General features: G+C 44.1%; 3 protein-coding genes, 1 long non-coding RNA gene and 1 pseudogene across 6 annotated transcripts; 2 read left to right on the top strand and 3 right to left on the bottom strand.

Moving 5' to 3' along the window:
• Positions 1-27,256: 27,256 nt before the first annotated feature.
• On the top strand, positions 27,257-29,605 carry LOC119274996. The gene is made up of 4 exons (XM_037555770.1): positions 27,257-27,555; positions 27,771-27,929; positions 28,067-29,092; positions 29,182-29,605. The coding sequence occupies exons 1-4, from the start codon at positions 27,308-27,310 to the stop codon at positions 29,267-29,269; spliced, it is 1,521 nt and encodes a 506-aa protein (XP_037411667.1). The 5' UTR covers positions 27,257-27,307; the 3' UTR covers positions 29,270-29,605.
• Positions 29,606-30,898: 1,293 nt separating this feature from the next.
• Positions 30,899-37,444, top strand: LOC119279356 (annotated as a pseudogene).
• Positions 37,445-37,676: 232 nt separating this feature from the next.
• Positions 37,677-41,734, bottom strand: LOC119274997 (WUSCHEL-related homeobox 8-like). Its single transcript, XM_037555771.1, has 4 exons — positions 41,602-41,734; positions 39,814-40,996; positions 38,140-38,670; positions 37,677-38,056 (listed from the first exon to the last, which is right to left on the bottom strand). Exons 2-3 carry the CDS (start codon positions 40,094-40,096, stop codon positions 38,189-38,191), a joined length of 765 nt encoding a protein of 254 aa, XP_037411668.1. The 5' UTR covers positions 40,097-40,996; positions 41,602-41,734; the 3' UTR covers positions 37,677-38,056; positions 38,140-38,188.
• LOC119274998 (WUSCHEL-related homeobox 8-like) lies at positions 41,632-45,551 on the bottom strand. Of its 2 annotated transcripts, none has more exons than XM_037555773.1 (4): positions 45,270-45,551; positions 44,185-44,350; positions 41,848-42,379; positions 41,632-41,764 (listed from the first exon to the last, which is right to left on the bottom strand). In XM_037555773.1, exons 2-3 carry the CDS (start codon positions 44,297-44,299, stop codon positions 41,901-41,903), a joined length of 594 nt encoding a protein of 197 aa, XP_037411670.1. In that variant the 5' UTR covers positions 44,300-44,350; positions 45,270-45,551; the 3' UTR covers positions 41,632-41,764; positions 41,848-41,900. The 2 variants fall into 2 exon arrangements, with proteins under 2 accessions (XP_037411670.1, XP_037411669.1); XM_037555772.1 differs by having other exon boundaries at positions 45,265-45,551.
• A 21,600-nt stretch (positions 45,552-67,151) lies between these two features.
• On the bottom strand, positions 67,152-67,868 carry LOC119280909. 2 transcript variants are annotated; one of them, XR_005138215.1, is made up of 3 exons: positions 67,633-67,868; positions 67,466-67,551; positions 67,152-67,298 (listed from the first exon to the last, which is right to left on the bottom strand). It is a non-coding gene; the product is annotated as an uncharacterized LOC119280909 (long non-coding RNA). The 2 variants fall into 2 exon arrangements; XR_005138213.1 differs by having other exon boundaries at positions 67,152-67,355.
• Between the last annotated feature and the right edge of the window lie 4,221 nt (positions 67,869-72,089).

Below are 72,089 nucleotides of genomic sequence, written 5' to 3' on the forward strand. Positions count from 1 at the left end.
ATTACAAGATATAGGGGGAGATCTCCATGATTCTACTCTTCAAGTCTGCATTGCTTCAAAAGAAAATTCCTCACTATGCACATCTTCAGGGGGAGTTCTTCTATATCTTGCAATCAAATTCCTTAATATCAGTATTTACACTTCATATGTTTATTCCCGTTGAAAACTTAACCTATATTGTCATCAATCACCAAAAAGGGGGAGATTGTAAGCGCATCTAGTGCCCCTTAGTGATTTTGGTGTATTGAAGACTTATAGGTTAAGGGACTAATGTGTTTGTGAGTGTACATAGGTCTATAAGTCTATGAGGAGTTTGATATTTACAGAGAAAGTCGACCCCTAAAAATGAAGTTCTTCGACTGAAGACTTTGGATTTCTGAAGACTTTCTGAAGACTTTAAAAGTGAAGAAATTGGTGTGACCTTGAAGACTTGGCATTCATGCGAGGAACATGAAGCGTGAAGACTTTTGTATTCGTAGTTTCATTTTCTCTTTCTTGAGTCATAGGAAACACCGTATTGTTAACGGGGGTCGAGGAAATACTAAGGAAAAATTTCCAAGTGATGCTCAACTCAAAATCCTACACCTACCAATCCCTTCGAGTGAAGCCATTGGAAATCTCATATAGTTCAGTCATATTCTTCAGTGACAGAGACGAAGTTCTTCTGGTCTCTGAGGAATTTGTTCTGACTGAGGAGTTAGGAATTCGCCACTGGGGATTGCCTACACAGTGAGGAACATGATAGCCCTGAGGAATTAGACACTCAAAATTCCGACCGTTGTTGTGCTAACGCACTAGCTGTCCCAAAATATCTACCCACCTAACGGTCATATCATTGAAGGGCATTTATGTCTTATCATGTCGGGCTGCTCCCTAGGCTATAAATAGCCGCCCCCTACAACCACTAGCTGGTTGGTTGCTCTGCAAGAAACTGACACTTGTCATTTGAGAGCATCCCATCCTCCGAGGACTCTGAGTGAAAATCATCAAGTGAGGAATACCAAAACCCAAATCCAAACACCTACAAACCCAAAGTGATTGAGCATCACTGAAGAGATTGATCCTGCGTGGATCTAATGCTTGTTACCTTTGAAGATTGTGCTTCTTCCAGATGGTTAGGCGTCATGGTCTGAGCATCCAAGAGGAAATTGTGGATCGTCGAGTGACCAAGTTTGTGAAGGTTCGGAAGTCACCTAAAGACTTACCATGAGTGATTGGACGAGGTCTGTGTGACCTTAGTTCAAGGAGAATACGGTGAGGATTGTGTGTCCGGGACTGTCTGTCCTCAGGTCTAAATACCTAGCCGCTCCAACCAGATGTATAACTGAGACATCAGTTGGAACTGGTCTACCAAATCATTGTCTTCACCGAGCTTACTGGTTCTATTTCCTCAACTCTTTCATTTCCTCATAATTGTGTTGTGTGCCAGTTCATATCTGTGTTTGAAGACTTTGACTAAAGACTTTCTCAATTTCCTCAGTTCAATTTCTTCAGTCTGTTTGTCTTCATCCTGTGTTATCCTGTGTTTACGCTTTATGTACTCTGTGTTTGTCTTCATTTCATCATGATGACCATGCTTGTGTTCTGTTATGTTTACTTTTGAGTACTTATTCCGCTGCAAGTAGTTCTTCGCTAAGGAATTTCCTCACTCGCAAATTCCTCAGTGAAGAATTCTTAAAAATCGCCTATTCACCCCCCCCCCTCTAGTCGATATAACGCACTTTCACCTGGTTCCTACAGACGATCTGCTCGGCGTCATCTAGGCCGCCACCAAGGCCGGCGCCGAGGTGCGTTTCAGATTCCCTCCAGATCCGCCGGAGGCGAGTCCGACGAGGATTGCATCGGATCCGTCGTTCTCCATCACAGGAGGAACCAGAGGACAGGAGGAGCCTTGGCCTTCCCATCATGGTGCCTTCTCCCCTCCCCCAACCCCCCTCATCGCCACTCCCATCATGGTGGCCGAGCTCAATGTCAGGCAAGCGTGTCCCCACCTTTTGACGAACACAAAGACTACAAAGGCAACGAACTCGTCGTAATGTTTCCATCCTGGACCGTGCTCCTCCTCTCCTTCCTCTGGCTGGCGGTGGCCTATGATGCATGTCTTACCCCGAGCGCCATCTTCGCCACACCTTGGCCTTGGACCCGCCTCCTCTTCCTCCAGGTCACCTCTACCAGCCGGTGGTGGTCTTGATGCAGCTATGTACTCATGTGGAGGAAGGTCACCTCTACTGTAAGCTTGAGCATAACACAAGGGCAATGAAGTAAAATATTCTATATTTCCAGGTGAGGTAGCTGCTGATTCTATTTTCCAATTAGTCTATTTGATACATAGTGTTATTCAGTGTAACATGGTTGGGACTGAGGTTCAAAGTTTTGTTTGTGTCCTGGTATATATGTACAAGCTTATTTTAATATCATGTTCTATTTCTCCCCATCGGTTGTGCAACTTTGTTGATATACGTCTCCATCGTATCTACTTTTTCAAACTCTTTTGCCCTTGTTTTGGACTCTAACTTGCATGATTTGAATGGAACTAACCCGGACTGGCTTTGTTTTCACCAGAATTGCCATGGTGTTGTTTTTGTGCAGAAATAAAAGTTTTCGGATTGACCTGAAAATTTACGGAGAATATTTTTGGAATATATAAAAAATATTGGCGTAAGAATCAACCAGAGGGGGGCCACCCAGAGACCTCCTCTGACCTCAACTCCAACTCTATATAACCCTATTCGGCGAGAAAAAATTAGAGAGAAGGGTTCATCGTGTTTTACGATACGGAGCTGCCGCCGCCTCTTGTTCTTCACCGGGAGGGCTGATCTGGAGAGGGGGATTTGTCTCCATCATCATCACCAACCTTTCTCCAACACCAATTTCATGATGCTCACCGTCGTTCGTGAGTAATTCCATCATAGGCTTGCTAGACGGTGATGGGTTGGATGAGATTTATCATGTAATAGAGTTAGTTTTGTCAGGGTTTGATCCCTAGTATCCACTATGTTCTGAGATTGATGTTGCTATGACTTTGCTATGCATAATGCTTGTCACTAGGTCCTGAGTGCCATGATTTCAGATATGAACCTATTATTTTTTCATGAATATATTTGTGTTCTTGATCCTATCTTGCAAGTTGTAGACACCTATTACGAGTTATGATCTGCATACCACAATGTGACAATAATTGGGATTCTTTCCGGTGATTACCTAGTCTGAGGAGTTCATGTATTCACTAAGTGCTAATACTTTGTTCTCATTCTCTATTAAAAGGAGGCCTTAATATCCCTTAGTTTCCATTAGGACCCCGCAGCCACGGGAGGGTAGGACAAAAGATGTCATGCAAGTTCTTTTCCATAAGCACGTATGACTATATATGGAATACATGCCTACATTATATTGCTGAATTGGACTAGTTCTGTGTCACCCTAGGTTATGACTGCTACATGATGAATATCATCCAACACAATTATCATTGCCGATCCATTGCCTACGAGTTCGTCTCATATTGATCTCTGCTAAGTTACTTTCGTTGCTACTACTGTTACAATCACTACAAAACGGCTACTATTACTTTTGCCACTATTACGTTTACTTCCATACTACTTTGCTACTAAATACTTTGCTATAGATATTAAGTATTTCAGGTGTGGTTCAATTGACAACTCAACTGCTAATACTTGAGAATATTCTTTGGCTCCCCTTGTGTCGAATCAATAAATTTGGGTTGAATACTCTACCCTCGAAAACTGTTGCGATCCCGTATACTTGTGGGCTATCAAGACCTTTTTCTAGCACCGTTGCCGAGGAGCATAGCTCTATTCTCTGAGTCACTTGGGATTTATATATGTTGATCACTATGAAGAATATGAAAGATACCAAAACCAAGATTTTTCCCTCTAGAACGAGGGGAGGTAAGGAACTGCCATGTAGCTCCACACTTGATTCACCTTCTATTTTGAGTAAGCTTGCAACACCTACACCTACTAATGATTCTGATATGTCACATGTTATTGATGATGCTACTTCTGCTATACATGATTCTTATGATGATACCACTGCTTTGTTTAATAATACTGTGCCACTGGGTGAATTTCTTGATGAACAAATTGCTAGAGTTAATGATACTGAGAATGCTGAAAGTGATGACTGATAACCCACAAGTATAGGGGATCGCAACAGCTTTCGAGGGTAGAGTATTCAACCCAAATTTATTGATTCGACACAAGGGGAGCCAAAGAATATTCTTGAGTATTAGCAGTTGAGTTGTCAATTCAACCACACCTGGATAACTTAGTATCTGCAGCAAAGCGTTTAGTAGCAAAAGTGGTACGATAATAATAGTAGCGGTAGCAAAAGTAAAGATAAATGTTTTTGGGTTTTTGTAGTAGTTGTAACAGTAGCAACGGAAAAGTAAATAAGCGAAGAATAATATGTGAAAAGCTCGTAGGCAATGGATCAATGATGGATAATTATGCTGGATGTGATTCCTCATGCAATAGTTATAACATAGGGTGATATAGAACTAGCTCCAGTTCATCAATGTAATGTAGGCATGTATTCCGTAAATAGTCATACGTGCTTATGGAAAAGAGCTTGCATGACATCTTTTGTCCTACCCTCCCGTTTTCAGCGGGGTCCTTACGGAAACTAAGGGATATTAAGGCCTCCTTTTAATAGAGAACCGGACCAAAGCATTAACACATAGTGAATACATGAACTCCTCAAACTACGGTCATCACCGAGAAGTATCCCGATTATTGTCACTTCGGGGTTGTCAGATCATAACACATAATAGGTGACTATAGACTTGCAAGATAGGATCAAGAACTCACATATATTCATGAAAACATAATAGGTTCAGATCTGAAATCATGGCACTCGGGCCCTAGTGACAAGCATTAAGCATAGCAAAGTCATAGCAACATCAATCTCGGAACATAGTGGATACTAGGGATCAAACCCTAACAAAACTAACTTGATTACATGGTAAATCTCATCCAACCCATCACCGTCCAGCAAGCCTACGGTGGAATTACTCACGCACGGCGGTGAGCATCATGAAATTGGTGATGGAGGATGGTTCATGATGACGACGGCGACGAATCCCCCTCACGGGAGCCCCGAACGGACTCCAGATCAGCCCTCCCGAGAGAGATTAGGGCTTGGCGGCGGCTCCGTGTCGTGAAACGCGATGAAACTTTCTCCTTGATTTTTTTTCTCCCCGAGACGGTATATATGGAGTTGGAGTTGAGGTCGGGAGGTGTCCAGGGGGCCCACGAGATAGGAGGGCGCGCCCTAGGGGGGGGGGCGCCCCCTGTCTCGTGGACAGCCTGTGGGCCCCCTGGCCTTCATTCTTTCGCCAAAAATTCTTATTAATTCTGAAAAGTGCCTCCGTGGATTTCCAGGACATTCCGAGAACTTTTCTTTTCTACACATAAAACAACACCATGGCAGTTCTGCTAAAAACAGCGTCAGTCCGGGTTCGTTTCATTCAAATCATGCAAGTTAGAGTCCAAAACAAGGGAAAAAGTGTTTGGAAAAGTATATACGTTGGAGACGTATCAACTCCCCCAAGCTTAAAACTTTGCTTGTCCTCAAGAAATTCAGTTGATAAACTGAAAGTGATAAAGAAAAACTTTTACAAACTCTGTTTGCTCTTGTTGTTGTAACATGAAAAGCCAGCATTCAAGTTTCAGCAAATATTATGAACTAACCATACTAACAATAACACATAGGTCTCACAATTACTCATATCAATAACATAATCAGCTAACGAGCTATAATAATAAAACTCGGATGACAACACTTTCTCAAAATAATCATAACATGATATAACAAAATGGTAACTCACTAGCCCTTTCTGAGACCGCAAAACATAAATGCAGAGCACCTTTAAAGATCAAGGACTGACTAAACATTGTAATTCATGGTAAAAGAGATCCAGTCAAGTCATACCCAATAAAACCAATAATAATGAATGCAAATGACAGTGTGCTCTCCAGTGGGTGCTTTTTAATAAGGATGATGACTCAACATAAAAGTAAATAGATAGGCCCTTCGCAGAGGGAAGCAGGGATTTGTAGAGGTGCCAGAGCTCGATTTTAAAATAGAGAGTGAATAACATTTTGAGCGGCATACTTTTGCTGTCAACACAACAACTATGAGATGGATGTATCTTCCATACTACATGCATTATAGGCAGTTCCCAAACAGAATGGTAAAGGTTTATACTGCCCCAACCACCAACAAGCATCAATCCATGGCTTCCTCGAAACAACGAGTGCCTCCAACATACAACAGCGCTGGGGGAGTTTTTTTAATTATTTTGATTTGCTTTGATCTTTTTGGATCATGGGACTGGGCATCCCGGTTACCGGCCCTTTCTCGTGAATGAGGAGCGGAGTCCACTCCTCTTGAGAATAACCCACCTAGCATGGAAGATATAGGCAGCCCTAGTTGTAACATGAGCTGCTCGAGCATACAAAACAGAATTTCATTTGAAAGTTTAGAGTTTGGCACATACAAATTTACATGGAACGGTAGGTAAATACCGCATATAGGTAGGTATAGTGGACTCATATGGAACAACTTTGGGGTTTAAGGAGTTTGGATGCACAAGCATTATTCCCGCTTAGTACAGGTGAAGCCAAGCAAAAGACTGGGGAGCGACCAACTAAGAGAGCGACAACAGTCGTAAACATGCATTAAAATTAATTTACACCGAGTACCAGCATGAGTAGGATATAATCTACCATGAACATAAATATCATGAAGGCTATGTTGATTTGATTCAACTACATGCGTGAACATGTGCCAAGTCTAGTCACTCAATTCATTTAAAGGAGGATACCATCCCATCATACCACATCATAATCATTCTAATAGCATGTTGGCACGCAAGGTAAACCATTATAACTCATAGCTAATCAAGCATGGCACAAGCAACTATAATCTATAAATGTCATTGCAAATATGTTTACTTCATAATAGCTGATGCAGGAACAATGAATCATCATATTTACAAAAACAAAAGAGGTCGAGTTCATACCAGCTTTTCTCATCCCAATAAGTCCATCATATATCATCATTATTACCTTTCACTTGCACGACCGAACGATGTGTATAATAATAAGAGTGCACGTGCATTGGACTAAGCTGGAATCTGCAAGCATACAACTCAAGAGAGAAGACAAGTAATATGGGCTCGAAATTAAATAAACAATCATGCATGTAAGAGCCACTAAGCATTTTCAATATAGTCTTCTCGACCCCCAAAAGAAAGAAAAGAAAAGAAAACTATTTACATGGGAAAGCTCACAACAAGTAAAATAAGAACGAGAAATCTTTTGGGGTTTTCATTTTAATTTCTACTACAGGCAAGGAAATTAAACTAACTAATTTTTTTTGGTTTTTATAAAGGTCTAACAAACACACAAGAAGAAAGCTAGAAAAAGAAATTTAAACTAACATGGATAATACAATGAAAGAGTATGAGCACCGATGACTAGTGTGTGAACATGAATGTAAAGTCGGTGAGAAATACGTACTCCCCCAAGCTTAGGCTTTTGGCCTAAGTTTGTCTAATACCAATGACCGCCGCTACTCTCCCTGGTGTAGTACTGAGATGAAGAGGCGACCGCCTCCTGAGCAGCAGTGTGTTAGCGAGCTGCCTCCATTCCCCTCTCATATTCAGTGGCTTCTTCCCTGGTGACAACATATCTTCCTTTTGTCTGATAATCACAAAGGTAGGGAGCAGAAAGAGTAACAGGGACGAAGTTGCGTCTGTTAAAGGTTAGTCGATAATGGAGGAATTGTTCATTCTTCTCAAGAAAATGATGATCAAACATAGCTTCTTTATCCAAATAAACAGGAGGTACAATCATATCCCCCTCTCGTGGAGCTATATTAAGAAAATTAGCCACGCGGGTTGCATAAATTCCTCCAAAGAAATCTCCCCTTCTATTATTATTATGCAACCTACGTGCAACTATTGCCCCCAAGTTATAACCTCTATAACTTGACACAGCACTCTTGAGGACACAAAGATCAGGGGCGCACATGTGACATACTTCATCCTTACCGTTAATGCATCTACCAATAAAGAGAGCAAGGTAATGTATAGCAGGAAAATGAATGCTCCCTATGGTAGCTTGTGTTACGTCCCTAGATTCTCCCACAGTAATACTAGCAAGAAAATCTCTAACTTCAGATTTGGGAGGATCATTAATATTACCCCACTGCGGGAGTTTGCAAGCAGTTGTGAAATCCTCTAAATCCATGGTATAAGATGTATCATAAATATCAAACATAACACTAGGGGAATTTCGCGAAGAAATATATTCGAACCTCCGCACAAAAGAATCAGTCAATTGATAATATTGAGGACACTTATCTTGTAAGAAGTCCTCAAGCTCAGCATTATGCACATACATGTCAAATTCCCCCTTGAAGCCTGCTTCAATCATAAAATCATCGGATGGCCACTCGCAAGCCCGTACATTTGCGTCCCCTGGCAAATTAACATCTTGTTCACGTATAGCGATCCTTGGCCCTTTCTTTGCCGAGGAACCACCTTGGTACATTCTTCTAAGCATATTTCTTTTTCTGAAAATTTCTGAAATTTTAGTAACTTCAAAATAAAAGTGAATAAAATTAAACAAGATTGATAGCAACTACGCCTACAAGTGCCTAGAGCCTATATCATGCATTGGAATTGCTTGGGACCTCAAAAATTTAACATGCAAGCTCAAGAACATGGTCACCTATGCAGCAAAAATTTGCAATGAATAAAGAACTAGAACAAAAACTAATTGGTCCAATGGAGGAGTCACGTACCAAGCAACAATCTCCCAAAGCAGTTTTGTGAATGGAGCTTCGAGCTAAGAGATCGAAAATCATAGCAAAATGAGCTAGAACTCGGGCTTGAGCTGGATGGGGATTTTTTTGGGTAGAAGATGAAGTGTGTGGGTGCTGGCATAAGTGGAGGGGAGCCACCAGGGGCCCACGAGACAGGGGGCACGCCCTACAGGGGGGACGCGCCCTCCTCTCTCGTGGCCTGGTGATTGCCCCTTTTGCAGTGTTTTCAGTGCCTAAAACCCTCAAATATTCTAGAAGAAAACATACTAAATTTGCAGGGCATTTGGAGCACTTTTATTTTTAGACTATTTTTTTAATGCACGGATAATTCAGAAAACAGAAGGATAATACTATTTTTGCTTTATTTATTCTAAATAATAGAAAGTAAAAAGAGGGTACAGAAGGTTGTGCCTTCTAGTTTCATACATCTCGTGATCATCAAAATGAACCCACTAACAAGGTTGATCAAGTTTTGTTAACAAACTCATTCCGAATAACACGGAACCGGAGAAATTTCAAATAACACTAAGTTACCTCAATGGGGATATGGAAATCCCCAACAATAAGAATATCATACTTTTTCTTGACAAAACCCCCAAAAATGATGGTTGGAACTTTTTCAATAGAATTGATGCTATGAACTTGAGATTGTTTCCTCAGAAAGTGTACTATATGCTCATTACCATTAACATGAAAAGTGACATTGCCTTTGTTGCAATCAATAACAGCCCCTGCAGTATTAAGAAAAGGTATACCAAGGATAATAGACATACTATCGTCCTCGGGAATATCAAGAATAACAAAGTCCGTTAAGATGGTGACATTTGCAACCACAACAGGCACATCCTCACAAATACCGACAGGTATAGCAGTTGATTTATCAGCCATTTGCAAAGATATTTTAGTAGGTGTCAACTTATTCAATTCAAGTCTACGATATAAAGAGAGAGGCATAACACTAACACCGGCTCCAAGATCACATAAAGCAGTTCTAACATAATTTCTTTTAATAGAGCAAGGTATAGTTGGAACACCCGGATCTCCAAGTTTCTTTGGCATTCCACCCTTAAAAGTGTAATTAGCAAGCATGGTGGAAATTTCAGCTTCCGGTATCTTTCTTTTATTTGTGATGATATCCTTCATATACTTAGCATAAGGATTTACTTTCAGCAAATCAGTTAAGTGCATACGTAAGAAAATAGGTCTAATCATTTCAGCAAAGCGCTCAAAATCCTCATCATCCTTTGACTTGGATGGTTTAGGAGGAAAGGGCATGGGTTTCTGAACCCATGGTTCTCTTTCTTTACCATGCTTCCTAGCCACAAAATCTCTATATCATAACGTTGATTCTTTGATTGTGGGCTATCAAGATCAATAGCAGGTTCAATTTCTACATCATTGTCTTTGCTAGGTTGAGCATCAACATGAACATTATCATTAACATTATCACTAGGTTCATGTTCATCACCTGATTGTGTTTCAGCGTCAGAAATAGAAATATCATTGGGATTCTCAGGTGTGTCTACAGTAGGTTCACTAGAAGCATGCAAAGTTCTATCGTTTTTCTTTTTCTTCTTTTTAGAAGAACTAGGTGCCTCTAAATTGTTTCTCTGAGAATCTTGCTCGATTCTCTTAGGGTGGCCTTTAGGATACAAAGGTTCCTGAGTCATTCTACCAGTTCTAGTAGCCACTCTAACAGCAAAGTCGTTTTTATTATTTAATTCAGCAAGCAAATCATTTTGAGCTTTAAGTACTTGCTCAGCTTGAGTAGCAACCATAGAAGCATATTTGCTAACGCGGTGAAGTTCATCTTTAACTCTAGCCAGATTATCACCTACGCGTCCTATCTTGAAAGCATTATTCTTTAACTCTCTACCAACATAAGCATTAAAACTTTCTTGTCTAGCCATAAAGTCATCAAATTCATCTAAGCATGGGCTACGAAATTTAGTAGAGGGGACTTCAACTTTATCATATCTATAGAGAAAATTTACCTTTATTACCTGTGTCGGGTTATCAAGACAATGTGGTTCTTCAGGCGGTAAATTAAGACCATGTATTTCTTCAATAGGAGGTAAATTCTTAACATCTTCAGCTTTAATACCTTTTTCATTCATTGATTTCTTTGCCTCTTGCATATCTTCAGGACTGAGAAATAAAACACCTCTCTTCTTTGGAGTGGGTTTAGGAACAGGCTCAGGAGTTGGCTCAATTGGTTCAGGAATTGGCTCGGGAAGAGTCCATTTTTTTCATTAGTCAACATATTATTCAATAATATTTCAGCTTCATCGACTGTTCTTTCCCTGAAAACACAACCAGCACAACTATCCAAGTAGTCCTTACAAGCATCGGTTAGTCCATTATAAAAGATATCAAGTATTTCATTTTTCTTAAGAGGATGATCAGGCAAAGCATTTTATGAGCAGGGAAATATTTAGCAGAGAAGTAATAAATCATATCCTGGGGACTACACACACAACCAGGAGCAAGAGAATTATACCAAGTCTTAGCATCACCCTTTAATGAGAACGGAAATATCTTAAGGATATATAAATAGCAAGACTTCTCATCATTAGTAAACAGGGTGGCTATATCATTCAACTTGGTGAGATGTGCCACAACAGTTTCAGATTCAAGGCCATAGAAAGGATCAGATTCAACTAAAGTAATAATATCAGGATCAACAGAGAACTCATAATCCTTATCAGTAACACAGATAGGTGAAGTAGCAAAAGCAGGATCGGGTTTCATTCTAGCATTAAGAGACTGCTGCTTCCATTTAGCTAATAATTTCTTAAGATCATTTCTATCATTGCAAGCAAGAATTTCCATAGCAGTTGTTTCATGCATAACATAACCCTTAGGAACAACAGGTAAAACATAATCATTGGGGGGGCCTTCATCATCACTATCATCAATAATAGGTTCTTCAATATTTTCATTCCCCCTAAATCTAGCAAGTTGTTCATCAAGAAATTCACCTAATGGCAAAGTAGTATCACGCACGGAAGTAGTTTCATCATGCATAGCAGAAGTGGCATCATCAATAACATGCGACATATCAGAATTCATAGCAGTAGCAGGTTTAGGTGTCGCAAGCTTACTTATAACGGAAGGAGAATCTAGTGCAGAGCTAGATGGCAGTTCCTTACCTCCCCTCGTAGTTGAGGGCAAAATAGTAGTTCGATCGTCTTTCAAGTTCTTCATAGTGATCAACAGATATAAATCCCAATTGACTCAGAGAATAGAGCTATGCTCCCTGGCAACGGCGCCAGAAATTAGTCTTGATAACCCACAAGTATAGGGGATCGCAACAGCTTTCGAGGGTAGAGTATTCAACCCAAATTTATTGATTCGACACAAGGGGAGCCAAAGAATATTCTTGAGTATTAGCAGTTGAGTTGTCAATTCAACCACACCTGGATAACTTAGTATCTGCAGCAAAGCGTTTAGTAGCAAAAGTGGTACGATAATAATAGTAGCGGTAGCAAAAGTAAAGATAAATGTTTTGGGGTTTTTGTAGTAGTTGTAACAGTAGCAACGGAAAAGTAAATAAGCGAAGAACAATATGTGAAAAGCTCGTAGGCAATGGATCAATGATGGATAATTATGCCGGATGCGATTCCTCATGCAATAGTTATAACATAGGGTGATATAGAACTAGCTCCAGTTCATCAATGTAATAAAGGCATGTATTTCGTAAATAGTCATACGTGCTTATGGAAAAGAACTTGCATGACATCTTTTGTCCTACCCTCCCGTTTTCAGCGGGGTCCTTACGGAAACTAAGGGATATTAAGGCCTCCTTTTAATAGAGAACCGGACCAAAGCATTAACACATAGTGAATACATGAACTCCTCAAACTACGGTCATCACCGAGAAGTATCCCGATTATTGTCACTTTGGGGTTGTCGGATCATAACACATAATAGGTGACTATAGACTTGCAAGATAGGATCAAGAACACACATATATTCATGAAAACATAATAGGTTCAGATCTGAAATCATGGCACTCGGGCCCTAGTGACAAGCATTAAGCATAGCAAAGTCATAGCAACATCAATCTCAGAACATAGTGGATACTAGGGATCAAACCCTAACAAAACTAACTTGATTACATGGTAAATCTCATCCAACCCATCACCGTCCAGCAAGCCTACGATGGAATTACTCACGCATGGCAGTGAGCATCATGAAATTGGTGATGGAGGATGGTTGATGATGACGACGGCGACGATTCCCCCTCTCCGGAGCCCCGAACAGACTCCAGATCAGCCCTCCCGAGAGAGATTAGGGCTTGGCGGTGGCTCCATATCGTAAAACGCGATGAAACTTTCTCTCTGATTTTTTCTCCCCGAACGTGAATATATGGAGTTGGAGTTGAGGTCGGTGGAGGTCCAGGGGGCCCACGAGACAGGGGGCGCGCCCAGGGGGAGGGGGCGTGCTCCCCACCCTCGTGGACAGGGTGTGGGCCCCCTGGCCTTGATTCTTTTGCCAAAAATTCTTATTAATTCTGAAAAGTGCCTCCGTGGATTTCCAGGACATTCCGAGAACTTTTCTTTTCTACACATAAAACAACACCATGGTAGTTCTGCTGAAAACAGCGTCAGTCCGGGTTAGTTTCATTCAAATCATGCAAGTTAGAGTCCAAAACAAGGGCAAAAGTGTTTGGAAAAGTAGATACGTTGGAGATGTATCAATGATATTTCTGAAACTGATAAAATTATTGAGACTGAAAACTTTGAAACACCTGACAAGACTAGCTCTCCTAGATATGAACTTCCTGTTATACCTAAGGGTTTATGTTATGGATGGAGAGGTAGCTAGGGACATTTTTGCTTGTAAGGATAGAGATGATCTTAAGAAATTATTATGCAAGTGGAAAGAAAAATCTTTGAATGCTAGAATACAATATGATCCTAAGTTTGCCACTTCACCTATCTTTGTTACTGATAAGGATTATGAATTCTCTATCGATTCTGAGTTGATTACTTTGTTTGAATCTAATCCTTTCCATGGTTATGAATCTGAAATTGTTGCGGCACATCTTACTAAATTGAATGATATAGCCACCCTATGCTCATGAGGAAAAAATTTGCTATTACTATATTCTTAAGTTGTTTACTTTCTCATTAAAGGGTGATGCTAAGATATGGTTTAATTCTCTTACTCCTGGTTGTGTGCGTAGTCCCCAGGATATGATATATTACTTCTCTGAAAAATATTTTCCTGCTCATAAGAAATAAGCTGCCTTACAGGAAATATTTAACTTTGTGCAAATTGAGGAAGAGAGTCTCCCACAAGCTTGGGGGAGGCTTCTCCAATTACTTAATGCTTTGCCTGATCATCCTCTCAAGAAAAATGAAATACTTGATATCTTTTATAATGGACTAATGATATGTCTCCAACGTATCTATAATTTTGATTGTTCCATGCTATTATATTATCTGTTTTGGATGTTTTATATGCATTAATATGCTATTTTATATGATCTTTGGGACTAACCTATTAACCTAGAGCCCAGCGCCAGTTTCTGTTTTTTTCCTTGTTTTAGAGTTTCATAGAAAAGGAATACCAAACGGAGTCCAAATGGAATAAAACTTTTGCCATGATTTTTCTTGGACCAGAAGATACCTAGGAGACTTGGAGCGCAAGTCAGAGGAGCCTCGAGGCGGCCACAAGGGTGGAGGGCGCGCCCAGGGGGTGGGGTGCGCCCCCCGACCTTGTGAGCCTCTCGAGGGTCTCCTGACCTAATTCTTCCTCCTATATATACTCTTGTACCCCAAAAACATCCAGGGGAGCCACGAAACCACTTTTCCATCAGAATGGAGAGCCATCTTAGTTATCTAAATATTCTTTAGGCACCTCATAGGTATCATGTTATGTTGTATTTTGCTTTGATAGCGGGTTGGGTATGGTTGTACCTGGCAGGGGTGCGGCAAGCCGCACTTGCTATCTATTGTTTGGAACAATTCACGAGGTCAAATATTTGATGAATTACTTTCGATGTCGAACAATGTACTACTGTATTGTTTTGGATTTCGTGGCTCTACCGGTCAACGCGCACCAAGGTGCAATACCTATCTAGTTGAATTGAATTGGAGAGAAGAGAAAGCACGGCCATCTACCTAATGACAACGACAAAATCCTTCTTTTTAAGAGACCAATGATCCTTTAACTACAACTGAGCTGAGTTTGATGCGTCCTGTTCCTACCCAACAACTTAGCTAGGCCAGGCGAGGAGGAGAGAATGAAAAATAGGAGCCATGGCTTGGCACAAGGGGTGAGCTTTCTCCTCCTCCTCCTCCTCCTCCTCGATGTCACCGCACAGAGTGAGAAGAACAAGACCACTGTGGTGAGCCATCTCCCTCGCTTCCATGGCCCCCTTCCCTTCTCCCTGGAAACAGGCTATGTGCAAGTGGACGACCGCAATGGCGTCCACCTCTTCTACTACTTCATGCAGTCGGAGAGGAGCCCGGCGGAGGACCCCGTCTTGCTCTGGCTCACTGGCGGCCCCGGGTGCTCCGCCTTCTCTGACCTTGTCCATGAGATCGGTGTAGAAGTGCATGCTCTAGACAATGCAACCAAAAAACTGATATAATGGAAGAGACTAGGCAATACATTTATACGTCAACAATCCCCCTCACGTGTGGCTCCCTCAGGCCTAAACATGAACAGAAAGTGGTCTGCAATTTAATTGCGCTAGTCGGGTCTTGAACTCAAGACCTCTTAGCTCCGATACCATGTAGAACTACATGCTCTAGCCAGTGCAATCAAAAGACTGACCTGATGGAAGAGACTAGGCAATACATTTATATGTCAATAATCGGTAACTATTTTCTCAACCATTTTGCACACCCATCATGGTGTGATTGCTGCCCATATTCGTAAAACCAACCAACTTGTTGGCTATTGTTGTTGCAGGTCTCAGTTTTCAGACCAATTCCTATAATGGTGGTCTGCCAGAGTTGGTGTACAGACCAGATTCTTGGACCAAGGCTAGTATATATTCCTCTTCTTTCAGCCACCCATCCGGGACTTTATTCGATCACTAATCAATAATGTAAGCATAATTACATCTTCTAATTATGATTATGTCCAATGACCACTAGGTTGCCAATGTTATCTTTCTGGATTCCCCTGTTGGAGCTGGCTTTTCATACTCTGCAACAGACCAAGGGTACAAGTCCCGCAACACCAAAGTCGTTGATCAAATTGCCATCTTCCTTACCAAGGTCTGTCAAATCACATATTTATCACCGTCTTATCACTCATAGTAATAAGCTTTGCTTTACTCCGTCGTACGTGCTTCTTATAATACTACATGCCACTACTTCTGAAACTCCCAATCCTCAGACATTTCCTACTACTTTTACATGTTGTGCTGCATGTACACAATATTTTGAATTCATATCTATTTTATAGGTAATTATTCTGAACTCCAGTGCTTATGATCATTATTTTCTCCATCTGCAATGGTATGAGGAGCACCCATATTTCTTACCGAATCCACTTTTCCTTGCCGGAGACTCGTATTGTGGCTTAATTGCGCCACATCTAACCTTTCAAATTGCTAAGGGTACGTAGAATCTTCCTTATTCTTGGTTCTTATTACAAATATTGCATATTTGCATTCTTCCTATAAAATTGGAAACTTTGGACTGAAATACTACATATCTCTACTCAAAATAACCCTTGACTTTAGTGCTAAACCCTCAATGTTCTGCTTCAGATTACCTATCCCGTGCCTCTTTTCTAGGTATAGAAATGGATGACAAGCCACTTTTTAATCCGAAGGTCAGACAACCTTTCTTTACTCTTGGAACAATTAACGCGGGTTATCTTTGTGTTGCCTTCTAAGTAGGTGCTAATGTTCCAACATATATATTTCCTCAGGGTTACATCATAGGTAACAAGAGGAAGCCTTTCCAAGGTGGAAAGGGCGGCCCCACGCGGTTGGACAAAATCTTGGATAAACCCTATGGCATCCACGACACCCCTGATAAACCAGCCACCCATACCAATCGGAACTGTTGGGTGATCAAGCAGGCCAGGAAGATCGTAACCGAGAACCAGAGCAAGGGTCAACCTCGTAACGAGGAGACAGGCCAGCGCGAGCCAAGCAACGTTGGGCAAAAGAAATTCCTTCCTAAAGTGAAGGAGGTGAATATGATTTACATCACCCTTCTCACAAAGGAGAGGAAGTGCGCTCTCCATGACGTCTATACCATGGAGCCTTACTAGCCAACATATAGCCCATGGTCAAAAATCACGATCATCTTTGACCGGCGTGATTATCCGACCAGTGTCCGCCAAGGCGGAACGGTGAATTTGGTCCTTGATCCCATAGTTGATGGCTTCCATCTAACCCAAGTTCTAATGGACGGCGGCGGCAGCCTCAACCTCATATACGAAGACACTGTGAAGAAAATGCACATCAACCAAGCACGGATGCAACCCAACGGTACCACCTTTAAGGGTATCATACCGGGCGTCGAGGCGTAGTGCTCGGGTCGGGTAAGCCTAGATGTGGTCTTTGACACACCCGACAACTTTCGAGGCGAGGAGTCGACCTTTGATATCATCCCTTTTAAAGAGTGGTTATCACACGCTCCTCGTCGGAATTGTGTTTGCTCATTTTCACGTTGTCCCGCACTATGCTTATGTAAAGCTAAAGATGGATGGGTCTTATGGCGTCAAAATGGTAAATGGCAACACAGAGTGCTCACTCCGTACCGAGGAGCAAACAGTGGCCATCGCAAGCGAGGTGCAAGCGTTCGACAAGAGGTCCAGGGCATAGGCTGGGACAGGCAACCTCAATCCTTCAAAATACCCTCATGCAACTCATGATGCATCCAACAACGCCTTCGACATACGTCATGCACATCACGAGGACAAGATGAAAGCCACCTCAGATGTTGTGTGTGACAACCCCAAATACGGACTGTAGAATTGTATTGAATAATTGTTGATGCAATATTGTGCCAGTACAAGAGGTATATATAAGAGCCAAGCCGCACTTGACCTAGCCCTATTACAAACCGAGTAGGAGTCTTAATCCTATTACAAGCTGTATTCTAACATCCCCCCGCAGTGTCAACGGTAGGCTCGACGACGTTGAGACTGAAACGAATGTCTTGAAACGGAGTAGTCGCCAGGCCTTTAGTAAAGATATCAGCGAACTAAGCAGAAGTAGGCACGTGGAGAACACGAACTTGACCGAGAGACACCTTCTCTCGAACAAAATGAATGTCGATCTCAATATGCTTGGTGCGACGGTGTTGAACTGGATTCCCTGACATGTAGACAACTGAAATATTATCACATTAAACAATGGTAGCTTGCTCAATAGCACGGTGCAGCTCCGACAGCAACCGGTGCAACCAAACCGTTTCAGCAATCGCATGAGCCACAACGCGGTACTCAGCTTCAGCAGACGAGCGGGGGACCGTAACCTGCCTTTTTGAAGACCAAGAAACCAAATTGTTACCAAGAAAAACACAAAATCCGGATGTGGACCTACAAGTATCTGGACAACCAGCCCAGTCTGCATCAGAGTAAGCTGTCAAGGAGGTGGGAGAGGATTTTTTGATATGAAGACCTAAGTCTAGTGTGCCTTTGAGATATCGAAGAATACATTTGACATGATTGTAGTGTGGAATACGAGGATCATGCATGTATAAACAAGCTTGTTGGACAGCAAAAGAAATTTCAGGACGAGTGAGAGTAAGATACTGAAGTGCACCGGTAAGACTACGATAAAGGATCAGAGAAAGGATCACCGTCGGCAGAGAGTTTGGAACCTGTATCAATAGGGGTACGAGAAGTTTGACAATCAAGCATACCAGCACAAGAAAGAAGATCCAGAGTGTACTGACATTGAGACAAGAAAAGACCAGAGGAGTCATGGATAACAGCAATACCTAAGAAGTGGTGAAGAAGACCCAAATCTGTCATAGAGAATTCGTGGCGAAGAAGAGAGATAATATGATCTAAAAATTGTTGTGAGGAAGCTGTGAGGATAATATTATAAACATATAAAAGAAGGTAAGCAGTGTTGTTGTTGTGATGAAAGGTGAAGAGTGAAGTGTTAGAACGGGAAGGATAAAACCAATGGTTTGAGCATAAGTAGAAAAACGTTGGAACCAGGCACGTGGTGCTTGTTTAAGACCATAAAGAGATTTTTGAAGAAGACAAACATGATTAGGATAGGAGGAATGTTCGAAGCCAAGAGGTTGTTGACAATAGACTGTTTCTTGAAGAGAGCCATGAAGGAAAGCATTTTTGACATCTAGTTGATGAATTGGCCAGGAAGAAGAGACAGTGATGCTAAGGACAGTGCGAATAGTGTTGGGCTTGACAACTGGAGAGAAAGTCTCATCATAATCGATGCCGTGTTGCTGAGAGTAACCATGACATACCCATCGGGCCTTATAACATGCAAGACTCCCATCAGAATTAAATTTATGGCGAAAAACCCATTTGCCCGAAACAATATTTGTATTGGAAGGACGAGGAACTAACTGCCACGTGTTATTCTGCAGAAGGGCATCATATTCATCTTTCATAGCTGCGACCCAATTAGGATCTAGGAGAGCTGATTTGTAAGATTTGGGTAGAGAGGAAGGAGATAAAGATGCATGAAGATTGAGACGATCTTTTGCAGGTAAACAAAACCCAGACTTGGCACGTGTGCACATGGTATGATCGTTAGTAGGATCTAGAACGGGAATAGCATGAGAAGGAGGGGTGGGGAAGATGTGGTGGACGCGTCCGGCGCAGCGGAGGAAGCGGACGCGGGGGATGGTGGTGAAGACTGCGACTGCAGGAAGTCTGCCGCGTCAGAGTGTAATGTGTTTTCTTCTGCTGGGATAGAGGTGATGAAAAAAGTGGTGGTGGCAGGATCTGCTACTGCGGATGGTTTTGCTGGATTGGTCGGCGGGTGAAAGAAGGGAAGATGATTGCGACGAGAGGGACTAGTGGACGGTGCGGGTGAGTTGGAATCTAATTGTTGACGCTCGGAAAAGGAAAAAATGTGTTCAGCAAATGTTACATGACGAGACACATGAACACGACCACTAACAAGATCTAGACAACGATAACCCTTGTGGTCGTCAAAAAAACCTAGATGGACACACGGGATAGAGCGTAGGGAAAGTTTGTTAGGAGAAGTGGAATAGGAGTTTGGAAAACAAAGACAACCGAAGATGCGAATGTCGGAGTAATTTGGATGAGAGAGAAATAAAGAGAAGTAAGGAGTAGTTTGTGGGTTAAATTTAGATGGACGAATATTGAGTAAATATGTGGCCGTGTGGAGTGCCTCTGCCCAGAACATCGATGGCATAGAAGATTGAATAAGCAGAGTGCAAATGATGTCATTAAGAGTACGAAGAGAACGCTCGGCTTTGCCATTTTGAGGGGAGGTATAAGGACAGGAGAAACGTAAGAGAATTCCATATTGTAGAAAGAAATTTCGATTTTTAAAGTTGTCAAATTTCACGATCATTATCACATTGTATGAATCTTATAGGGAGGAAAAAGTGGACCGAGACATAGCGCTGAAAGTTAAGGAATATATTATGAACGTTGGATTTGTTTCGTAAAGGAAAAGTCCAAACATAATGAGTAAAAACATCAAGAATCACGAGATAATACTTAAAGCCAGATACACTTTCTATTGGTGATGTCCAGAGATCACAATGAAGTAATTCAAAAGGAAAAGTACTAGAGGATTGAGAGGAACTAAAGGGAAGATGAACATGTTTGCCCAATTGACATGACTGACACATAGAAGAATTATGAGAATCTCTATTACAAGGTATTGAAAATTCACTAAGAAGTGTGTATAACACATTTTTATTGGGATGGCCGAGACGTTGGTGCCACAGATCAATAGAGGCCACCATAGATGTTGGAGGAGCAGCGACCGGAGCACCATGGAGAGAATATAAATCACCGGAGCTATTGGATCGAGCGATCTCGGCCTTGGTCGGGTAGTCCTTCACAGACAAACCAAAGGGGTCAAACTCAACAGAAACATGATTATCAGTGGTGATTTGGCGAACAGAAATCAGATTTTTAATAAGAGCAGGAGCTACAAGAACATCACGAAGAAGCAAAGGCTTAGTTGGGGATTGGATTTGAGCCTGACCGACACAGTAAATAGGAATAGAGGATCCATCACCGAGAGTAATGGAGGGAAAAGGCGAAGGTGTGCAAGAAGAAAGCAAATTACTCGATGCAGACATATGACGAGAAGCACCAGAATCGAAAATCCAACCCGTACCTGAGTTCCCTTGTGCAACAAAGTTGTTCATGGCTTGTAGAAAAGCAGCTTGGTCCCATCTCGGAGTCGAAGTAGAGGCCGGTGTAGTCATGGGAGCTTGCGGGTGTGGTGGCGTCGGCAATAGGGCCGGCATTGGCGTAAAGAGAGAGGCACCATCATTGTACTGCTACATGTAGGGGGACGATGGAGCACCATAGGATGCATAAGGACGGGTGTTGTAGATCGGTGGCGCGTAGGCGGGAGCAGCGTGGTACGCGGTCGTCGGCTGTCGGGGCGCAAGGACGGGCGTGTCGGTGTGAGGGCGAGCACCGGGCTGCCAGCCACCGGTATAGGCAGGCGGGGCACCAAATGTCGTAGGGGCGGACCAGGGCATAGGCCACGCCTGGACTAGCCCTGTCCACGGATCAGGAGATGGGCGCCATCCGGGCGGCGGCGGCGGTGCAGTTGGTGGAGCCGGGGACGGAGCAGGAGCGGGCGCCGTGCGGAACTGCGGCGTCCTAGGGTTTTTGCCCCGGTAGTTAGGACTTGGACGCCAGCCGGATGGTTGAGGAGGTGCTATTGGTGGAGGTGGCGGTGGCGGCGTCGACGCAGGCGGGCGAGGAGAAGCAGTGAAGACCTAAGGACGGGAGTCCTTCGTAGTTAGGGCACGATCGGCCTATTGGAGCATCGAGCGAACTTGGGCGAAGGAGGGACGCGGACACATCATAGGGATGAAGGAGGCTTGCTTCTCGAACCGCTCACTAAGGCCGACGAGGAGGACGTTGATGAGCTGGCGATCGTCAAGCGGATCACCAAGTTCGCGGAGTTTTCATCCGCGATCGCCTTGAGGCGTTGGCAGTAGACGCTGACTGGTGAATCACCTTGCATCGTATTTCGAAGCTCAGTGTGGAGATTGTTGGCGCGAGCGTCGACGTTTTCCTAGAAGAGCTGACGAAGGGTCGTCCATAGATTGGCGGTGGAGGCACAGTCATAGTGGACGAGATTGAAGATCTCTGTGGAGACTCACATGTAGATCCATTGAATAATGGCGAGATCATCCTTGACCCATTGCGGATCAGGAAGTTGAGGAAGAGAGTCGTCGGCAATGTGAGAGCGGAGATTGCATCGCCCAAGGTGGACGTTGAAGAGGTGACACCAATGGTAGTAGTTGTGTGCAGTAAGGTCTAGGGTTATGGGGATGTAGGGGCTAATATCGGAGATGGTGTCGGTGAAGGAGATGGAAGGGGGTATTGGTGGGGGTAAAGCTAGAGTAGAGGTAGAGGTGGAGGAGGCCGTGGCCGCAGCGACCTTGCCAGCGATGATGGCGGCGTGCCGCTCGAAGTAGCCGGGAGGCGGTGGTGGTGGCGGGGCTAGCGGGTTAGCCATGCCCTAGGATCGAAAGTCTGATACCATGTAGAATTGTATTGAATAATTGTTGATGCAATATTGTGCCAGTACAAAAGGTATATATAAGATTCAAGCCGCACCTAACCTAGCCCTATTACAAACTGAGTAGGAGTCCTAATCTTATTACAAGTTGTATTCTAACAGGGACACACGTTGCACCTCCCCTCATACCCGATCGAGGACTATGTTCCTTGGGTCCACAATTTTTCTCTAGAAATTCCATAGGGGACAGTAGAGCATATACTAGAGGAGACACGTTGGCTTAACCAGCATCATGCTAAAGTTCTCGGGCATCAAGCATATAGCTCGGAATTCACAACCCAATTTTTTAATCTAAATACTAAATCTTTTCTTGGAATTTCCTATTTGGCGCCTAGTTTTTCCCTAGCAAGCGCACACCACTGGACCTAAACCTAATCATGGACAACCGACCCAGCCGTGCTTGGGTTTCAATTTTTAGGCTGAAAGGATATTCGGGTGGGGCTCGGGCTTTCAATTTTTTCAACCTTTTGGGTCGGTCTTAGACATTTTTTTTGAGTCCAAACATACTTGCTTTATTCAACTAAAATGTTCATGGGGATACAACTTAAATTTGAAGGATTTAAGAGCCACACATGGCGTCCTAAACCGAGTCCAAAAGCATGTTTGGTGAGGCTATGTGCCTCTTGATTAGTCTCATGACCCTCAAAGATGAAGGTACAATGCTGAAATTGCGTAGAAGTAGCCGTAATTTCCTTTACGATGCTAGCATACGTTCCTCCGCAACCTTGGCCAATATCGTGAACCACCCCCTGGCAATCAGAAGCTATAACAATATGCAATAATGCAAGATCTTGTGCCAGCGCAAGTGCCTCTCTGCAAGCAAGAGCTTCGAGAGTAGCCGGGTCTGTAACTCCATGGCATCTGATGGCCGACGATCCCATGAAGATGCCTTCTGAATTCCTGCAGACGGCTCTAAACGCTCCTTCATTAACTGACCTGGCGACAACCCCATCAACTCTGATCTTAGCCATCCCGCTCGGCGGTGCAATCCACTTGCGCTTTTGTCGGGTTGCTGTAGGAGTATACACCGGTGGGGGTTTCTTCAGTTTGCACTCTTCGAGCTCATGCAAATACTTCATAATGAAACCATGTGTTGCTTGTGGGCTCTAAAAGATATTTTCATGGAGCACTTTTCGCCGAGAATGCCATATGGCCCATAAACTGATCAATACCTGATTAAATTCTTTGGATGGAAGAACTTCCATAAGCTAAAAAACCTACCGTTTAGCATCTAGTTGTCTGGTATTGTTGACGGCTTCCACAAGGTCAGGACTTTGGAGAGCCCATACACATCTCACAACCGTGCAGTGCAGCAGAGAATGTTGCCAAGAATCCTTCGCTCTACATAGGCCGCAAGTAGATACCGTAGACATATTTCTATGATGAAGGAGGTCCGCTGTCGGAATTGATTGTTGGGCTAGACGCCACAAGAATATTTTGATCTTTGATGGAACCTCAATCTTCCACAGCTTGGACCAAGCCTTCTGCTCACCCTCCTCGTTAGTTGAATCAGATCGCCCCTCAAGCTAAGCTTCTTGTCTCAGTTTTGTAGCAACTAACATCCGGTAGGCCGAACGGACTGAGAATAGTCCATTTTTCTCATGCACCCACGTACAGAAGTCATCCATTTGTCTTGTACAGAGTGGTATCGATTGGTCTGCAATGGCATCCGTTGGTATGAAGATTTCTTCAATGGCCTCTCTGTCCCATTCCGCCGCTGGAAGAATGAGATCTCGCACTAGCTGGGGGGATTTGGGACTCTACTCATAATTGGACGCATGTTGTGCGGTCTAGGTAACCAATTCTGCTGCCATATGAGTGTACTTTGTCCATCTCCTATCCTCCGCACTAGTCCTTGGGTGAGCGTATACCGCTCGTCCAATATTGATCGCCACACATGTGATGGGGCCGAGCCCAACTCAGCTTGCAGGAAGTCACGCGTAGGGAAATACTTTGACTTAAGAATACGTGCACTTAAGGAGTTTGGTTCCATCAATATCCTCCATGCTTGCCTTGCTAAAAGTGCAAGGTTAAATAGCTCAATATCACGGAACCCTAATCCTCCGCATTGCTTAGGCCTAGTCATCGTGCTCCAAGAAACCCAACTAGCCTTCCTCTTTCCCTCCTTGCTTCCCCACCAAAACTTTCGGATGAGCGAGTTGATATGTTCACAAAGTCCCCGTGGGAGTTTAAAACAAGACATAGAGTAAACTGGTACAGCCTGGGCCACTGATTTTATAAGTACTTCCTTCCCTCCTGCAGAGAGGATTTTTTCCATCCAACCTTTTACTTTGCTCCACACCCGATCCTTAAGGAATTTAAAGGCTCCATTTTTGCTACTCCCAACATCAGAAGGCATGCCGAGGTATTTATCAGACAAGGTTTCATTGGCAATATTCAATGTAAGCTTTACCTCTGCTTTGAGATTGTTTGGACACCCCTTGCTGAAAAAGACTATAGACTTTGATAGATTGATCCTTTGCCTTGATGCATTGCAATAACTCTCCATCAAAGAGGATAGCTCATTTGCTCCATCAACACTAGCTTTTACAAACAGCAGGCTATCATCCGCACATAACAAGTCACACGTAGCCGATGAGGACACTCGTATTCCACTGAGGTGCGATGATTCATTGGTTGTTTTTAAGAGGCACGAAAGGCCCTCCGCTGCAAGCAAAAATAGGTATGGAGAAATAGGATCCCCCTGACAGATTCCCCTAGATGGCCTAAAACTTTCCAACTTGCCACCATTAAAGAGTACTGTAAATGTTACCAAGCTCACCATCCTCATGATCAAAGAAACCCATGATGGCGCAAAGCCCAGTTTCAACATTATTGCCTCCAAATACTCCCATTCAACTCTATCATAGGCCTTCATCATATCCATTTTAACGGCACAAAAACGGTTATGTTGAGCTTTGTTCCTCTTCATAAAATGCAGACATTCATAAGCCGTGATAATGTTGTCTGTTATAAGCCTCCCTGGAACAAAGGCCGATTGTTCTTCGGATATAATGTTTGGCAATATTTGTTTCAATCTGTTTGAAAGGACCTTCGAGGCAATCTTGTACAAACGTTACAAAGACTTATAGGCCTGAATTGACTTAGCAGGGTGGGATTCTTTACCTTAGGGATGAGGACAAGAATAGTTTCGTTTATCATCTCCGGGCTCTCTTCTCCTCGCAAGATACGAAGAACAACTTATGTAACCTCCGTACCACATATCTCCCAGTGCCAATGGAAGAAGTGGGCAGGGTATCTGTCCGGACCAGGTGCCTTTGTTGGAAACATCTGGAAAAGAGCTCGCTTTATCTCCTCCCCATTGAAAGGAGCAGTTAGCATGGCGTTCATGTCTGGTGTAACTTTTGCTGGGATAGATTCGAGGACAACCTCCATGCTCGAAGTGCCTTCCCACGTAAACAGATTTTGATAAAAAGTATTCGTCATTGCTGCCATCTCGTTCGGATCTTGGGTCACAGACCCATCATTCCTTTGAAGTGATTTAATCAAATTTTTCCTCCGCCTCATGCTTGCATGCCTTTGGAAATACTTGATGTTTTTATCCCCATACGTAAGCCAATCAACACGTGAACGCTGCCTCAATAAAATTTCTTCCATATGATAAAGCTCAACTAGCCTTCGGGTCAGGCTTTTGGGCTTTAGAATGGGCTTAGATTGAGAACATGCATTTTTTCAGGCTTCATGTCAGTCTTGGCATTGCAGTTTGCCATTTGGGCTTTTTGATGCCGAGCACGAAACCCGACCCGACATATGATTACGTTTACCTGGAGCATTGTTTAGTTTGATGGCCGACCCACTTAGAGCTCGATTTGCACCGGTTTGTGAAGCTTGTAGAAGATTTTCCCGTGTTCTTTTGTTTTTATTTGATTTTTTGTTTGATTTTCTAAAAGCCGAGCGAGTGAGAGAAACGGACAACCGAGCAAGCATGTTAATGGGTTGCGGCCTGCCAAGCGTTCCACGCGAGCGCTATATGGCTTGCCACAAAAACCCTATGGTTTCTCTCGCTCGCGAGCGCCGCCACCCGGCTCGACGTTATATAACTTGCCACAAACAAATCATGTTTTTTTCTAAAATTTAGGGTAAATTTTAAAATTTATGATCTTTTTTTTAGAAAAAAACAAGTTTTTTTTGCAAATTCCCTAACATTTTCAATTTTGTAAACATTTTTTAATTTAAAAACTTTCTTTAACATGATGAACATTTCTAAAATTTGCGAACCCTATTTAAAATTGCGGGCATTTTACAAATTCGTGATTTTTTGTTCAAATGCATAAACTTTCTTCTAGCTATCACATTCTTTTTCAAATTCATGAATATTTCTTAAATTCATCAATATTTTTTAATTCACAATTTTTTCGAGAATTTTTCAAATTTGTAAACATCTTTTATTGGAATTTGCAGTCTTTCCATGGCAAGCGCACATCTTTGGAGCTAAACCTGGTCAGTTTATGGGCTCGAGTTTTGTGTTGCAGCCCGAAAGGCTCGCGTGGGGCTCGGGCTTTAATTTTTTAACTTTTCGGGTTGGTATGCGACGGCTGACAAGTAGCATTCATGGGCCGCGGCCCGCCGAGCGTTCCGCGCGAGCGGCTATACGGCTTGCCACAGAAACCCTATTTACTCTCTCCCGAGCGAGCGCCGCCGCCACTCCAGACTTCCCCCACTCGACTTCAGAGGAGCGCCGCCCGCCGCCCGCCGCCCGCTGCCCTCTCCCCCGCCACTATGTCTACGCCCGACGGCCGTAACAGGAGGTCCGTCACGCCACCTTCTGCTGATGAAGAGCTGGGTGTTGAGTTTAAGGATGAGGAATTTCCGACTCTGCAAAAGAGTCTGGGGAAAGTACGTTCCCCGGGAAGTAACAGGCCTTCTCCTCAGCGAGGTGTCCGTATCAGCCCTCCCCAACAAGTTCCTGCTCAGCCCCTCACGCCCGATGAAAGAAGGCAGCGCCAGTTCATGGATGTACTTTTGAAGTAAGTGTATTTCTCGTAACACTATCTTTTTCTCGCAACACTATCTTCAAATATCTGTTGATTCTTATCCAATAGCCACTGAGCAATATCGAGTTAGCCACTGTTTGTTGATAGCTTATTTAAAAATGCAAGAGTAATAAGACTCCATCCAGAATAAATACTCGTCTGCCTAAATGAAAGATCTTATGTGGCATTTTGTTCTTTTTTTGGTGCAGCTGCAATAAGAAGGGAAACAAAAGCTTGTATCAGATCAAGGCTCTTGCTATAGTTCCTTCCAAAGATTACACTTTCCACGTCCAATTTGAGCATGTTCTTGAGAGGGGTTATTTCGACTTGGCAATTTGGATCGTGGAAAGTCTCTCATCTCGCCTAGGGTGAGCGACTTTCTTGAAAACCATTTCCTTTTGTGTCTATGAATGATCATTCATGAGAGATTTGCTTGTGATTTTTTTCAGTTTAAGATCCCGCTCCATTAAATCAATATTCTTATGCCTTTTGTTTTTTGTACCAGTGTGAATTTGCTGAGGCTGACGCTAGCAGATTTCCTGGAGGCGGAACTTCCGGGTCAGATTCCCCGAGTGAGGGAGGATATCTTCTTGATGTTCGTGGGTACTCCAACATCCATGAAGCCATGGTCTCAGTTCTCATCAGAAGATGTGGTGCAATTGGATAGCACCGTGCTGGGAAACACAAATCAGCTTGTGAAAGTTGTGTACTTGGGTCGCCTGGTATACTTTGCTGGCACTGATTATCTCTATGAGGAGTGGAATGCTGGAAAAAGCTGGGGCGGGAAGTTTGAAGCCAAGCATATTCACTTTCTGGAGTACAGAGATGGTAGGGTAGTATGCAGAATCAGTGCTACTCCTACTGCCACAGGAAAGGGTTGTACCTCAACAAACAAGGCACTTGATCTTCAGAAGCTGGTGGCAGAGCTTATCGCGAAGTACAAAATCGGTGATCAGTTGCCTGCAAATTTTGAAGCGCTGAAGCGTGACTTTGAGGCTTTAAATGGTACCTCCATCTCGACAACACCCGTTTTACAGTATCTGCCATATCACGTGGCTATGATGCCGCTTGCTGCAACTGAGTTTCTGACCACAAAGCTTCATACTGTTCTTCAAAGTGTCCGGATGTCTGCGGCAGAGTTCACCGTGTACAGGATTGTGTTTCTTGCACAACCAAATGGTGAACTTGATTGGAGGATTGAGTATTTCGACTCGCCTGACCAAGTTCTTAGGGGGGTGTATCGACATGATAGGAGGGGTACGGTACCTGGTGTGCAGAGACCGGGTCAAGTGAGGGAAGATCCAGCAGGTATTGAGAAGTTCAGGCAGACTAGAGAAGGTAAACTGGGCTACAAACGGCATATTAATATGCACGTGCATCAGCATCTGCCTGGCAGCACTCCAGGGCAGCAAAGGACCCTAACAGATGTGTTCGAGGCTGAGCTGTTTTCCTCAAACAAGAATGATATCCTTGCTGAGATTTCAAGTGAGCTCTTCCGTGGTGAGGACGAACAGATGAGGCTGGCCTCCAAGTAAGTAGACCTCCTCCCTCAATAAACTTTGCAACTACATGTTGGATGCCACTGTTTTGTTAACAGTTTCATCTTTTGTGTGAAAACAGGCTTGGCATCATCTATGAGTCGTACCGGGCGATGAGGTACATTGAGGACAATGTTGCTGCTGCTGGTGCTGATGCTGGAACAGTATGATTGCGAGAAGAGGCATGACGTAGAACGTAGTGGGCGTAGGTAGTTGGTTGTAATGGTATGTCCATGTCTTCGGTGGAGAGGATGAGACTGACAGAGGGCCTTAATTTGTTCTTCTTGTAGTAACTAAGCTGGATCCTGGAGGATGTGCATGCTATGCACACAGCTGGTGGTCAGTTGTTGATTTTGGTGTGCGATGCTGTGGGTGTTTGATGTCTTGAATGGTAGCGCCGTGTCCCATGTCTTATTTTGCTGCCACTGTAGTAACTTGTGGATCCTGGAACCTGGATGATGTGAATGTTTGCACAAATGTTATGTACACAGTTGGTGACTGGTTGATTTTGGTCTGTGGTGGTGCTGGTGGCCATTTGGTCTTTCTTGTGGGGATCTTTTGTTGTTTCATTTATTGAAGTTAGCTGGATATATATCCTGATGATTTGCACGCATCCTTGCAATGAGATTAGTGCACACCATTGGCTGAGGGCTGCCTCGATGGTGCCTGACGTTGCCTTTTGAAACCTCTCGCCACCCATCAGACGCCGAGCTGCGGTGTGTCTGACCAGTGAAGCCTATGGGTGGGTGCCTTCGAATCGATTCATCAACCGAAGCCGGTGGCCAACAACCACATACGGGCGTACTCGTGTGTGTGGCTTGTCAGGTGCGTACTCGTGTGTGTGGCTTGTCAGGTGCGACTATGTGTTGCTTCTGCTCGTCCCGAGCGCCGCCCAGTTCACCCTCCCGAGAGCATGCGCGCCACGCTGCGTTCGCCTGGCCCCTTCCCGGTCTATTTCTTCATGTCTCAGGCCTCCCGTCGAAGCTTCAATCATCCCTCGCTCTCATTTGGGTCCCCTAGGACACGCAAGGCTTCTCCTTCTTCCACCTTTCTTCTCCCGAGCTGCCAGTCTTTCTGTCGAGCACATTGCACGCGTTGAGCTCCGTAGCCACCCCCTCCTCCCCCCGCTTGCCTTGCTGCTCCCCTTGGATTTTAGCCGCGCCACCGTGCTCCTGGAGCACCTGAGGGAGCTCCGGCATGCCCTTATCCGAGTGCCTCTTCCTCTGCTTTGCACACGAGTCCAGCGCGCATGCAAACCACTCCGTGCCCGCACGCTGCACGCTGGCTAACGGCGTCCTGGCACCCTCCTCCCTCGCTGGTCTGAGCCTCGACCTCCTCCCGGGTCTTGGAGCTTGCCTCCGTCGCCCGGAGTCGACAGCCGCGTCCCTCTCTCCGCGGTGGACGCCGCGCATCGAGCGGACGATGTGATCGTCACCAGCCCGGACTGAGAGCCCCCGTGCTCAACTCATGCGTGGGCACCATCCCTGCCTCGCGTCTGCACCTCAAGCCGTGCCCGATTCCACCTGAGTGAGACCGGCCGCGTCCAGGCGTCCAGCTCCAGCACATGACTGCGCCAACCGTCTGTGGTCCAGTCCGTCGCCGTGGCCAATTACCCATCCGGTTCTTCCTCTCCACGGCACTGGCGCGAGCTCACTAACCTCCTGGGAACGGCTCCGGCGGACTCCTTCGCCGTCGCCGTACGGCCACGTCGCCTCCGCCGCTCCATCCGTCCCCACCAACGACGAGGGACAGCCCTGGACTAGAGAAGAAGCCCTCGTCCAGGACCTGCTACTCCTGCCATGAGAACCGCCGCCGTTCACCGCCGGCAACCACCGGCAAGGCTTCTTACCCTGTTCCCTTTGGCTTTCCCACGAACCGGTGATTAACCGAGCAGACAGGCCCCGTTTCCTTTCGGCCACTGACCTACGGGCCCCGCATGCTCGATTCATTTTTAAAACCAGACAGAGTCAGCTGAACAAGTTGTAAGTATTACTATTTGATTATAATAACAATTAAAATTGCTAACTGAATTTACTGCGTTCAAGTGGTTTTTCAATATTACCTGAAAACGAAAACGTGTTTTCTTCTTCAATATTGCACCTCATGGGCTCCGCTTATTATTTTCTTCTTGGACAGGAACCACTTCATGTTCTTTGCATATTTGTTTTTGAGCAACTACAAAAATGACATAACCAGACAGAAAAGTGATATATTTTTCTGCATCGGTGCTTTTCAGGTTGTGCCATTTGGTACCAAACATACGTGAGCTAACTGCTATATTTTTCTGCTTTGGAAGGAATTTTATGTGGAACAATTTGACTGGTAACATCCCGAAAGAGATAGGCAATATCACAACACTTCAATCTTATCATCTTATGTGAGTTCGTCTTATCTAAGCTAACTTTTGTACTCCTTTGTCAGTGTGGACATGAACCAATGGAACTGTTTGTCCTGTCAAGCCACAGAAGTTTAAGCACCGAACCCTGCATGTTGAAAACGACATAACATTTATATCATTTTCCAGCAAAATAAAATAGAGGCCCATGTATCTGATCCAGCATTTGGGGTTAGCATTTGTGTTTTGGTCTCATCTTTTTAATGTTGACAGCACAGTGGTTCAATTCTATTTTTTATTTTTATCTAAAAGCTGCAGTAAATGGGCTTAAATAACGTGGCTTTGGACGTAGCACAAAACCGTCAAATGCATATTTTCTCTCGAATATATATGCACATAAGTTCCTATGCAGTTTCGTATATATCTGATTTTTACCTTGTCTTAGTTAGTGTAGCAGATCTTTGATTATTTTTCATCTTGTCGGCTTGTGGCAATATTTGGTGTGCGTTTTTCCTCGTCTTGTGGCAACATTTATTGTGTGGGTTACATTTCTTACCCTTCTACATTCCCCTTTTGTCGAGAGATAAATATATGTTCTTCAATTCTAGCGTGGAAGATGAGTACAATATCTCTAGATACAAGTAATAAATATTCATAAGATACAAGTAATAAATATTCATAAGAATCTTCATTGCTACTACCTCATTTTTTGCAGAGCTTTGAATGTAATCAACTATCCGGTTCCCTACCAGATGAGATTGGCTATCTCAAGAACTTAAACAGATCACAAATCGACCAAAATCAATTATCTGGACCCATACCTATGTCGTTTGCTAATTTAAAAAGCATGGAGCATCTGTAAGTTCAACAATATTCTCACTTTCATTCCGCTGCTGCCTCTTATTTAAGCACCGTCTTAATCTTGACTCTCCTTTTGACCTTTAGTTACATGAACAATAATTCATTAAGTGGGCAAATTCCATAGGAGTTGTCCAGATTGCCTTGGCTCCATCTGTAAGTGGACCACTGCTTCTATTTTAAGTTCGGCCTTTTCTTTCTCCCTGTTATGCAGTCTAGAGCATGGGTTGTGTTTAAAATTGTTTCATGCTGTTAACTTTGCTGTGCAGGCCTGTGGATACCAATAATTTATCTGGACCTCTTCCTCCAAAATTAGCAGAGACGACTAGTTTGAAAATATGGCACATTTTATATACCCAATGAGACTTCTTTGGCGTAGAGAATTACTTTATTTCAGAATGTGTTCTGGTTTCTTTCAGAGAATATCCGATGCTGGTTGTGTGATGACTACGTTAGTTTTGCTCGTCTGAGAATATTTAGTAATGCTACAAAATTCAGGAGTGTACTTAAATGTTACTTAAATATAATTTGGTTTTGCCTTTCTTGTGTTACTAAACAATACAGCAGCAAATATGTTTCACTCAGAATGTATCTCTTATTTAAGATTATTTTGATACTGCTGTCAGCTAACAGTGCTCATTTCTTATAAGTTATAAATGCATCTTTCTGCTTCTAGTCAGGCTGATAATAATAACTTCAGTGCAAGTTCCATCACTGCTGCATGCAACAACATACGGACACTTTTAAAGCTGCAAGTACAATGCCTTTCCTCATAACGTCCTATCCTTTATTTTAACACTCCCACTGGTGATCTTACATTTGCTTACAGAGAGAGCATTTGAGAAAGAGAGCGATCAAATTAGCACCTTTGGCGATCTTGGAAAACTCCAAAAGAGTAGTTGACAACACTGACACAACTGGCTTCTGCCTCTTTACAAAACTTCAACTCCAAATCTTATTTACACATGGTCAAACAAAGAGAGAAATCATGCTGTGGGTACTGGATAGGACCAAACTTAAAATTCTTCTGTGTATCTAACTATCGCAGCAGGATTGTAATTTCCGTTTCTCGATGTGGATAATTTAGATTTTTAAATCTTGGGCATGGTAGACCGGATCCAAACAAATGCAGACCGGATTCAAACAAATCATTCAGAGTTCAAAGCCGATCGGACCCAAAAAAGAATCCACAGGGGAGACATCTCCACTCACCATCCACCGGAGTGGGGAGGACATTATGCCGACTCTGGTACGTTGCCACCGCCACCACAGTCCCCCCCTCCCAACGTCAACGAGACCGACAGAGGAGAGGGGAGGCCGGCCGGTGATGCGATGGAAGGAGTGCCAGATCAGGACGCACTGAATCCACATCTCTAGAAACCTTTATAATTCTAAATTTCTAGTTACATACTCATCCAAACAGCCCTCAAGGGGAGTAGGTTATTATGTTTCCCTCGAGGGCTGTTTAGATGAAAGACTTTTCTTTTGGGTTTGTTGAGATTTAGTTTAAACAAAAAGTAAATCTCTAGTATTTTTTTATCATACTTAAATTCGAATAGAGATATATGTTCAAGTTCGTAATCCTTTTTCATGTCACCAGGAGTCTTAGGAATTGCAGTTTGCAAGGAGTTATTGGCATACCTGAACTTGGCTATTTGTAAGTCCAGATCAAGATGAATGCTGCACTTTCTCTTCATTCTTACTATTGTTGGCATCCTTCTATCAGAGATTATCCTTTGTTTGTTGTTCATAGCTTTGCTTAGAATATATTTCTAAGTAATTTTCTTTCAGTAAGAAAACCACCCCTCCTATTATATAGTTCGCCTTTTTCTTTCTTTCTTTTCTTTTATTGTTGTTGTACTTTCGTGTCATCTTGGCGATGCGATCTTAGATGCGTGTCCGAAAAAAAAGATATCCATGAGATTATTCTGCATCTCTTTGCTAATTCTGGCATGCACTTTCAGGGATCTTAGCTGGAACCAACTGACAGGATCTATAGCAGCCGATAGACTCGCTTCAAATATCACCACAATGTATGTGGCTCTTTGTAACCAAACTAACTTCTAGTTTCTGTCAGTGAGTTATCGCATAATTTTCTGAATGGAACTATTCCGGCAAACTTCTCCGGCTGCCTAATCTTCTATTCTGGTAAGTAACGTTTAACTTAAAGCACTGCTCGAATCCTTAACTCTGCTTTTCTGTAGTGCTAGGTAACTTTTCATGCCATTGAAGATGAATGCTTTCCCTATTGAACTATAGATTAGTACCATGTTCTTTCTCAAAACAAATAGCGAGTGAAAAAAACAGGTTTGCGAAAACTGATACTAGTGTGTCCGTGTTCTCCAGATTTGTGGAGGTTTTTCCTTACCTTGTGGTAAAAACCTTTTGTCATTTTCTTGTAAATTAACTTGCTTTTCTTCTTAACGAAGGTAAGCAAAATTTTGCACATCCTCTAGTTTGTTATACTAGTTTGCTACTTATTTTGTGAGAAATATATGAAGATGCCATTTTACAAGTCATTTGAAGCAAATAGTCTTGACGGTGCTGTTCCATCAGCAATATGTTTGTCATATGCATGTGTAATGTTTTTTTATATAATGCAGGAACTTTGAAAGCAACTTCCTTGACACAATTCCAGCTGCATCTGAGCCTCCAAAAGCTGTCATTGTACTGTATGTTCTTTGCCTTGGAAAATTTCCTTGTCAGTTTGCACTTGTATATTGAGCCTCCACAAGCAACTGTATTTGGATGAGCCTCCAGAAGCAACTGTATAGTTTGCTGGGAATATGCAAATTTCATTGCTATTACGAGTGCATAGAGAATAACCAATAATACGGAAAAATATAATATTGATCACAGGAGCTTCATAAATCAAATCATTTCTCTTTCTGGTGTGACAAATAACCGTTGCAATCATTATTCTGCAGGCTTTCTGGAAACCCCGCATGCGACAATCCAGCTCGAAGCGGGACTTTGTCAACCCCAATCTGGAAATGAAGCACAAGTTACTATAGAGTGTGCTTCTTTCTCAACGGATAAAATTTACGAATACAATCCATTATCTCCTATATACCTTGCATTTGTGCTGCGCCTCTTGGAGTTTGATATAGGCTGAAAGAGTCAAGGGATCTCAGACTTCCGCTCCTACAACCTATGTATTGGACCTGAGTATTTACTAGCTATACATTGAACGGTACACATGGGAGGCTGATCCTAGACTGAATATGTATTTGAAGCTATTCCCGAATAACACTAATTTATTCACCATGTCGGAAGTTGTGCGGCTCAGGAAATTACTTGCTGGATGGAAGATTACTCTGTTAGACATTTTCGGCCCTTACGAGCTTCTCAATTTTACGCTTGGTTTCTATGCAGATGGTATGTAGTATTTACTTTGCACCAAAGGATGCCATTCATAATTCTACCATATTAAATAAATAGTTGAAATGTGTGGTCCTTACGTATATTTTTTTTGCCAAGACAGGTGATAGCAGAGCTTCTGTGGCTGTTTTAATGCTAGTAGAATCATAAATCCATGAATTATTAATTTGATTCTCCTAGCATATGGAATATGCGGTATATAGTTCATACGAGTTTAGTGTTATTATGTTAAAAATTGATAAACTATTGTACACAACATAATGATTCTTAGTTATTTCTTTGTCTTCTTCCAGCCTGTATGCCATGATTTTTTATTGTGTTTTTTATAAGGTTTTTTTGAGGAATTTTATAAGGTAATTTCTTAACAACATAATTTGAAAGTGCGACTACCCTTGTTCGTATCCCTAGAATTTCTCAAAGAGGGGGTCCTTCACAAGGGGCTCACGATGGTAAGGGGGATTGGGGAATTTACGATCCATACCCTAATATATGTCTCCTAGGGTTCATGGGAACCCAAACTCTCCTAAGAGATGGGAGGAACCAACCACAGAAATGGAAAATTGCCAAGATCTTTCCAAAGGGCATACTAACTTAAGGAGGAGCCAGTACATACTTTTTCTTACTTTAAAATTTACTACACGCATACTGGTACTTTAATACTCTATCCAGCTTTATGATCCACTTGTTCTTTTGCCGCTTATTTTATTTTATTTTTTCGCAGAATTTCCAAGAGAGGTGTCATCGGTTTTAAAAAAGGGCACACTAGCTGGGATTTTAGCAGGAACAATTATTGCTGCTATTGCAGTTTCTTTGCTTTCTACATTTGAGAAGACGTTCAAAACACGAACAGTTTCAAGGCCTTCATGTAAGTCAGTATATTCCTTTAACAAACAGTTTTTATGTGCTACACATAAAAACCTTGCTGTCTGACAAATTAGAAATGCCTTGCTGCTTTATCTGGTAACTAGTAGTAACATATAGGAACCCGTCAAAAAAGTAGTAACATATAGGAGCATCATTTTTTTTTTAAGTCGGAAGCTACTCGATCGGTCTTTCTGTAATACTGGAAACTGGATTTAAACTGTGAACATATTATATCAGCCTCATCCAAATACATTAGATTCGAGTTCTAAAGAGACATCATCTGATATGTTTCAACTCTACAGCAAAGTAAACTTTAAAGTTACAGTAGACATTAAATTCAATCTACAACAACTTAAGAAGTAGATAATTTTGCAGTACTGTTGAGGTTTTCTGTCAAGGTTGATGGTGTGACATCTTTCACGTTGGAAGAAATGGCTACAGCGACAAATAATTTCAATGATTAAGCTGAAATTGGTCAAGGAGGTTATGGGAAAAATCCATAAAGGAAATCTAGATGATGGAGCAACCATTGCAATCAAACGAGCACATGAAGATTCTCTGCAAGGCTCAAATGAATTTTGCAGTCCGGTTCCGTATGTGGAAGGAACATTGCCAGCTCATATCTCCACTGTTGTTGAGGGTACTCCGGTAAGTCTTATTACACCTAGTAATGTAGCAAGAACTGCACTCACCATGATCTAGTTACTGCTGTTCCATGCAACACAATATCGAACTTGTTTTCTTTTGGCAGGGCTATCTTGATCCAGAATACTTTCTAACAAATAAATTGACAGAAAAAAGTGATGTTTATAATCTTGGTGTTGTGCTTCTTGAAATATTAACTGGGATGAAGCCAATCCAGTTTGGTAGAAACATCGTTAGAGAGGCACAGAGATTCCCACCCTGATCCGTATTTGAATGTACATGATATTCACATTTGGGCTGTATGTAGACCACGGACAGGGTACATAATATTACATTTAGCTTTCGAATCTTTTCTGGCTGTTCGGTAAGAGTGTCAGCGATTCAGTAGAATTTTATCAGTTAACTGTTTTAACCCGATCCTTATTAATGTAGGTAAAGGCGGAGCAATGTGTGAACTCCGTGGATTTTTCTATGATTTCTGACCATATTCCCCGAAGAGCAATGTGTGTGCAATAATCACTGGTTCTTACAGGCTTACACTGTAACACTGAGTCTGACATAAACGAATACCCAGAACAGCTTACCTACTAAAACTGCAAACCGTGAGCGTGCATACAGACACCTTGAAGAAAATATATATAGGCTAAGGGCAAATGATACTATATCAGCTTCTCAAAACTATTTCCACGAGAAAATCAAACGAATTCCACTCGAGCTAAATTACTCTCAGGAGGAGGTCAACAAGACCGTGATAACCAACGCATGCTGCCTTTTTTTACAGGGGTATGTTGTCAAAGTGCGACAAACCAAACCACGTGTCACCCAGACATGTCGAAGCTTTCGCCCGTCTGGTACTGGAAGAACTGGTCGATTCCTGCACACACCAACCAATATCAGATCAAATTCAGTAGGTTTTTCAGTGGAGTTATACTGAGATATGGTGTTTGCTCAACATACTTGGATTCAACATGACATTCTCATAGAAGGACATCTAGACCAGACCACCCTACGACCTTGAGGTGTCGTTGCTGGACCCATACATCATTGGACCACGGACCTGCTCACGCTCTGCTGCGTCGAAGTGGCGGTGCATCTCTGAGATCCTCTCAGGGTTGTGAGCTCTCACAGCCATGTTCTGCTGCTGTGACCCATCTGATCTAGGCTTCTTGTCGGTCAGGGACTCCTCATCCCCCTCGGCTTCGGATTCAGCGTTATTTGGTAGAGAAGAAGCTGCTTGCTTCCGCTTCGAGCGTGCACGTCTGTTTTGGAACCAGTTGTAGACGTTGGTCTCCGAGATCTGGCCATGCTGCGAGAGCTCCGCTGTGATGTCTTTTATCTTCTGCTTGCTTGGTGTTCCATTTCCTTGGTTGAAAACGATCTCGAGGATCTGCAGCTGCATCTGGGTTGGTGTCCATCGCTGCCTCGCTGTGATCTTCTGGCCTCCATGAACCATTAGAGGATCACAGTACAGATTACCAAGACTCATACCTGAAAGAAATAAAGAGATCTTAGTTGACTACACAAAGAAAATAAACTAAATGCTAAAATACAATAGACCAAGAGAAAAAGTGAGAATGTGCAGAGGCTCAGCAAACTGTATTTCGGGAGCTTGTCTAAAACAACTCCTGCCATAGGTCCGTGTTTCAGGAGTGCCATAAAAGCACAATCTTTCAGCGGTACTTGTGAATTATCATAAAAATATATCCTAGGATGGTTCAAAAATTACTAATGTTTCAGTACCAAATGGGCAAGTGTGCAAATCGTATGTAAGTCGTAAAATTATTGGGATGACAGAATAAGAATTAGTGTTGGACCCAGTAGAAAGATAATTAGGTACGTAACATGCTATGAAATTCCTGCATGTCAGAATTGAGGAACCATTCGCGTGATGGTTGAATCTCTCACATCAGAGTATGGGAGGAGAGATGTTGTACTACTCCGCGCTCTTTTGTAGCTCAATGGATATGCAGGCAGAATTGAGGAAGAAAAAATGTGGGCCTTTTTGAGTGAGGGAGCTCGCTGGCGGAGTGCGGCTTGAGGTGAGGAGGTCCGAGATGTCATGGCGGGGCGAGGATGAGGTACGTAGGGCAACAGCAACTGCGGCGGGCGGCCGAGGACTGAGATGGTGGCGGCGGCGGCCAAGACGCATGTATGTAAGTACAATTCTGCGAGAGGACCCCATAGTCATAGACATCGGCGCACGCCGTTTCATATTCTCCTTCTCGTTTGAAATTTTGCACAGAAAAAGAACAGATTTTGTGAAAAATAAACCCTTTCCCTCCTCATTTGTTAAAATAAAAGCACAACTAACAAAGCCAACAGATAAAAAAGAGTCTACAACAACAAATTCTAGCTAGTTCTAGAATGAACAGACATGCATGTTAAGAAAAAGAAATTTGTCAACAGTTAGGAAATCTCGTTGTCACCAAGATAAAGGCGTCGGTCGGTCGGTTTTCAAGTCATATATGAACTTGTACTACTTATAATGAACCAACATATTGATTGACCTCATATGATAAGATTAAACTAGGCTCATGCCATGGTATACATCGATCTCAAATGAATTTGAGCAATACATATTGATCGACCATATGTTATCATTAACAGGGAGGGGAGGCGATGGTACAGTACCTGCAGCAGCTGGCATGAGATAGCTGGAGATGCTGGTGGCCATGTAGGAGCTGGGTCTTTGCATGTCGAATTCCTGCACGTCCAGCAGCGTCTTCTGGTTGAGGTCAAGAGCAATCACCTTCGACGTCCTGGTGTTGGTGTTTTCGCTGCTGGCATTGGTCAAGAGGTAGAGGACGCCATCACTGTGGGAGCTGAGGATGGGGTTGGAAACAAAGAGAGACTGGGGCAGGTTGTAGCCGTGGATATCTCCAGAATGGATCTCGTGCTCCTGCCGGAAAAACATGGCGTCCAGACCGCCATTGAGCCCCTCCAAGGTCCACGTGACCACCGTCCAGCCGCTAGGCGTTTGCGAGCGCGGGCTGGGTTCGGCGTGGACCTGAAGGTCGACGAACCTGATGATGCCCCGGAACGGCGGATGGTGATGACCTTGCTGGACACAAAGTCGTCAGGCGGCGGTGGCTGTGGAGAGGCAGTGGGCGTGCGTCTCCACCGAGGGTCCTTGGAGTCGTAGGTGCACAGGTAGTATCCGGAATGGCCGGGGTGGAAAGGGTCGTAGGCGAGCGCCGCGATCCTGTAGGCATCACAGGCATCATCCTTGGGGCTGTTGCTGTGGTAACGCAAGACACCGATACTGCCGGTAGGGAAGCAGCGAGTTCCAAAAGCTGGCAGCATGTCGGGTTGGGGCCGCGGGAGCCGGGTGAGCTCCGGCGACCCCGCCGGCGAGGCTGCTGCCTGGTAGAGGAAGTAGTCGTAGTTGCTGTTTTCGCCGTAGAAGGCACGGTTGTGGCCGTGGCAGAGGGTGAGGAGGGCAAGGTCGCCCGCCGTGGCGATCATCCAAGGCTCGCGGACGAACAGGCGGGGGGCGTCTTCTTGTTCCCGGTGCTCGTCGTCGGCGTCGTCGGTGCGGTTAGCGGAGCAGCAGAAGTAGGAGACGCGAGGCGGCGGCGCCATGAACAGGCTCACCTGCATCTCCACCTTCACCTCCCTGCCGCGCAGGTTCCTCCGGAATCGATGGCAGGCGGAGGTATGGTTTTTCTGGTGGTCTTTCTTGTCGACCATGTAGGCGGATCTGTCGAGGAGGGCTTCCCCCCAGTCCCACTCCCACTCCTCCGGCGCCGCCGCATCGTACGCGGCCGGCGGATGCAGCGAGGCTTCGTGGTAGCCTTTGAGCGACATGGTGGACCTGGATATCACACAGACGACACAGGGTATTTAGATTAGAGGGGAGAATAAGGAGGAGAATAAGGTCGTAGTCGGAGCCGGATTCAGGTACAAAGACGAGTCAGAGAGGAAACTGACTATTTGTGTTCCAAGTTCCTTGCAACTTGATTATAACTACTAGTACAAAGTTGATTTTGATAAAATATTACAAATGAGATATGCAGTGAGTTTTCGCCATGCAGTGTACTGTACAACACAATTTTGGCATGTTATGTACTCGTATATATAAGTGTTTGCCATGATGTATACTCCCTCCGTCCCAAAATAGGTGTCTCAAGCTTAGTACAACTTTGTACTAGAGTTAGTGCAAAGTTGAGAAACTTATTTGGGGACGGAGGGAGTGCAAAACAACAACTTACGATCTGCTACTATAAAAATGCCAAGAAAATCATGCCATCATAAAAATTGCCATGGGAAGTACTAGTAAAGAGGCAAAACTTAAGTTTTGCCGTATGGTTAATAATAAACATGATGGCAAATATATATGCTAAGGGCAAATGATACTATATCAGCTTCTCAAACTACTTCCACGAGAAAATCAAACGAATTCCACTCGAGCTAAATTACCCTCAGGAGGTCAACAAGATCATGATAACCAACGCATGCTGCCTTTTTTACAGGGGTATGTTGTCAAAGTGCGACACACCGAACCGCGTGTGTCACCCAGACGGATCCCACCCAGACATGTCGAAGCTTTCGCCCGTCCGGTACTGGAAGAACTGGTCGATTCCTGCACACACCAACCAATATCAGATCAAATTCAGTAGGTTCTCCAGTGGAGTTATACTGAGATGTGGTGTTTGCTCAACATACTTGGATTCTGACATGACGTTCTCGTAGAAGGACATCTGGCCCAGACCGCCCGACTATCTCGAGGTGTCGTTGCTGGACCCATACATCGTTGGACCACAGACATGCCCACGCTCTGCTGCGTCGAAGTGACGGTGCATCTCCGAGATCCTCTTGAGGTTGTGAGCTCTCACAGCCATGTTCTGCTGCTGTGACCCGTCTGATCTAGGCTTCTTGTCGGTCGGGGACTCCTCATCCCCCTCGGCTTCGGATTCGGCGTTGTTTGGTAGAGAAGAAGCTGCTTGCTTCCGCTTCGAGCGTGCACGTCTGTTCTGGAACCAGTTGTAGATGTTGGTCTCCGAGATCTGGCCATGCTGCGAGAGCTCCGCTGTGATGTCTTTTATCTTCTGCTTGCTTGGTGTTCCATTTCCTTGGTTGAAAATGCTCTCGAGGATCTGCAGCTGCATCTGGGTTGGTGTCCATCGCTGCCTCGCTGTGATCTTCTGGCCTCCATGAACCATTAGAGGATCACAGTACAGATTACCAAGACTCATACCTGAAAGAAATAAAGAGATTTTAGTTGACTACAAAGAAAATAAACTAACTGCTACAGTAGAATAGACCAAGAGAAAAACTGAGAATGTGCAGAGGCTCAGCAAACTGTATTTCAGGAGCCTATCTAAAACAGCTCTTGTCATAGGTCTGTGTTTCAGGAGTGTGTCATAAAAGCACAATCTTTCAGAGGTACTTGTGAATTATCATAAAAACATATCCTAGGATGGTTCAAAAATTATTGCAAGGCTTACAAGATGTTCACAGAAGTTGCTAACTAGAAGAAAAAAATACATGCTTGAGATTTGAAGGAATCTAGCTAGTTGACTTGAGAGTAAGGTATCAACTAATGTTTCAGTACGAAATGGCAAGTGTGCAAAACGTATGCAAGTCGTAAAATTATTGGAATGGCAGAATAACAATTAGTGTTGGATCCAGTAGAAAGATAATTAGGCAAGTAACATGCTATGAGATTCCTGCATGTCAAGCTTACATTCTGCAGAATATCAGAAGATTGCGGAACAAATGGTGGAGCACACGGGAACATGGCACAAATCATAAATGGTCCCACATGACAATCTTGTGTCCCTATTTCATTTATTTTGCAGCATTTAAGGTCCTCTCTGGATCTTATTGTAATGTTCCCACAGTCCCATTAATAAAAGTATAAAACTTAACACATACTGCCCACGCCCCATGGTGACTGATCATACAGTTTTGTACAGTGTGACATAAACAACAAGGCCATAGCCATAACCTAGAGCAAATAAATTCTCCCAATGTATGGTGTGAGCCCAACCTGTTGTCATCATAATAAGTTACAAAATTAATGATCTGGCACTTTCTTGTACTAATTTCTATGGTATTCAGCTTACTTTCACAGGAACATGGAAATAACAAATGCAAGGAGTATGGTTTCGCAACAAGCTGTGCAGTAAATTTTGCAGTCATTTCCGTAAGAGAATGCCAGTTAGTAAGACCTCAGAAAACTGAATTGATTTTGCACTGTGATTTAGAAAAATTAGGAGCCCCGCCCTCCCATGCATGCCCACTCGACAGCTAGTCTTATTTGGCACATCTGTTCTTTGCTCTTTTCATTCCTCTTTCTTGCAGTTATGTATTTATTGTAGGGTTTTGTAGTCGAGCTTTTGCTCTTGTTGGTCTGCGCCACCAATGGAGTGTTGCTTGCAAGTGGGTATAATTTAGGTAAGTAAGGGAGTGCTTTCAATGGCCTAATAACACAATCTCTCAAATGTCTCGTTACATTCATCAAGAGGATGCCAATTCCTATCTTGAGGAGTTATGAGTATGCTAAACAAAGAAGACACATTAACAGGACCCTGCATAATTAATGATAGAAGATGACACACCATGAACCATATCTTACCACCGGTCCCCTGCATTACCATCACAATCTCAACCAATCTATAACAAGTTAACAACACCAGATAATCTCAAAGGATGGTACATAGCCACAACTAAGCATCTACTAGCATGAATAGCAATGTGTGGGGCTTGCTCATGCATGAATTGGCAAACAGCTAAAAGCAGCATTCTCACCAAGAAATTGGTAAAATGGATAAACAGATCCTAATCATCATACTACCTATTCCATCAGCTCATAAGAAAGTACTACTAGTACTTTTACAGATCCGACAAAGCCTTGAACTTTACTCAGATAGAAACAACGCTGCGTCCTTGAAAGAAAAGGAGGGAGAGAGACAGAGAGAGAAAGCCTTTTACTCTCTTTACACAGAAAGAGTAAACCGAGCCGTCAAGTGTGTGTAGTTGGTGTACGGGTGTGCATACCTGCAATGGAATCCTGGTGCGCCGTGAGGGCGCGGTGCATCTCGACGAGCTGCTCGCAGATGGTGGCGTAGATGGAGATCTGCTTCCGGAGCACCTCCATCTGCTCGTCCGTCATCACCTTGACACAGTGGCGGAGCCAGGATTGGCTGATGCACCGGGCAAGAAACTAAGGGGAAAAAAACCAGTTTCAAGGCAACAAAAAGTCAAGCTATGTTGCATAACTCATAAGAAATCGTAACAAAAATGGTAGTTGAATCAGAATACGCTGGTAATGGAAAAGGAGTGGGGAAAACTCAACTTTGTTTGTTTTGCAATGTAACGGTATACAAGTACAGTGCAATGTTCAGTTTAGAAAACAGTTAGGAAAATCTTTTCTGAACAGCAACTCTGCATTACCTTGAAATTGGATCCAAATCCAAAACAAATAGATGAAAAAGAACAGAATTGCACATGTAAATTGCCAGGCATCCAAGATTTGCATGGGAGAACCTACATGCGAGCGACTCGCTCGACCCGGTAAAGGTTTTTGATTCAGCTGGGGAGTGGGCGGTATCAACCATGAGCTATGATGTAAACAGATTACATGGGACCTGATTACAGGCCATGTGAAACAAACGCATGTGAAGCTTTCAAATTACGGTGTAATCAGTTAATGGGCCGAAAATCTCGAACCAAACATATCCATAGAACTGAAGATCATGTTTCAATCCAGGCAAATGGCTATATGTTTGAGGCCAGCAGCAACAGAAAAGAGATAAATGCATTTCTTTGTATTTCAGCATTTGATAAAGACATCAATCTTTGTTGTAATGCAAATATAAAGGCAATCACTGAAGAGACCACACTACACATACAAAATATAGCAGCAACCAGGAGCAACCATCAGTACTAGTGGTACTTTGCAAAATCAGGACAGAACACATCCAGATAAAAAATTATACTACTGCTCATGCTCGGAGGTGCCACTAGTACATAAAGATCAAAGCACATCCAGGCCAAAGCACAGCCACACTACCAGCAGCAGTGCAGCACCTAATAGCAAGTCTGAAAATTTTGCAAAGAATCGGAGAAGATCGTCACCTTACCGGACGAGCTCATGGCCACGGCCTGGGAGGTGGGGAGGGGAAACGGGGGGCCTTCCGCCGGAGTGGGGTCTCGGCCGGAGTAGGCAGTCGGCCGCCAGAGTGGGGCGTCGGCTGCTGCTGGAGACAGGGAGCGGGCGGCGCGATAGGGAGGAGCAGGGCGGTAGATGGGGACTACCCGCCGGCCATGCAGATTCGCCGGAGAGAGCCGCGGCGAGGAGCAGCGCAGAAGGGGACCGGCGGCGGCGGAGGCTTGCTGCGGAGGGCAGGGTGGGGTTCGCGTGTTTTTTCTTCGGCGTGGGGGTCGGGTGTGACCGCGGGCCTGGCAGTGGCATTAATATGATCATCAAACAACAGAGACATTTCACTATACCCCTTCGGCTTTAAGTTTTTTAAGGCAACCCCTTCGGGTTAAGTGGAAGTTGCGCGAAGCACCCTTGCCCAGCTTTTTCTCGTTGCGAAAGCGTGGTGAAAATAATGTAAGTTAAGTCATGCGCCTAAAACGAGTTTTTTTTTCGACTTATGACTTATTTTCACAATAAACTCCTAAAAGCCTCAAATCGGGATTTGGGAATTGAGAGAGTATGAGATGTGAGCTACCTTTGTTGCTGCTACTAAGCGGAATGCCAAAGGGCGCAGGGCGCTGGGGTTATTCCTTCTCGAGACCTGACTAGAGGGACGTCGAACGAGGTCGACGCCTCGCTGTAAGCAGTGGCTCACAGGCGATCGGCGATGGAGCAACGCAGAAGGCAAGCAGCGCACGCAAGAGAGGCAAGGAGATTTGAATGAAGCGTTACATGGGCCTAGGGATGTTGGGCTCGAGAGGGTGGGCCGGCGAGCCGTGTAATACTTGTGTTATATAAGCAAGCGTGTAAACAGTGACGGGTATGGAATTTGAAATCAAAGCATTCTGTCCTCTCGTTCTGCTCTTATCCCCTCTGCTCTGTATCTCTCCCTCTCCCTCGACTCCGTTTTCCCCTTGCTCCTCCTACCGCCACTCCGGCTCGCCGCCGTCAAACTCCAGCCGACCCTAGGTCGTGACAGTCTGGTATCAGAGCCGTCTCTCCGCTTCGCCGCGAATCGCCCGAGAAATTTTTTCCCGACCCGTGCCCAGCAAATCCGAGGCGACGGTAGCGGATCACCCTCGGGTTCGATCTGCGTAATCCCTGACCTGAGGTGGGCTGTTTCGGGGAAATTCGGCGACCACGACGACATTCAAGCCAAACCTGCAGTCGCGCTTCATCGCGGACGAGATGGAGGCGTCTCGGGAGAGGATGTTGAAGGAGTTCGCAGAAATCCGCGCCGTGCAGAGCAAATTGGCCACCGTCGACGGCCTCAACGCGCAACTAGCGGCCCTCGACGCCAAGCTGACCGAGCAATCAGCGCGCCTCGACCAAGTCCAGGTCAAGGTTGACCTCTCGTGCAACACACTCAGCCAAGTGCAGCAGAGCCAGGCGCATGCGGCGCAGATGAGCAAGCAGCAGACAGTACCGGAGGCGTCGTCACCAACTGCGTCGGAGATCTCCGACGGCATCCTGGGTGCGAGACCACAACCGGTGGGGCGACCACCACCGCGTCCGCTTCAAATACCTGAGGTAGCCTCTGTTCATCTCCAACCTATACTTCCAGTGGCAGAGGAGAACACGAACAAGCAGCAATGGATGCCGAAGATGGATTTCCCCAAGTTTGATGACACAGATGTTCGAATTTGGCTCGACAAGTGCGACGCGTTTTTCAGGCTGTACAACGTCCCAGAGAACTTCAAGGTCACGTCCGCATCTCTGTATTTGTCTGAAAATGCAGCCCGTTGGTACTAGGCCTTCAAACAATCGGGTGAGTTCCACAACTGGGAGCAGTTCTGTCAGGCGATACTGCTGGAGTTCGATGTTGATGTGTATCGACAGAAGATGAAGGAACTAATGCTCCTGAAACAGAGAGAAACTGTCGAGGAATACAAACAGCAGTTTCTGCAGCTGGTATACACGGTTAAACTGTATGAGCCGACAATCAGTGATACTTTCCTGGTTACTCGTTTTGTCATGGGTCTCAAGGAAGAGCTCAGGTCAGCTGTCGAGTTTCAGATACCGAGTACAATACAGATAGCAGCTCTGTATGCGTCAGTACAGGAGGGTCTACTGCTTCAACAGAAAAATAACAAATCTAGTTATGCCCGAACGACGTACAACAAATCAGACACACGATCTGGATTGGCTACAGGAGAGATATGGAAAGCAAAACAGTTGAAAGAGTATCGTCGGGCAAATGGCCTGTGCTACAAATGTGGAGATAAGTTCGTGCCAGGGCACACATGTAACCAAGCAGTACCAGGGGGAGCACAGCTGAAAGCAACAGAGATGGTTGATCCACATGAGATTATTTCAGACGTAGTGTTGGATGCTCTAGTTACAGCAGATACTGAAGAGTGTGCTATGATCTCAGCTACAGCCCTGTTAGGTGCAGCCCATCCCAGAACAATTCAGCTTCGAGCACTGGTGGGCAACAAAGTTGTATTGATCCTCGTAGACTCAGGCAGCACCCATACGTTTGTGGATCAGTCACTATTGGACAAGGTTTCCCTTACTGCAAAGAAACTTGAACGACCTCGACCAGTAAAGGTGGCAAATGGGGAGATTATCACCTGCACTGAAATAGTTCCTCAGCTCACTTGGTGGATTCAAGGCCACAGTTTCTGCAACTCCATGCAAGTGTTACCATTAGGAGGACATGACATTATCCTAGGAATGGACTGGTTAGAACAGTGGGGGGTCATGAAATGCCATTGGGCTGACAAGTGGATTCAGTTTCAATATAAGGATCAGGAGATCAAACTGCAAGGTGTGCTGCCCAAACAACAAGAACAAATAGAGGAGGTGTCTGCAGAACAACTGTTGAAGTGGGAGAAGGGCAATGAAGTGTGGGCTACAGCTTTACTGAATCGCATAGTTATGGCACCTGTCACTGATATACCTCGAGTTGTGCAGCAAGTACTAGATAGGAACAAGGAAGTGTTCCAAGAGCCAAAGTCTCTTCCTCCCCACAAAGCTTTTGATCATTCCATCAATCTGCTGCCAGATATAGTACCTGTAAACTGCAGACCATATACATATTCACCACAACAGAAGGATGAGATAGAAAGACAGGTTAAAGAGATGTTAGATGCTGGCCTAATCACTCCCAGTATGAGCCCTTTTGCTGCTCCAGTACTGTTAGTAAAAAAGAAAGATGGTACATGGAGATTCTGTGTAGATTACAGAAGGCTGAATGAGGTAACTATCAAAAACAAGTTTCCAATGCCTGTCATTGATGAGATATTGGATGAGTTGGGAGGCAGTAAGTGGTTTTCCAAGTTAGACCTGAGAGCTGGGTACCATCAAATAAGGATGAAGGAAGAAGATGAATATAAAACTGTTGGGGAACGCAGTAATTTCAAAAAAATTCCTACGCACACGCAAGATCATGGTGATGATACAGCAACGAGGGGAGAGTGTTGTCTACGTACCCTCGTAGACCGAAGCGGAAGCGTTGACGCAGCGTAGAGGAAGTAGTCGTACGTCCTCCCGGTCCGACCGATCCAAGTACCGTTACTCCGGCACCTCCGAGTTCTTGACACGTGTACAGCTCGATGACGCACCCTCGATCTCCAATCCAGTAGAGGCTCCGAGGGGGAGTTCCGTCAGCACGACGGCGTGGTGACGATCTTGATGTTCTCCTGTCGCAGGGCTTCGCCTAAGCACCGCTACAATATGATCGAGGTGTAATATCGTGGAGGGGGGCACCGCACACGGCTAAGGAACGATCAATGATCAACTTGTGTGTCCTGGGGTGCCCCCCTACCCCCGTATATAAAGGAGGGAGGGAGGAGGTGGCCGGCCCAAGGGGGGCGCGCCACAGAGGAGGGGGAAACCTACTCCAAGTAGGTTTCCCCCCCTTTTCCTTATCTTATTTGGAGGGGGAAGGAAAGAGTACTAGTATTAGGAAGTAGTACTAGTAGTAGTAATAGGAAGAGGGGGGAAGGAGAAAGGAAAGGGGGGGGCGGCCCCCCTCCCCAATTCGGATTGGGCTGGGGGGGCGCGCCCCCCTCCCTTGTTCCTTCTCCCTTCTTCCTATATGGGCCCAATAAGGCCCATATACCTCCCGGGGGGTTCCGGTAACCTCCCGGAGCTCCAAACTTCTCCGGAACCTTTCCGGTGTCCAAATATATCCGTCCAATATATCAATCTTTATGTCTCGACCATTTCGAGACTCCTCGTCGTGTCCGTGATCATATCCGGGACTCCGAACAACCTTCGGTACATCAAAATACATAAACTCATAGTATAACTGTCATCGAAACCTTAAGCGTGCGGACCCTACGGTTCGAGAACAATGCAGACATGACCGAGACACGTCTCTGGTCAATAACCAATAGCGGGACCTGGATGCCCATATTGGTTCCTACATATTCTACGAAGATCTTTATCGGTCAAACCGCACAACAACATACGTTGTTCCCTTTGTCATCGGTATGTTACTTGCCCGAGATTTGATCGTCGGTATCCAATACCTAGTTCAATCTCGTTACCGGCAAGTCTCTTTACTCGTTCCGTAATACGTCATCTCATAACTAACTCATTAGTTATATGCTTGCAAGGCTTAGGTGATGAGTATTACCGAGAGGGCCCAGAGATACCTCTCCGACAATCGGAGTGACAAAACCTAATCTCGAATTATGCCAACTCAACATGAACCTTCGGAAACACCTGTAGAGCACCTTTATAATCACCCAGTTACGTTGTGACGTTTGGTAGCACACAAAGTGTTCTTCCGGTACACGGGAGTTGCACAATCTCATAGTTGCAGGAACTTTGTATAAGTTATGAAGAAAGCAATAGCAGTATACTAAACGATCAAGTGCTAGGCTAACAAAATGGGTCATGTCAATCACATCATTCTTCTAATGATGTGATCCCACTAATCAAATGACAACACATGTCTATGGTCAGGAAACATAACCATCTTTGATCAATGAGCTAGTCAAGTAGAGGCATACTAGTGACTATATGTTTGTCTATGTATTCACACATGTATTATGTTTCCGGTTAATACAATTATAGCATGAATAATAAACATTTATCATGATATGAGGAAATAAATAATAACTTTATTATTGCCTCTAGGGCATATTTCCTTCAGTCTCCCACTTGCACTAGAGTCAATAATCTAGATTACATAGTAATGATTCTAACACCCATGGAGTCTTGGTGTTGATCATGTTTTGCTCGTGAGAGAGGCTTAGTCAACGGGTCTGCAACATTCAGATCCGTGTGTATCTTGCAAATCTCTATGTCTCCCACTTGGACTTGGTCCCGAATGGAATTGAAGCGTCTCTTGATGTGCTTGGTCCTCTTGTGAAATCTGGATTCCTTCACCAAGGCAATTGCACCAGTATTGTCACAGAAGATCTTCATTGGTCCCGATGCACTAGGTATGACACCTAGATCGGAAATGAACTCCTTCATCCAGACTCCTTCATTTGCTGCTTCAGAAGCAGCTATGTACTCCGCTTCACATGTAGATCCCGCCACGACGCTTTGTTTAGAACTGCACCAACTTACAGCTCCACCGTTTAATAAAAACACGTATCCGGTTTGCGATTTAGAATCGTCCAGATCAGTGTCAAAGCTTGCATCGACGTAACCATTTACGACTAGCTCTTTGTCACCTCCATATACGAGAAACATATCCTTAGTCCTTTTCAGGTATTTCAGGATGTTCTTGACCGCTGTCCAGTGATCCACTCCTGGATTACTTTGGTACCTTCCTGCTAAGCTTATTGCTAAGCATACGTCAGGTCTGGTACACAGCATTGCATACATGATAGAGCCTATGGCTGAAGCATAGGGAACATTTTTCATTTTCTCTCTATCTTCTGCTGTGGTCGGGCATTGAGTTTGACTCAACTTCACACCTTGTAGCACAGGCAAGAATCCTTTCTTTGCCTGATCCATTTTGAACTTTTTCAAAATTTTGTCAAGGTATGTGCTTTGTGAAAGTCCTATTAAGCGTCTTGATCTATCTCTATAGATCTTGATGCCTAATATGTAAGCAGCTTCACCGAGGTCTTTCATCGAAAAACTTTTATTCAAATATCCCTTTATGCTATCCAGAAATTCTATATCATTTCCAATTAACAATATGTCATCAACATATAAAACTAGAAATGCTACAGAGCTCCCACTCACTTTCTTGTAAATACAGGCTTCTCCAAAAGTCTGTACAAAACCATATGCTTTGATCACACTATCAAAACGTTTATTCCAACTCCGAGATGCTTGCACCAGTCCATAAATGGAACGTTGGAGCTTGCACACTTTGTCAGCACCTTTTGGATCAACAAAACCTTCCGGTTGCATCATATACAACTCTTCTTCTAGAAATCCATTCAAGAATGCAGTCTTGACATCCATTTGCCAAATTTCATAATCATGAAATGCAGCAATAGCCAACATGATTCGGACAGACTTAAGCATCGCTACAGGTGAGAAAGTCTCATCGTAGTCAACCCCTTGAACTTGTCGAAAACCTTTCGCAACAAGTCGAGCTTTGTAGACAGTAACATTACCATCAGCGTCAGTCTTCTTCTTAAAGATCCATTTATTCTCAATGGCTTGCCGATCATCGGGCAAGTCAATCAAAGTCCATACTTTGTTTTCATACATGGATCCTATCTCAGATTTCATGGCCTCTAGCAATTTTGCGGAATCTGGGCTCATCATCGCTTCCTCATAGTTCGTAGGTTCATCATGGTCAAGTAACATGACTTCCAGAACAGAATTACCGTACCACTCTGGTGCGGATCTTATTCTGGTAGACCTAGGAGGTTCAGCAGAAACCTGATCTGAAGTTTCATGATCAATATCATTAGCTTCCTCACTAGTTGGTGTAGTTATCACGGGAACTGGTTCTCGTGATGAACTACCTTCCAACAAGGGAGTAGATACAGTTATCTCATCAAGTTCTACTTTCCTCCCACTCACTTCTTTCGAGAGAAATTCTTTCTCTAGAAAGGATCCATTTTTAGCAACGAATGTTTTGCCTTCGGATCTGTGATAGAAGGTGTACCCAACAGTTTCCTTTGGGTATCCTATGAAGACACATTTCTCCGATTTGGGTTCGAGCTTATCTGGTTGAAGTTTCTTCACATAAGCATCACAGCCCCAAACTTTAAGAAACGACAACTTTGGTTTCTTGCCAAACCATAGTTCATAAGGCGTCGTCTCAATGGATTTTGATGGTGCCCTATTTAACGTGAATGCGGCCGTCTCTAAAGCATAACCCCAAAACGATAGCGGTAAATCGGTAAGAGACATCATAGATCGCACCATATCAAGTAAAGTACGATTACGACGTTCGGACACACCATTCCGTTGTGGTGTTCCAGGTGGCGTGAGTTGCGAAACTATTCCGCATTGTTTCAAATGTAAACCAAACTCGTAACTCAAATATTCTCCTCCACGATCAGATCGTAGAAACTTTCTTTTCTTGTTACGATGATTTTCTACTTCACTCTAAAATTCTTTGAACTTTTCAAATGTTTCAGACTTGTGCTTCATTAAGTAGATATACCCATATCTGCTCAAATCATCTGTGAAGGTGAGAAAATAACGATATCCGCCACGAGCCTCAACATTCATCGGGCCACATACATCTGTATGTATGATTTCCAATAAATCTGTTGCTCTCTCCATTGTACCGGAGAACGGCGTTTTGGTCATCTTGCCCATGAGGCACGGTTCGCAAGTACCAAGTGATTCATAATCAAGTGATTCCAGAAGTCCATTAGTATGGAGTTTCTTCATGCGTTTTACACCGATATGACCTAAACGGCAGTGCCACAAATAAGTTGCACTATCATTATCAACTCTGCATCTTTTGGCTTCAACATTATGAATATGTGTATCACTACTATCGAGATTCAATAAAAATAGACCACTCTTCAAGGGTGCATGACCATAAAAGATATTACTCATATAAATAGAACAACCATTATTCTCTGATTTAAATGAATAACCGTCTCGCATCAAACAAGATCCAGATATAATGTTCATGCTCAACGCAGGCACCAAATAACAATTATTTAGGTCTAAAACTAATCCCGATGGTAGATGTAGAGGTAGCGTGCCGACGGCGATCACATCGACTTTGGAACCGTTTCCCACGCGCATCGTCACCTCGTCCTTGGCCAGTGCTCGCTTATTCCGTAGTCCCTGTTTCGAGTTGCAAATATTAGCAACAGAACCAGTATCAAATACCCAGGTGCTACTACGAGCTCTAGTTAGGTACACATCAATAACATGTATATCACATATACCTTTGTTCACTTTGCCATCCTTCTTATCCGCCAAATACTTGGGGCAGTTCCGCTTCCAGTGTCCAGTCTGCTTGCAATAGAAGCACTCAGTTTCAGGCTTAGGTCCAGACTTGGGTTTCTTCTCTTGAGTAGCAACTTGCTTGCTGTTCTTTTTGAAGTTCCCCTTCTTCTTCCCTTTGGCCCTTTTCTTGAAACCAGTGGTCTTGTTGACCATCAACACTTGATGCTCCTTCTTGATTTCTACCTCCGCGGCTTTCAGCATCGCGAAGAGCTCAGGAATAGTCTTGTTCATCCCTTGCATATTATAGTTCATCACAAAGCTCTTGTAGCTTGGTGGCAGTGATTGAAGAATTCTGTCAATGACACTATCATCAGGAAGATTAACTCCCAGTTGAATCAAGTGATTGTTATACCCAGACATTCTGAGTATATGTTCACTGACAGAACTATTGTCCTCCATCTTGCAGCTGTAGAACTTATTGGAGACTTCATATCTCTCAATCCGGGCATTTGCTTGAAATATTAACTTCAATTCCTGGAACATCTCATATGCTCCATGACGTTCAAAACATCGTTGAAGACCCGGTTCTAAGCCGTAAAGCATGGCACACTGAACTATAGAGTAGTCATCAGCTTTGCTCTGCCAGACGTTCTTAACGTCGTCAGTTGCATCAGCAGCAGGCCTGGCACCCAGCGGTGCTTCGAGGACGTAACTCTTCTGTGCAGCAATGAGGATAATCCTCAAGTTACGGACCCAGTCCGTGTAATTGCTACCATCATCTTTCAACTTTGCTTTCTCAAGGAACGCATTAAAATTCAACGGAACAACAGCACGAGCCATCTATCTACAAACAAACATAGACAAGCAAGATACTATCAGGTACTAAGTTCATGATAAATTTAAGTTCAATTAATCATATTACTTAAGAACTCCCACTTAGACAGACATCTCTCTAGTCATCTAAGTGATCACGTGATCCAAATCAACTAAACCATAACCGATCATCACGTGAGATGGAGTAGTTTTCAATGGTGAACATCACTATGTTGATCATATCTACTATATGATTCACGCTCGACCTTTCGGTCTCCGTGTTCCGAGGCCATATCTGCATATGCTAGGATCGTCAAAGTATAACCTGAGTATTCCGCGTGTGCAAAACTGGCTTGCACCCGTTGTAGATGGACGTAGAGCTTATCACACCCGATCATCACGTGGTGTCTCGGCACGACGAACTTTGGCAACGGTGCATACTCAGGGAGAACACTACTTGATAATTTTAGTGAGAGATCATCTTAAAATGCTACCGTCAATCAAAGCAAGATAAGATGCATAAAGGATAAACATCACATGCAATCAATATAAGTGATATGATATGGCCATTATCATCTTGTGCTTGTGATCTCCATCTTCGAAGCACCGTCGTGATCACCATCGTCACTGGCGCGACACCTTGATCTCCATCGTAGCATCGTTGTCGTTTACGCCATCTATTGCTTCTACGACTATCGCTACCGCTTAGTGATAAAGTAAAGTAATTACAGGGCATTTGCATTTCATACAATAAAGCGACAACCATATGGCTCCTACCAGTTGCCGATAACTTCGGTTACAAAACATGATCATCTCATACAATAAAATATAGCATCACGTCTTGGCCATATCACATCACAACATGCCCTGCAAAAACAAGTTAGACGTCCTCTACTTTGTTGTTGCAAATTTTACGTGGCTGCTACGGGCTTAAGCAAGAACCAATCTCACCTACGCATCAAAACCACAACGATAGTTTGTCAAATAGACTCCGTTTTAACCTTCACAAGGACCGGGCATAGCCACACTCGGTTCAACTAAAGTTGGAGAAACAGACACCCGCTAGTCACCTGTGTGCAAAGCACGACGGTGAAACCAGTCTCGCGTAAGCGTACGCGTAATGTCGGTCCGGGCCGCTTCATCCAACAATACTGCTGAACCAAAGTATGACATGCTGGTAGGCAGTATGACTTATATCGTCCACAACTCACTTGTGTTCTACTCGTGCATATAACATCAAACCATAAAAACCTAGGCTCGGATGCCACTGTTGGGGAACGCAGTAATTTCAAAAAATTTCCTACGCACACGCAAGATCATGGTGATGATACAGCAACGAGGGGAGAGTGTTGTCTACGTACCCTCGTAGACCGAAGCGGAAGCGTTGACGCAGCGTAGAGGAAGTAGTCGTACGTCCTCCCGGTCCGACCGATCCAAGTACCGTTACTCCGGCACCTCCGAGTTCTTGACACGCGTACAGCTCGATGACGCACCCTCGATCTCCAATCCAGTAGAGGCTCCGAGGGGGAGTTCCGTCAGCACGGCAGCGTGGTGACGATCTTGATGTTCTCCTGTCGCAGGGCTTCGCCTAAGCACCGCTACAATATGATCGAGGTGTAATATCATGGAGGGGGGCACCGCACACGGCTAAGGAACGATCAATGATCAACTTGTGTGTCCTGGGGTGCCCCCTACCCCCGTATATAAAGGAGGGAGGGAGGAGGTGGCCGGCCCAAGGGGGGCGCGCCATAGAGGAGGGGGAAACCTACTCCAAGTAGGTTTCCCCCCCTTTTCCTTATCTTATTTGGAGGGGGAAGGAAAGAGTACTAGTATTAGGAAGTAGTACTAGTAGTAGTAATAGGAAGAGGGGGGAAGGAGAAAGGAAAGGGGGGGCCGGCCCCCCTCCCCAATTCGGATTGGGCTGGGGGGGCGCGCCCCCCTCCCTTGTTCCTTCTCCCTTCTTCCTATATGGGCCCAATAAGGCCCATATACCTCCCGGGGGGTTCCGGTAACCTCCCGGAGCTCCAAACTTCTCCGGAACCTTTCCGGTGTCCAAATATATCCGTCCAATATATCAATCTTTATGTCTCGACCATTTCGAGACTCCTCTTCATGTCCGTGATCATATCCGGGACTCCGAACAACCTTCGGTACATCAAAATACATAAACTCATAATATAACTGTCATCGAAACCTTAAGCGTGCGGACCCTACGGTTCGAGAACAATGCAGACATGACCGAGACACGTCTCTGGTCAATAACCAATAGCGGGACCTGAATGCCCATATTGGTTCCTACATATTCTACAAAGATCTTTATTGGTCAAACCGCACAACAACATACGTTGTTCCCTTTGTCATCGGTATGTTACTTGCCCGAGATTTGATCGTCGGTATCCAATACCTAGTTCAATCTCGTTACTGGCAAGTCTCTTTACTCGTTCCGTAATACGTCATCTCATAACTAACTCATTAGTTATATGCTTGCAAGGCTGAGGTGATGAGTATTATCGAGAGGGCCCAAAGATACCTCTCCGACAATCGGAGTGACAAAACCTAATCTCGAATTATGCCAACTCAACATGAACCTTCGGAAACACCTGTAGAGCACCTTTATAATCACCCAGTTATGTTGTGATGTTTGGTAGCACACAAAGTGTTCTTCCGGTACACGGGAGTTGCACAATCTCATAGTTGCAGGAACTTTGTATAAGTTATGAAGAAAGCAATAGCAGTATACTAAACGATCAAGTGCTAGGCTAACAAAATGGGTCATGTCAATCACATCATTCTTCTAATGATGTGATCCCACTAATCAAATGACAACACATGTCTATGGTCAGGAAACATAACCATCTTTGATCAATGAGCTAGTCAAGTAGAGGCATACTAGTGACTATATGTTTGTCTATGTATTCACACATGTATTATGTTTCCGGTTAATACAATTCTAGCATGAATAATAAACATTTATCATGATATGAGGAAATAAATAATAACTTATTATTGCCTCTAGGGCATATTTCCTTCAAAAACAACCTTCAAAACTCACCATGGACAGTTTCAGTTCAGGGTTGTCCCTTTTGGACTAGCAACTGCACCAGGGACATTTCAATGTGTAATGAACTTCATGTTTGCAGGTCCAAACAGAAAGTATGTGCTAGTGTTTATGGATGATATCCTGGTATTCAGTCTGACTCTGGAGGATCATTTGGAACATCTCCAGTCTATATTCAACATTCTCAAGGAAAATCAACTATTTGTGAAAGAATCAAAATGTGTGTTTGCACAACAAGCTTTGGAGTATTTGGGACACATAATTTCTGACAAGGGAGTAGCTACAGATCCTGCAAAGACTGAAGCAATGGTACAGTGGCCTACACCCACTAATGTCACTGAATTAAGAGGATTCTTAGGGCTGACTGGGTATTATAGGAAGTTTGTGAGGAATTATGGGTTGCTGGCCAAACCTCTCACTATTCTTCTCAAAAAACAAGCATTTGAGTGGTCCACAGCAGCTCAACAAGCTTTCCAACATTTGAAGGAAGCCATGATCAACACTCCAGTTTTAGCACTACCTAACTATGACAAAACCTTTACTGTAGAGACTGATGCCTGTAACACTGGAGTGGGTGTTGTTTTGTCTTAAGAAGGGCACCCTATTGCATTCTACAGTAAAGCTCTAGGAGTGGCAAATTAGAAGAAATCCATCTATGAGAAGGAGTTTCTGGCAATTATGATGGCAGTGGACAGATGGAGATCTTATTTGTCTAGAGCACCATTTGTGATCAAAACTGATCACCAAAGCCCGTGTCATTTGGGAGATCAGAACCTGACTTCAGATTTGCAGAGGAAAGCAATGACCAAGCTGGTGGGGCTGCAGTTCTCTATTCAATACAGAAAAGGAGTGGAAAACACTGTTGCTGATGCTCTCTCCAGAGTAGCACACTTGTTTGTTGTGCAAAACATATCCACCAGTAAACCAGTGTGGGTACAAGAGATCATAAATTCTTATGCTATTGATCCTGTGGCTTGTTCCATGCTACATAAACTAGCAGCGGATCCAATTGCTTGTCCAGGTTTTCAGTTACAGGAGGGATTACTGAAGCAAGATCACAAGATTTGGGTGGGAGCAAATGCTGGTCTCCAAACAAAGTTAATCCAGGCTTTTCATGCAAGTCCTGTGGGAGGACACTATGGTATTCTTCCAACATATCATAGAGTGAAGCAACTATTCAGTTGGGAAGGGATGAAAGTAGCTGTAGAAAACTTTGTCAAGCAGTGTGCCATTTGCCAACAGGCCAAGCATGAGTTATGCAAGAAACCAGGCCCGTTGCAGCCTCTGCCTGTCCCTGACAGTCCCTGGCAAGCAATCAGTATGGACTTCATTGAGGGACTACCTAAATCAGATGGTTACAGTGCTATATTAGTGGTGGTGGATAGATTGACTAAAGTAAGCCATTTCCTCCCTTTGAAACACCCTTTCACAGCAGCATCGGTAGCCAAAGTGTTTCTCAACAATATTGTCAGGTTGCATGGATTGCCACTGTCTATTGTGTCAGACAGAGACAAGATCTTCACCGGTTCATTTTGGAAAGAGCTCTTTAGAGTGTGGGGGACAGAGTTGCAGATGAGTACAGCATACCATCCTCAAACAGATGGACAGACTGAGAGAGTAAATCAGTGCCTAGAGATGTACCTGAGATGTGCAGTGCATGACTGTCCTGCTAAGTGGGCAACCTGGTTGTCACAGGCTGAGTTCTGGTACAATGCTACATATCATTCTTCTCTGGGGTGTACACCATATCAAGCTCTGTATGGCCATGCTCCTAACATAGGTCAGTTAGCAGGGAATCCTGTATCTCCTCATCCAGATGTCAAGGCATGGATGGCCACCCACACTGAACACACAGTTGCCTTGAAAGATAACCTGGCAAGGGCCCAGAGCAAGTACAAGCACTTTGTGGACCGAAAGCGCTCAGACAGAGTGTTCATGCCAGGGGAGATGGTGTATCTGAGACTGCAACCGTATTCTCAATCAACTGTGGTTAACAGACCCTGTCACAAGCTGGCACTCAAGTACTTTGGACCTTACAAAATTGTGGCCAAGATTGGGACTGCAGCTTACAAACTGGAATTACCACAGGGAAGCCAGGTGCATCTGGTTTTTCATGTCTCTCAACTAAAGGGCCATGTGCCAGATCACACCCCGGTGTTCAACACACTACCAGTACCGGTAGATCTGACAGCACCAGGTGTCATTCCTGAAGAAATTCTCGATCGTCGCTTGGTCAAGAAAGGGAATGCCGCGCATTTGCAAGTCCTAGTCAAATGGGCTACTGTTCCGGCTGCGTCAGCAACTTGGGAAGACTACGAGGTGCTAAAGACCAGGTTTCCCAGTGCACCAGCTTGGGGACAAGCTGGTTCTTCAGGGGCGGGTACTGTAAGCAGTGGCTCATAGGCGATCGGCGATGGAGCAACACAGAAGGCAAGCAGCGCGCGCAAGAGAGGCAAGGAGATTTGAATGAAGCGTTACATGGGCCTAGGGATGTTGGGCTTGAGAGGGTGGGCCGGCGAGCCGTGTAATACTTGCGTTATATAAGCAAGCGTGTAAACAGTGACGGGTATGGAATTTGAAATCAAAGCATTCTGTCCTCTCGTTCTGCTCTTATCTCCTCTGCTCTATCTCTCTCTCTCTCTCTCTCTCTCTCCCTCGACTCCGTTTTCCCCTTGCTCCTCCTACCGCCACTCCGGCTCGCCGCCGTCGAACTCCGGCCGACCCTTGGTCGTGACACTCGCCAGGGCAATTGCTTCAGGAAGCAACGAAGGAGTTGGAAGGGGGAGATTGCTGGCTTGCTGGGTAGAGCGAACGTCGAACGCCCAAAAGAGGACAGCCAGGCGAGACACGGCATGGGCAGCCGCCGCCCGATAGCAGCGACAAGGTAGGGTTTCCTTTCTTTCTTGTCAGCGGCGGCACCGTCCTGCTTCTGTTCTTTTCTCGATCGATAGCAATCCTTTGTTCGGTACTAGTATTGGGTTGTGATCTAAGGCCCAGCCACATGTTAAAGTGGGTTGCGCCCAGGATGAAATGTTCTTTTTCCTACCCCACATCACAAGAGAATATATCAGGATCAATAGAAATTGCCCTCTCCACGGATCAACATCTACAATGTTCTTCAACATGGAAGGAGCTCCTGGCACTTCCTCATCCCTACGTACCTTCTTGCGCCAGGAATATAGAGATTATCAGTACTCTTATCATATGGAGGAGATAAGGTTAAAACAACTAAGCAGAATTTAATATTTATGACATGATAATTAATCCTTCAGAAATAGCTCCCCGTATTTCATCTTTCATGGCCCCGTTTCTTGTGTTCAAACACATGCAAATTATCCTTTGAAATTGCATTATAATCACTCGTATGATGCTGCCCACACTATGCATCGGAGGGAAAATCCCAACTCTCAAAATGGAACTAGGAAAATAATTACTCATGGCCCTGTTAGGTTCAGTACTAGCTATATCCTTACCCAACTTCTTCTAGATAGACAAACATGCTTAAGGTTGGCAACTCTGAATCATGTGCATTTTTTGTCTAGATAGACAAATATGTCCATGAACTAATTTGTACTAGGTGATACCCCGCGCGGTGCTGCGGTAAAGTATGCTATGAATTTTCTTTAAAGATCAAATAACATGTGAGAGTACATAGCATCAAAATGGATAGCTCAAGGTTGTGAACGGCAGCAATGTTTAGCACATTAGTGTGCAAGGACAAAGACCAATACGATCTAACAAAGAGTTACTATTCTGTATACTCCACAGTGAATGCCATTGTGGTGAAACGGGTATGACATGGTGTCAATCCAGTCCTTTAAGATTACATGTGTGAGAGACCAAAAGAAGGACAAAAATGGTAAGCAATATTTAGCACAGTCATCAAACGTAGACCTAAGAAAATCTAGAAAAGCATGTAATAATAAGTAATGTAAAATGTGGACCATATTCAGTTTCCATTTAAATTCAACATTTTTTGTTAAATGGAAGATCTATATTACCCAGCAAGTTCATTTACCAGCTGTACGTAGTTGTGACCTTCACAGCCAATAATGAAGTATGACAACCATGTTAAACTGCATATAGTACGTATGTGCCTTGTTAAATTGCAAAAAATATTTAAACGTTCAGGTTTAAGCTGGTAAGTGGTGGCTAAGTGTAAGTATGCTACTACTTATTTTTCAGTTCTGCTGCATTCTCCCATGATCCACGTTCCTATACACAGGAGTTAATTCAGAACAGCATAGGATTGTATAAACTGTTACATACGGGCCAGGAATGTTTAATCATGAAGGAAGATAGACCATAAGTTGAATATCCAGCGTGAGAACTAATATGGTGAGAATACATAAACTTGAATTCCTAAGGCATAGGTGATCAGCGATATAGAAAACTGATGGTGCTCCATGGGTGAGATCTTGAGATGACCACCAGTAAACTTGCAGTCGGCGACAATTCATACACATGCGGTCGGCGGCAATTCTTCAACATAGGCTTCACAATTTTCATTGATAAAGAAGAATGTTAGCATGCCAGTTTCATAAGTTGAACATGCTGACAGATATGGCCCTATATGGAGATAAAAAGGGTTAATTAACACGAGTGGCTGAAACTCCAAAGACATTTGGCAAAAGTGAAATAGGGTTCACATCTACTGGATGCCAAATTGTGTCTAGTCTTACCTGACAAATACAATGGCTCTTTTTCAAGGGGAAAGTAGTTCTCTGAATGGGACTGCTAGATATTGCATTGCTTGAAATTGTAACTAAGAAAAACGTGTCACACCCTGATTTTCATGGCACAACACTTAAGATGATAAATCATGATAAAATGTGGTTTGACAAAAACTTTTGCATTATTTGACCTTTTATTTTGAGTTGGTTTTCTCTGTGTGTTTTTCAAGTGCTCTTTAAAGTCAACACAACTCCACCTTCTATACCTCATCTCCTTGCCCCAAGCTTCTGCCCAATGATCATGCCATGTGTATAGAGCAATATAGTATTTTCTTACAAAAATAATTTGGCCAAAAAGTATTTTCTAAAATTAGTTTTCCAAAAAACCCCTGAATTGAGGTTTGCACTGCAAGTACTTGATTTGGGGTGTGAAAAATATTTCAAAAGGTATATTTGAATCCTATGAGATATAGGACTCCCGAAAACCGCAAAAATATAATTTTAAAAAGTTATTTTCCTATTTTATTTAAAGGCTTTTTCTTTAGGCTAGAAATGGTCTTTAATAGGTTAAAATTATTTTAATACTTTAAAAATATTTGTGAAAATTTAGGGAATCTCAGTGGACATATATTGTCCATATATAAGAGTTTCAACACATGGTCATGTTCAAAATATTGGTCAAACCCCTCAAAAACCCTTTCTAGATATTTCAAGCTTTTGAAATATTTACAAAGGAAATATTCTCTAAAAATTTCAAGAAAATTCTAGCATGTCATGTATGACATACTAGATGATCTTGCCAAGTCTCACGACTTGGAGAATAATATAACATCATCCAATCCCCTCAAAACCATTTCTGTCCATTTTGAAGTTTGAGCAACTTTACATTGCCAAACATGTCCAAATGTTCCCAAACCTTGTGAACATGCTCAAATGGTCTAATAATTCATCTAGACCAAATGGCACAAGTTGGAGAAAATGTTATATTGATCAAAGTGCCCCAAAACCCTCTCTGACCAGAATCAAATTGGAACAACTTTGTACTACCAACTTTCTGTCCTTGATCCCAACTTTTGTGAGCATGTTAACATGGCCAAATGAGGCCACTACACCAAGTGGTGCATCAAGGAGAAGTGATTTCCTCAACTAGATCTACACAAGTTCATTTCTGCTAGTTACTAGGGTTTACAAAAGTTGCATTGGCAACTTTGCCCAAATAAGCTCAAAATTGGTGGAAGGCCCTATTTATATGTGTAATTTCACCCTGTGGAGTCTCATGGCAGTTGGAAGTCATCTGCTGGTCCAAACCATTATCAAACACCTTCTGCCACTTTTCAAAAATCACCATTTTGACCACTAACACTGTTCTCCTTGAGCTCAACTTTTTACCACAGTTCCTCCTAGTCCTCTCCTACCTCCATTAACCCTCCCCTGGCCATTGCTCAATGATTAAGGGGTGAAACACCCCCATTTACCTTCCTGGACAGCAACTTCTCTCTCTCTCTCAACCCCACCTCTCTCCCATTGGGTCACCAGGGCATCCAAGGCCACCACCCCTTTGTTTACTCCTACCCTGACCCCCTAGACACTAGTGGCCACACCCTGGGCGCCAAAAAGATGCCAATGCCAGCCATATGCATGCTCTAGAGCACGCTACGGTGCACCAGGGCACTGTAGCCGCGTCCCGCCCGAGGCTTCTGACCACTTAGGGCCTTCCCCTTGTGTCCCCCGAGGCCGCCTCGGCGTCCGGGACACGCAAGACGGTCGGCCCCCTCCTCCTTCTCTCTCCGGCGACCTCTGACATGCGTGTCCGAGCGCCGCTCACGTCCGCCAGTCGCCACACTCGTGCGGGACCTCCTGGAGCTCGCCCTGCTCCCTCTCTCCTCTCCTCTCGGCCTGGACCACGACCACAAGCACCCTAGGCATGCACCAGAACGCCCTTTTGGCCTCTGGCAACGCCACGGGCCGTGGCCGTGCGCCCTGCCTATGGCACCTCCCGGCCGCGCCCGTATAAGGCCACCCCGAGCCTTCTCTCATCTCCAACTTCTCTCTCTCCCTCCCGTGCACCCCCGGACCAACCCACTCCTCCTCCCGTGCCTTCTCCCTCCTCCTCTGCCGCCATTGCCGCCTCGGACCCCCACTCAAATTCGAGCCGCCAGGCCTCCCTTCCTCCTCTGAACCGGTCCGTGGCACCCCCCAAGCCTCCACTAACCTCCCCAACACCCTAGGACCCCTCCTCCGCAGCCAAAGCGGGCGCCACCACCAAGCCCGCCGCCGCCATCCGCTGGACCCGAAGCCCTGCTCAACTCCGAGCATCGGCGTGTGCATGCAGCACATGGACAGGTGCGCCTTGTCGCGCTGAGTCCGCCGATGTGCCGGGCGCCGCCGGAGGTGGCCCGTGCTGCCCGGGAGAGTGTGGTCGCCCACTCGGCCTCCCCTCCCCTGCCTCTGCTCTGTTCGAGCGGGAGGTAGGCGATGGCCTGAGCGCCGGGGCCCGCCGTTTAAGTGGAGACGGGCCGGGAGAAATGCGCCTCCGACATCACCCCTCCTCACCCGCGCGGCCGAGCCACTGGGCCGGCCCACTACTAAACTGCGCCCAGTGCGCTGGATAAGGGTAGAACCCTTTCCCTTTCCTTCTTCTTTTTCTATAAATTTGTAAAATCCACAAATAAATCAAATGAACTCCAAATTTGATGATTCAAATTTCCAGAGACTCCATAAATCAGGTCCTATTTAATAGGCCACAGTGGACATTTTTGTTGTCCTTGGTTTTCACTGAACCTTTAAAAAAGGTCATTTATCCACATAAGTCCACTTCAAAAATCCATATTATATTCATTTCAACTCCAAATCCAGTGAAACCAATTTCTAAATGTTTCTAAAATCATGCCTGAATTAATGGGTACTTTTACTCATTTTTATAAAAAATGGCATTCTATGGACAACTTGTGGATCCATCAAATCCATTGATTTCATCATATTGAAATGTTTAGAAATATTCATTGATCCACTTCCAATGAAATCACCTTGGTCATTCCTCATATGACCAGAGGTATCCTAGAAAAGTCCAACTCACATTTTTAGAGCACTTTTATTCTTGCCTTGTCGTGTTGCTTATTATGGTTATTTTCGACGATAGTTGACGAAGTAGACGAAATGCCCGAAGTTGGACCAGAGATATTTGAAGACCTCGAAGACTTTGTTAAAACAGGCAAGCAGCCCTTTGACCATGTCTGTGAAACCCTTTTTATGCATGTCATATAGCACTCTTATTGCTTGCATCGGAGACATGATACTGTGATGACCATATGGGGTGGTTTGCCACCGTTACTTCCTCGTTGATACTTGCATTGAGCATGACCCTACCTTCTTATGAGGGTTATGCCGGTGGGAGTAGATAGGATGCTAAAGTAGATGCTACGCAAAAAGGAACGGGTATATGCATGGTAATGGAGACAAGGCATTTCCAAAAGACTTTTCGAAAACCCCGTCGGGTGCCACTTATGCCCGAGGGAGATGATGATATAGGTAACCACTTGATGACAAAGTGGTGTACCGAGGCAAGTGTGTGTTGTTTTCGAAAACAGATTAGATTTAAGATTTGTCGACTGTCCCAACCTTACATGCGCAACCACTCTACCTTGTATGGGAAAGGGCATTATTGATTACCTAGGCCGATACTAGCTTGGAGCCCGAATTAATAGTGACGGGGGAGAGTTGGTGCTCTCTCTCGGGACGGGGTCGTGCCAGGTAGGGCGGCCATGACTGTTTTCACAGGGCACCGGATACACCATTGTGTCCCCTCTCGGATGTTACGATCTCGAGTGAGTCTCGTATGATGTACATCGTGAGGATACGGAGCAACGAGCGGACTCCTTGTTAGTGTCGCCTAGGGAAAGGTAGTGATCGGGTGCTTACCCCGGGTACTTAAGGTATCGCGGGTCGTGGATGACACGGAAGTTCCCCGGATCTTGTGGGTAAAGTGTGCAACCTCTGCAGAGTGTAAAACTATTCAAATAGCCGTGTCCACAGTCAAGGACAGTTGGGCGGTGCTGCTTAAACTACGTCCAGAGTTTTACAAACCGTGTGTGTGTGTTGATAAAACTACTTGGGTCAAGTCAAGAGACTTGACATGATTGAGTTGGGTTGGTGCCCACTCTATTTATGTTGATATCTATAACCTGTCCTCATGGTTACTTTAATTCTCCTGATGCATGTCTTACAAGTTGTTGAACATGTCATTGCACTCAAAACTAGCTTTCTGCAAAAATTTACCTATATCATGCATTGTTGTATCTTGAACCAAAACATGGGTTGCTTGCGAGTACATTCAAAGTACTCATTGGCTTGCCACTAGTTATTTTATTGGCCAGGCATGAAAGAACAGGATATAATGAAGAGTACCTTGGTGACGAACATGCGAGCTAGGACGCTTCCCAGTCAGAATGCCTGTAGGGTTAAGGCAGATGGCATGGGTCCAAGTTGTTATTGAAGATTTCCGCTGCGATGATACACTCAAGACTTGACCATAATGGTCCTACTTGTGTAAAACGGTATGTATGAATGTAAGACTCTTGTTATTCAGCTTGTTCAATGAGCATTGATCTCTGGGATCACTGTACACGTGCATTCGGTGATCTCGACTTATGAGTCGAGGTCCCCACAAAACGCCTGCTAAATATTTCACATCTTCACAAAACTGAGAAACCATCACCGATAGAAAAAAGATCTTGTCCAATCCCTAATTGGATCATAAAGCACATGTTGCATCTTAAGATTAATCAAGGCAGACTGAATATTCACTTGGCATAAAGATAGCAATATAGTGAATCTACATATGGCATAGAGCAGTATCGCCAAAAAAAATGTAGCACCTCATACCTGAAACTTCCATTCAACTATGCCCATTATCCGTGATGCCCATTTACAAACTGACACAATCGCATCATAAGCATTCATATCACAAGGAAATCATTGCTCCATATGACATAAAAACCATTAAATGAAAATGTGTAGAACATACATGGTAAATTAATTTGGTTACATCTATAGCAAATGGCCTGCCGACAAACAACCTTGGGCGAAGTGTACAGAATTTTCACATAAATCTAGCTAGTTATCGAAATCTTCATCAAACCTGACAGAGAGAAAGGAGATGGCAGATCAAGATGAGTGAGGTAATTGCCCCCTGAATCTGGTACATGAACAAATGAATGGGTAGGAAGCAAGAGTCCGTGGATTGGGGATTAATAAACGCATCATTAGGCTAGAATATTGAGCAACTGGTAAGGGAGGAAGATGTACCTTGTACCCGCAGATGGATATTGGCGGCCATGGCGAGGCTCCAGATTTTTGCTGCACGACAAAAAGAGACAAAGAGGGGCGGAACCCTAGACCAGCAACGAATCAGATCAAATCAGGCCGGCCTACCCTGTGCATGGTTGGAGGGAGGCGGGATGGACGACACTTACGTGTAAAGCTGAACTGCAGCTCCAGCTTCCGCTCGAGGATGTTGATGAGCTTGTAGATGATGCCCTTCTGTTTGAAGCTCCACCCATCCTTCAGATCAATTGCCTTGCGCTCCTTCCCCTGCCCGCCATCGCCGCCGTAGCTGATTTCGGATGCGTCCGTCGCCACTTGGGTGTCGCTTGGGGGAGATAGACACGGGGAACGGGAGAGACGGGGCGACCAATTAATGAGGAGGGATTGAGTGATTCCATCGCACGTTCGCTTCCACTTCCGCTTCCGCAGGTCGAGGAAGGAGGAGTAAAACGAAGGGGCAAGGAGCACGGGGGAATCAACCGCAGATCTGAACCGTACATACACAATCCAACGACTGAAATAATTGTAGTGACGTGGACACACGAGAACGCAGGAAAATCAGGTAATGGGGAGCTCCTATTTAGATATAGAAGATTCCCCCCGTCCGAAATTACTTGTCGAGGAAATGAATTTATCGAGACATTTTTTTGCGGATATCTAGACATTTTTTTAGTTCTAATTCTAAATACATCTATTTCTATCCATTTCTATGACAAGTGATTCGGTACGGAAGGAGTATATAATATTTTTTATGTTGTATGCATCATGAGACCAGAAATGTGGGAGAGGCAGCGGGAAACACAACCCCGAGCTGTATTGTTCAATTACAGGTCATACTTCCAATTTAAGTTTATGTCTCGCAAGAAATCATTTCTTTGTTTTCCTAGGTCTTTGGTAGCCAATCAAGTCGTGTACCCCCTCCATCCGGAATTACTTATCGCAGAAATGAATAGAAATGGATATATATAAGACATCTTTTTTATACTCCCAGGAGCATGTACTCCCACACCAATGGATAAGGTAAACCGGTGTCAACACCCGGCAGCTGCTAACTAATCTGTGCGCAGTGCCGGTGGGAAGCTACCTATGCATGCATAACCACGTCCTAAAATCAAGGCACAAGCGACCACTAGCTTCACTTAGAATAATGGCCAGTTTGTGATTCACTTGTACGTGACGGCTAGACTATACCTTGGTCATTTTTTTAATAGTAAAACGGAGTATATTTTTAACTAAAAAAGGGAGTATATTTCATACATATACATATGAATTTTGCGCATAGGGATTAATAGTCTGCTCAGGGCCGGTCCCGAGATTTTGGGGGCCCGGGGCGAGACTAAAATTTGGGGCCCTTAATATAAACATCATAACAATAAAAATGAACATAAATATATATGAAATATTACCAATAACACTTGAATGCATCTAAAATCAGTATGCATATATCAAATAATTTATGCATATTACCTTAAACATTTCTTCTAATATTCCTTGATGCAAAGTCACTTCTGATGTGGTCGATGTCAGTGTCATCTAATAATTTCTTCTCAATGCGTAATGTTGTCAAACCATTTAAACATTGTTGCGTCATTGTTGACCTCAAATAATTCTTTAGTAATTTCAATTTCGAAAAGCTTCTTTCGACCGATGTGATAGTCACCTGCACAGTAAATAAGATGCGATATGTAATAATTAGTTTCTCTCACTTGGTAAAAAATCTACATAGTAGACGTTGCATCATCGCACAAAATGAATCTCATAATCTTCAATTCGTAAATAAGATCATATAACTCAACATCACATGAACCATCAAGAAAGAAAATTTCTGCAAACTTGATGCAACACTCTTGAAGTTCCATATCATTCAATGATCTCAGGGTGCCCGAACTCAATAAAAATCCAAATATTTCTTTAAACGTCATGAGTTCTTTAAATCTATCTTTCAAAGAAGTGATCACCATATCAACCCCAAAAGAATATTTAACTTGAAAAGCCTCCTCACCTTCTAGGATTTACTAGGAAGCGCAATAAAACTATAGGATATACCTCGGATGGTCGAATTCTTTGATGGATGGAGAGGAAAGAGGGGTTGTGGCGACGGGGCCCGGGAATTTTTTGAGGGCAAACATTGCATGTATTACTCAACGGTGCTTGGGTAAATCACCCATAGCACAAGAGGCCACAAGGGCCGGTACATCAGACTCCCACTCAACATACTGGTTTGGTAAACACAAACGACCTATCTTAGCTACCTCAGGCGCTACTGTGTTTACATTGCGGCTACAGGCGTTGACACTTTGGTGCGAGAACCACACCTTCAGTTGGAATTTGGAATCCTCGATCACTACTGCGTAGGCCGATGAGTCCACCCTGCGGAAGTCTAGCGCATCCGTCAGAAGCTGGGAATCTGTCTCAAAGGCCACCCGAATCATTCCCAAGTCGGCAGCGAGCGAGATAGCCTGCGACATAGCACATGCTTCGGCACCGAAGGCGTCGGCGACATGATCCTGCCGTCCAGCACGGGCGCCCACAATATGACCCAACTCATCTCTTGCCACCATGCCCCGGCCTGCGTATGAATCACCCGGTGTGAATGCCCCATCTACATTGATTTTTATCACACCTGACTCCGGCGGCATCCACCTGCTCGCAACACCCTTGGACTTGGGTGAAGATGCAAAGGCCTCAGCATATTCAATCACATGAGCTTGTGCACGGCCCGCCACCGCACTGGCCGTCATTGGTAGCTCCCCCTCGCACAATTTGTTTCTGTTGTGCCACCACAGCCACCATGAGGTCAGAATGAGAACTCGAGCTTTTTCATCTAGCCCCCACAAAAAGTCGAGCATCACATGCACCGACGTAATGGTTTCGAGCTGGGCTCGTTCCTTCTCCAAGCCAAGTTCCCGCCACACCGGCTTCACAGACTTGCATTTGATGAATACGTGCGCACCGTCTTCGTCCGCCCGGCCGCAGAATAGACATTTAGTATCAGCTATAGGCACCCCCCTCCTCGCCACATTCGTCCGGAGGGCCAATGACTCATGCCGCCGCCGCCAGGCAAACATTTGTATGTTCTTTGGGCATGGTAGCTTCCATAGCCGCTTCCACGAGTCATCAGCACACCCATCCAGGTTTCCAGCCACACTCGAGCTACTCCCCAACCCTCCATTTCTAGCTTGCTTACCCAGCTGCACATGAAGCTTATAAGCACTTTTCACTGAGTGTTCCCCTTTGCTGTCAAAGAACCAAGCAATCTGAATTACGAAGGAAAATTCGATTGAGGAGAAAAGGGAGAAGGACCGCCGAGCGTGCAGTTGCGAAGACTACGCGTTCGATGTCGCTGCAAAATTGGGAACCGCGGCGTGAATGCGTGCGTTCCTTTTTTAGACTAGTAAGTGTGCACGTGCAACGCACGTCTCCATCCATACACATAATTTTTTGTGAGTATAAATTAAAGTTTATATTCCAAAAATTGTTTAAAAAAATAAAACAAGTCATGACCATAAAAAAATCAATGCTCAACAATATGTATTTTTAAAGCACACCACCAATAAATAGATAGATGATGTACATGGTTCAAAAACATAACATCAGATGAACATGGGTATAATTAGTAATAATGCACACAAAGCATGTCTCGGCTGATGTATACATTAAAACAAACACAAGAGACCTTACAAATTTTATGGTAAAAGAACCAAGAGCAAAAACTGAAGTGCTGCAATACAACCAAAAGAAACCCAAATATATCTTTTGTCTACTATATGCTTAAGAAAATTTTGCATAAAATAGGATGTTTTTTAAGATTGGTCTCTTTAAACTTTGATAAATATATCTAATACCGGCATAACTGGCATACAAATGACCCCTTCGTCTCTAAAGAAAATCAGGGGGTGTCTCAATCTATTCTGAAAACATAGTCATGGTATATAGAAAAAACGTGTGCATGTCCGGTGAGCACATCATTCATCGTATTAAACTCCATACTCTTACAACAAATCTAGAAGGATGGAAACGATATACCAACTCACACACAAAATAAGCTTAGCACTTACTTCATCTTCCTGTTCTTGGCTTGTTGTGCGTATTTTTGTCTTCGTTACTGAGAGGTCAATAGTCATCTCCTTATCAGCAGCTGCCTGCGTTGAGTCTTCTTGTTTGCCAAGCCAGGGTGTTGTAGAAATGGACATTGTAGGGGTAATTGGTCTTCTTGCTGAACTGAACCCTGGAAGTGATGTCAGCATGTGTACCAATACCTAGTAATCATGGACGTCTCTCTATAAACATAAAAAAAAACTAATTATACTTCAACAGTAAAAAAACACATTTTTCATAGCGTAGTTCATCAATAAATTTTATAAGGGCAGTGATATAGTTTCTCTTTGGATCGTGTATATTTCTATAGAGCATGCAAATTTGTACCATAATTTTAAAGGAGAGAACACAAGTTACAGGAGCACCCCAAAGGGGGACGACATCCACGCTCCACCACCAACACATATCACAATGTCCAGCCATCCTATTCCCTCACACAATTAGGTCAGCAAGAATGAGAACACAGAGTGTTGCCTCGTTGACTTGAAGCTGAGCATTGTTGAACGCC

This window comes from Triticum dicoccoides, chromosome 3B (genome assembly GCF_002162155.2).
Source record: "Triticum dicoccoides isolate Atlit2015 ecotype Zavitan chromosome 3B, WEW_v2.0, whole genome shotgun sequence".
In the NCBI taxonomy this organism is placed as follows: domain Eukaryota; kingdom Viridiplantae; phylum Streptophyta; class Magnoliopsida; order Poales; family Poaceae; genus Triticum; species Triticum dicoccoides.

Excerpts from the sequence above, each read along its gene's own strand:
- LOC119274998 (XM_037555772.1), bottom strand. Across the intron at positions 42,380-44,184 it reads GCACCAGGATTCCATTGCAG|GTATGAGTCTTGGTAATCTG; the intron begins GTATGCACACCC and ends TATTTCTTTCAG.
- LOC119274997 (XM_037555771.1), bottom strand. The coding sequence starts at position 40,096 with ATGTTTTTCCGGCAGGAGCACGAGATCCATTCTGGAGATATCCACGGC. Across the intron at positions 38,671-39,813 it reads TCTCATGCCAGCTGCTGCAG|GTATGAGTCTTGGTAATCTG; the intron begins GTACTGTACCAT and ends TATTTCTTTCAG.
- LOC119274996 (XM_037555770.1), top strand. The coding sequence starts at position 27,308 with ATGTCTACGCCCGACGGCCGTAACAGGAGGTCCGTCACGCCACCTTCT. Across the intron at positions 27,556-27,770 it reads TTCATGGATGTACTTTTGAA|CTGCAATAAGAAGGGAAACA; the intron begins GTAAGTGTATTT and ends TTTTTGGTGCAG. Across the intron at positions 29,093-29,181 it reads CAGATGAGGCTGGCCTCCAA|GCTTGGCATCATCTATGAGT; the intron begins GTAAGTAGACCT and ends GTGTGAAAACAG.